The 71,392-nt window shown below is 47.7% G+C and overlaps 1 protein-coding gene and 3 long non-coding RNA genes across 5 annotated transcripts in view; 1 reads left to right on the forward strand and 3 right to left on the reverse strand.

The window, feature by feature from the left end:
* The first annotated feature begins 4,399 nt into the window (after positions 1-4,399).
* On the forward strand, positions 4,400-5,074 carry LOC140003638 (uncharacterized). Its single transcript, XR_011812600.1, has 2 exons — positions 4,400-4,692; positions 4,888-5,074. It is a non-coding gene; the product is annotated as an uncharacterized lncRNA (long non-coding RNA).
* A 27,147-nt stretch (positions 5,075-32,221) lies between these two features.
* LOC140003637 (uncharacterized) lies at positions 32,222-54,160 on the reverse strand. Its single transcript, XR_011812599.1, has 4 exons — positions 53,386-54,160; positions 42,606-50,253; positions 42,450-42,512; positions 32,222-35,134 (listed from the first exon to the last, which is right to left on the reverse strand). It is a non-coding gene; the product is annotated as an uncharacterized lncRNA (long non-coding RNA).
* Positions 54,161-56,320: 2,160 nt separating this feature from the next.
* LOC119718281 (uncharacterized) lies at positions 56,321-64,919 on the reverse strand. Of its 2 annotated transcripts, XR_011812598.1 has the most exons (4): positions 60,149-64,919; positions 59,921-60,065; positions 58,483-58,923; positions 56,322-57,634 (listed from the first exon to the last, which is right to left on the reverse strand). It is a non-coding gene; the product is annotated as an uncharacterized lncRNA (long non-coding RNA). The 2 variants fall into 2 exon arrangements; XR_011812597.1 differs by having other exon boundaries at positions 56,321-57,634; positions 59,921-64,919.
* Positions 64,920-69,246: 4,327 nt separating this feature from the next.
* Positions 69,247-71,392, reverse strand: part of DUSP7 (dual specificity phosphatase 7) — a 7,784-nt gene continuing 5,638 nt past the window's right edge. The window contains exon 3 of the mRNA XM_027467639.3: positions 69,247-71,392. This exon is cut by the window's right edge and continues 230 nt beyond it. Coding sequence (XP_027323440.1) covers positions 71,315-71,392 — 78 coding nt within the window. The 3' untranslated portion in view covers positions 69,247-71,314.

Here is a 71,392-nt window from a genome sequence, read left to right on the forward strand (position 1 = left end):
CTGCAGCACCTGTAGTTGTAACAAGGGAAAAAACTTGGAAATGGAGCATGAATAAACTGGGGGGGGGGGAGCAGGGGAGGAGAGAGGGGAATAAAATCAGGTGGAAGAAAAGATGCTTCTACCATTAAAATCTAGGACAGTTCTGTTTCTCTGCCTCAGATTCCCTATGCACCCTGAGCAAGCTATTACCACTTTCACTCTGCTTCCTCCACAAGTAGCCCAGCCGTGCTCCTTTCTTGCTGGGCTGAGACTCCTTGATGGCAGTCCATGGGCTGTGGCAGTGCATGGATTGGGTACCAGGGCACCCACCACAATTGGAGTCACCCTACAGAACCAACCTGACAACTTCTGCTCTGTCGCACATTTTCCCAACCCAACAAAATTTCTGTTTGAGAAAATAAGTCTGAGAGGCATCAACAGCTGGGCTGGAAGGTACAGCGGGAACACGCTACTTCAGACTGCTGGAAATTAGTGCTAATTCCAGTAGGGAGGACCTTCAAGGGATGTTGTGCCCTTTCCGTCCTGTAGCTGTAGACATTGAGCCTCCCTAACCCCTGTGAGCCTCAGCAGGAACTGCAGATAGAGCCAGCTTTGCAGACTTGTGCCTACCCATGAGGCACTTTTTTCTACCCCCCACTGGTATTAATACTTCGAACTCCCAAGGAAGTATAGGAAAAACAGCCGGGGTACTTTTCTGGCCCCTTTTTCAGACCTGCTGATGGAAGTTCTTAAATTTATACCAGCTAAGGAACTACCCCCAAATATTTATGTTAGACTCAGAAGGAAAGAAATACTATGGGGACCTGCTTTTAAGAAAATACATCCTTGACGTTCTACGCTCAAAGCAGTGCTGGTGCCTGAGTCCTGCCAATCCCTTAAAAGGGAAGCTTTGCTCAGTGCTAGCAGATTTTTTTCCTTCGCTGGGGAAACACTAACATTAGCAAGCTATGGAAAAGTCCCCAGGTGCTGGGGGTCAAGGGGAGGTGTTTCTCAGCAGGGAAACCAAAACGACTCAAGTTTCTGTTTGTTTGTTCCTTTTAAACAGGTTAGGGCTGCATGAGATCAATTAGGGAAAAACAAAAACCCTACCTCCGCTGTCCCATAAATCGCAATAAACTAATTAAGTCATAAGACTTGTAATCCAACAATGTATGCAAAGGGAAACATTAATGAATTTTACATAACAAGCAGGCAAAGAACATTACTCATCACATGGCCTCAGAAATTCATTAAATAGCCCTTTAAGAGACACAATTGAAGTACAGAGCACTAAAATGATAACAAAACCTATTAAGGAGGCTGTTTAATTAAGCACATACTCACTGGCACATCTGACACTCATACCAAGGTGTCTGTGCTAAGACAAATAAAGTCTTTCTTCTGCAGTACAGCCAAGGAGACTGTAGTCAAATCTATTCTTAAAACACAAAGATAACTCTGACTAAGCAGCCAAATACCACACTGTGGAAAATCTATATAAGCACTAAGGGAATTGCACATCTTTTCTGTAAAGGGCTAAATGAGATCTGCATGTGCTCCTGAGATGACTGACACAGCCTGACTCAGAGTCACACCAGAGATGTCTGCTGCATCACAGAGGAGGATGGAAACATCTCGTGCTGTGCTGCTCGAGTCTACACGGTTGCTCTTCAGGAGCTTTTAAGACACCAGCAAAGGCCCTGAGGAGCACAGAGGGAAGGAGGTGAAGTGGGATGTGCCAAGTGGGGTGGCCTTTGCACCGTGCAGAAGGATTGGACAAGCAGGGAGACCTTGTCTGCCTAGAGCATATGTCCCGGTGTCTGTTTTCTCTCCTGCTTTTTATGCTCACGCTGCATCACACCGGAACACCGTGCAATATGCAAAATGCATCACTTTAAGAGCAACGGACCTGTTAAGGATGGCTTGTACATGTGCCTCTTACACAGCAGTGCCTGCAAGGAACAAGCTGCCTGGCAGTATGGTACAGCGATCACTCACTCCCTCGGCCACGATAGGGACAAAACTCTAAATACGTTTCAGTTGAACCACCCACGTTCTCCACATGCTCTGCAAAACATAAAATACCATTTTATATTCTTCACCAGAAACATTTCTGTTCCTGTCCTGCCCTTTTCCTGCTGTTTCTTTCTGGTGCGGATCCATTACTTACAGAAAACATGTCTTAGTTTAATTACAAGCTGCAGTTTAATCATCTCACCAGCACTTCAGGGATGTTTTATCACAACTGACCCACCAACACTCAAGTCTACAAAATATTATCAGAACACACTGTAATTTAGCACTGAAATAAGCCAGCTGAGCAAGTCTATCAGAGCCAGGAGCTTCAATTAAAAGTAGTTTAATCCCACCTCCTGCCATGGGCAGAAAGAGCCCATCCATTCAGCCAAACCGACCTTTGTTGGAGATCCCACACAAACAAGCAAACACAGGGACAAGGAACTCTTCTCATGCTGCTGGGCCTTCCTGGCAGACACCTTCAAGGTCTGCAGGGTTTTCACACAGGTGTGACAGATCTCACTGCTGCAAACAGCCCCCACTAACACCCTGTGTTTCTCTGCCTCACGACCCTGCTCTAGCACTCCAGAATTTTAGCATTGCAAGACTGGGACTCCTGAGCTTGCAATTCTCCTGTTGACCTGGGCAGCCACCTTTTATCACCTCCTGTCACCCTGGTTTCTTTGTAGCCAGCAACCTGTTAAAAGGGATGAGGTCCAGAAACCACCTGCAGAAAGAAATAACTCATTTTCTTTCCTCAGAACTTGCCCACAGGACACCAGTTTTCTTAGCTGTCAATTCCCACCCTTCAAAAACCCCATCTTCCTCCCAGCTCGTCCAGCTGACCCCAGTGTCTCCAAGGTGCCAGGCAGCCCCCAGGCCCACATGCCCCATGAGCAAAGATCTACCTGAGTTCCTCATGGGCTGCTGCCCCACCTCTCTGCCAGCAACACCCACCACTGCTCTTCTCAAGCCCATGCATATGCATGGAAAACAAGTTTCCTTCTCCCTGGGTTCTCACTAAAAATGCTCTTCCTTGAAAGCTGCCTTCCCAGCCCAGCCACAGCCTTTGAACATAGGTTCACATGCCTATAGGTCCATCAGCCTCTAAGAAAAAAAAAAAGAAAAAATATAAAAATAGTAGAAACCTGCCAAGTACCTGTGAAATCAGGTGTGTTATCTCTCCTCTGCCCTTCTCACAGTGATCGAGCTTCCCAAAGCAGATAAACTCCAAATCTGTTCAACCAGCACAACTCTTAACTTCATCTCAGAGCTGCTCTCCCCCATCTGACTTGAACCTGAACTGTTCCCCAACTGTATCACAGAAGGAAGGGTTGTCACCTGCCACTGCAATCAGTGGGTCCATCAGCTGGCATGCAGCTGATGAGTATTCAACCCACCTGGACCCTGCCTAACACCAGGTGACTGAGGCCAGACCATTATCTGGCCAGTGTGCCAGGCTTTCTTTCAAGCACAGCTTTATGGCTACTTCCACATTCCTCTGCAACACAGCAGAAACAAAGAGGGTAGAGAGTTTAAACACACAGTGGTGACAGAATCACTGCATTTCAAAAGGTTTTAAAGGTATTTATTTACAAAGTCAAAGGCTCCTTTGTCCTACTCACATGCATTTTAGGCATCCCTGAATGCCTAACAAATCCCTGAACATCCCCCCTATTTAGATGTATCTGGGCCTGGGGAGCAGTGGAAGCCTGACTCTCCCATTCACAGAATCACAGAATTTCTAGGTTGGAAGAGACCTCCAGGATCACCCAGTCCAACCCCTGACCTAACGCTAACAGTCCCCACCAAACCATATCCCTAAGCTCTACATCTAAACGTCTTTTAAAGACCTCCAGGGATGGTGACTCCACCACTTCCCTGGGCAGCCTGTTCCAATGTCTAACAACCCTTTCAGTAAAGAAGTTCTTCCTAACATCCAACCTAAACCTACCAAGGCACAACTATAGCCCATTCCCCCTCATCCAGGCACATGGGAGAACAGGCCAACCCCCACCTCTCTACAGCCTCCTTTAAGGTATCTGTAAAGAGCAATAAGGTCGCCCCTGAGCCTCCTTTTCTCCAGGCTGAACAAACCCAGCTCCCTCAGCCGCTCCTCGTAGGACTTGTTCTCCAGGCCCCTCACCAGCTTTGTCGCCCTTCTCTGGACTCTCTTGAGCACCTCCATGTCCTTCTTGTAGCGAGGGGCCCAAAAGTTACCAATTTTTTATTTATTTATTTATTTATTTTAAGGTTGAGGGAAGTACCAAGCATAGGGAGCAGGGCTGGTCAAGGCACTGCATCCAAACCGGTGCCACAAAAAAAAGAAAAAAAAAAAAAAAGAGGCCAAAGATCAAAAGGAAGAAGAAGGTCTATAAAATGCAAAATGGTGCAAAGCTAATTGAATAATTAAAGCAACTTAAACTGCCCACAGCTTGTTCCTATCTCTGCTTTCAATTTCCTCCTTGAAGAGCTGACTGAGGAATGTCTCACCTGCCTCCTGGTGCCAAATTTCAGGCCAAGAAGGACTTTTCCCTAGAAGACCTCATCCAGGACAGCTACCCTTTATCCATTCCTCTGCTCTGCTCCCAGGAGAGTGGAAGAATTTTCCCTGAAATACTCCTAGCCATCAGCACACTGCACTTCTACCCTCTTTTGTCTTGCAGGTTTTAAGGTAACTGAACTGCACTGTGGCAGGTATGGAAGTTCAGCTCAAAATGAAGTGTTTTCTTTCCCTTCCAAGTTCACCTTCCCCTTGCAATATACAGCCACTAGTTGCATTAAGAGTACAAGTCCATCATAGCGTGACTACGGTATGAGCGTCCTGCTCAGCAGAGCTGGTTTTGGAAACTGATAAATTCTGATGGTTTTCCCTACTTAAATTTTTGGCAGAAAAATCATTCACTCACCGATGACCCAGGGACAGGAAAAAAAGCTCTGAAGATACACAGGATCCAGCTGGTGGATGTTTTCCAGAGCCAATGCCCCCTGCTCACAGAAGTCAGAGTTTACTCAAAATTTAAACAAAACCTGTTAACAGAATTCAATAGGACAGTTAGCTAGGGGTGCGTCTTCATCTGTGATACACTCAGCAATGCTTTTGGGTTGCTTGGAGTATATTTGTGAATGTCAAGCTCTTGTACAGTTTTAGGGCTAGGCACTTGTTTTGTGACCAAGAAATGCCTTGCAACAATTTCTCCATTTCTGGAGCTAGAGGCAGGGTGACAACTTGCAGCAACACCTTGTGTGTTTAATACCTCCCATCACTTACAAGCCCAGCTCTGGCAAAAGGTGGCAATTGTAGTTTTCAGTTTGAACAGCCAGCATCACAATAAAAATAGGTTGCTAGCATAGGCATACAGTAAGAAACAGCAAAAGGCAACTTCATAATACTTGCACTTGTGTGTGTCAAAATAATTGAATGTGACAGAGCTGCTTGGGACTCAGAAGTGAAAATACATTTGGTTCTCAGAGTAAGTATCTCTTTGGCAAAGACATCTACACTGCTGCCATGAACTGGTAATGATGATTTCACTGGACACAGAGTCATAGTCTGGTTTATCTCAGGGCTGGATACAGAAATAGGATCGCTGGGTGTTTCCGTGTACACAATGGCAATCAAGCATCTCAGAACAGAGGGAAAAGTAAATATAAAAGGGTAATATTCAGAAGTAATGCCATTCTGATAAAAGCTACAGTCCTGACCTAAAGCTACCCTTCCAAAAGGAGAAGCTGAAATCTCAGAGATCTCCAGGACATGATCTCGGGCAAGCAGCTCTGGATGTCCCTGCTGGAGCAGAGGCTTGGATCAGATAACCTCCAGAGGTCCCTGGCAGCCTCGTTCTGTGGTTCTGTGAGTTTGGAAAGTGACAAAAACCTCTCTGCCTGTCTTCAGAGGCAAGCTCTGCACAAGCTACCCCTGTAATGATGGAGGAAAAACTAAATTAGTCTCCCTGCTCACGTATGTCTCATGTTGGGCAGACATCCAGCAGTACAGCTTTAGGAGATGAAAACCACAACATCATGCTTCCCAAAACTCGTGACGAAAAGAATACAAAAGCACCTAAAAAGAATGCAGGGGGATTTTGACATGGTATCATTTATTATTTTTTTTAAGGCTGGTGCCCAGACAGGACTGCTTTGCTCTGTCATGACACTCTTTCCTCATAAGCCCTAAGAAAAATGGTTTCTTGCCAGTAAGCCTCATCCCTACTTGTGTTTTTTGACCCTGTTTTCCACACCCCCGCAGTTGTGCTTCACTGGGAAAATATTCCACAAGCTGCTAAAGAACAGAGGCACCATCTCTCATGCCTCTCTATAACCAAAAGCATCAAGTGTAATCAAGAAATGTTGCCCATTTTCTCTCTCCACAAAATTTCAGCCCATTTTCTCCTCTTTATGGTAGAACAAACAAATAAACAAGATCCTTCTCTTCATCTTGTGGGTGAAGGCTTGGGAACCTGATTTCCATTTCAATAGCTACTGTGGACTTGCACAGTGCCAAAAGGGAGCATTTCAGTAGTCTACACTGCCCTCCAACAGGTACGCATTTCTTGTGGTTCAGAGGGAAATTAAGGATCAATAGCTCTATTAGCAAATCTTGGTCTGAATCACTGGATACTGATGTTCCAGAGAAATCAACTTCTACAGAACAGTTTCTGTTTTATAAATAATCAACTTTCCCAGGGAGGAAAAAAAAAAAAAAAAAAAAAAAAAAAAAAAGGATTTTGAAGGATTTTGCACATTCAATTTCTTTTCTGCAGGATTCAAAGACTTTGGAAAAGTAATTTCTTATGCCAACAAAATTGCCAAATTCATATTATGTCACCCATTTTTTCACAATCTCTTATCAATCAGTGATACCAACTGAAGATTCTACTCAGCTTCCAGATGTTCAAAACCAAAGAAGCTCCCCAGCATTAATGAGACTGTCCCAAACAGGAGGACATGCTGGTTGGGATCTCGGTGACTCTTTCTGCCAACACTCAGGTCTGAAGGACTCACTGCCTACTCAGATGTGACTTTTTTTTTTTTTTACAAGGGAAAAGCAGCAGAAGCACACCTGATGGGTTTTGGCTTTGGGATAAGTTTTGGGATGACATTCTAGAGGATCAATCCATTCTAATTATTTTTCATGAAGTGATTGATGAGGAAGACAGAAACAAATGTAATTTCCTGGTCACATCTTGCTCTGGTTGAAGATGAGCATTTCAAAGCAGCAGCTCTTGGCCAATATTTGCCCTTTTTTAGGGACAAATGATGGCAAACAGTCATTTACACACTTGTTTCTCAAGTTCACAGATGAGTTGTGCTTGCCTCTCACATGCTCAGGTTACTTCAGAGGCCAAATGCCACACATGATTCACCTGGTAGGGATAATGAAAGAAATGCCTACATTTCTGGGTATTCACCTTTGGCCTCTGGCATAAGCTCTTAGTAAATCCTTAGATAATGAGCTGATAAGTAATAGGTCACTCCAGCAGAAGACAAGCTGAGACAGCTGTCTGAGGAAGCCATGAGGTCAATGGAAAAGTTTACAACATATCCTGGAGATAAGAAAGGAGATCATCCAGCCGCTCATTTTCTGAGGAGAAGCAGATTTTCAACTCAGAGAACGCATTGCCTTGTACTAAAGACCAAAGTTTCAATCCCGTTAATAATCTTAATGGTATCCCCGATGAATTTCTTCCATACTCCAAGGTGCTTGCCCCACAGCCTATTGGCACCAATGTCCTGAATGAGCCACCACCCTTAAAATTCTGGGCTGAAGCCAAATACACTCCCCTCCCACATGAGTGGTGGTCACTGCTATGCATGGCCAGGATCTACAGAGCCACTAGGCACACACTGAGCTAACCTCCGTATTCCACTGTTTAGTGCTGGCACATCTACCTCCTGCCAGGCCACCAGCTCCATCCTTCTGCTACTGCTGCACAGCAGGAGAGCAGCAAAGCACCAGTGCCAGCAATGCTGGAAAGAAAAAGACTCTGTCCATTCAGGCATGAAACTGGAACCCCAGCTACACTTTGCAGCTACAGCAAACATAGCCTGGAGCACACCTCTGAAAAGCTTAATGGTCATTTTTTAGCTGCACCGCTTTGCAACATCTGGTATATTTTTTGTGTGCCCAGGTTCCCTAGGGGCGTAAATTGCTTTTTCTTATCCACCTTTCTCTCACACCTCCAACATTTCACCATATTCAGAAACTTGGCTGCCAACTTAAAGCAGAGCCCTCAATTCAGAGCAACACTTAGAAAAGTTGTGGCAACGTTTTTTTTCCCAAAAAAGAAAAGAAACTTGCAGAGGACAGCTACAATTCTTTCTGCAGATCATGTTGAAGCTAGCTACCTTTTACTATTTTCAGTAGCAGATCCGTGGTTTTCAGCTAAGGCCTGCTTTCTAAAGTTCAATACACAGAAGTCTCAAGGTCAAGCCACGCACACTGACTCAAGAAGCAAATTATTTCTACCCATTGCCTACTTCACAACTACAGGAGAGGAGGCAGAAGAAGTTTGCTGAGGGTCACACAAGAGAAAGAGAAAAGAGGATTCCTACTCCCTATATTTAATTACAGTTTATCCCAGAAACAGAACAGGTGTCAGGCTAACAGGGTCATGCCAATTCAAGTCAGGAAGAAAACAACTGCTGGTGGTCGCAGCAGAGCTCCTAATTCCCAGCTTCCCTCCCAACAGACATGTTATTGTCATGCATCCATTATGCATGGAAGGAAGCATTCATCATGAAGTATATCAAAGAAACAATCTGTTGCACCTCCTGCATGCATCTAAACTGGTATAGATATTAAAATACTATTCCACATGCAGCTACTTTTAACTTGGGAAATGGGTGGATATATTGAAGAGTAAACACCACTGAGCAAAGGATGTCTGGTGTAAGAGTAGCAATCTTTCAACACCAGACCCACTGGGAATTTAAGATTTGCCTTTGTAAAATAAAACCTTTACAGATCTGAATCCTGCCTCTTGCACAAGCCACAATCAGTTTTGTAGGGAAAACATCCTCATCCCACCGACCTTCCAAGGTTGAGAGAGGCAGGATAACGTGGGAGTTCCTCCTAGCTGCTGCAGGTGACAGCTTGAGGTTAGTAGATGAACACGTGCAAAATCTCTTTGATGGAGCTAGCAGCATTTTTAAGACATTTTTTGACTCATGATAATCCTGGATGGCAATAGTGAATTGCTTCAAAATAGATTAAAAAAATGTGAGTAAAAGCAAGAGATGGTTACTACAGTCAGCTCCCACTGAAGAAGTGTAGTGTATCTTTAGTTGTTCCATGATTTTCAAAGGGAACTACATCCCCATCCGTATGGTCAGGAGTAACAGGGCTAATGGATTCACCTCGAGTAACAACTACTTCACAGCAGAGCTTCCTCAAGAGGCCAACACCTGCTGTACTGGTTCAGGACAGCCTAGGAAAATGAAGATCAAATCCGATTTTAAAAGAAATGCATATTCTTGAGTTCAGTTAGCAACTAACAGGAGACTTCTTGCACATGTGGGAGCTCTGTATACACATTAGCACATTGATTTAGAGGTGACAAGGAGCTTAGGGCCCACCTTAACTTGTTAGTATGCACGCATGTTAATAAACGCATACTAAGAACTCACCTTTTCTCCCTTTGATGATAGGGTGGATTGTGCAGACTGTAGGAACAAGCTTCGACAGAGGATCTCAGCAGAGCTTGAACTGTTGGGAACACTTCCTTCTGTCAGCACATTTGGCTGGGAACTTAGAGGAACGTAACAAGCATGGGTGACCTCTCTGACTCCCGAAAAATTAGAAATTGAGAGTTGAAATTCCACACACCCTACAGAAACAAAACCTCTCCTGACAACATACATAGATTACTGTGACATAATTGATCTAGTTAAGGTTTTTCTCCATGGGAAAACTTAAGACATTCCATCTGAAGGCTTTTGAAGTCTTTTTAAAAGAACATTTGCCCAAAATAAACTTTAAGTGTTGCCCTGTCCATAGTCCACTACATAACTTTAAAACCAAGTCAATAAATCCTGAAGAAAGCTGTCTTCACTGCTGAGGTAGAAATAACCAAGTGATAAGTCACCACGCAGTGATGGCTTTGTATTTGTCAGGTATTATCATAAACATAACTAAACATAACTTATATACTCTACACAAGACTTCAGTACATTTCAAATTTCAAATCCATGTCTTTAATGTTATCTGTTACCTGCCGCTATAATGTATATAACCTGCTGTTAATGGTATCTTTTACCTGCTTGGTGAACTTCCTCCCCAGGTTCCTCATTCCTTTGTGATGGAGACCCTTGCCCTGGAGAGGATGTCCCAGAATTCACAAGGGCTCAGGTCTGCTGAATGAAGTCTCCACATTGCATCCCGACACTCAGAAAATTCTCAGGCAGCAGTAAGGGGAGATCTGCTTTGTATTTCCTGCTGTGCCAGGCAATTTGAATGGCCCAATCTGTGGCACAACTAGATCCTCAAAAGGTATTTTGGCTCCAGAGTCCCTTACATAAGAGACAGGCAAGTCTGAATTTCTAAGAACCTGCATCATCACCTTGTGTCAATACAAAATATATAACAGGAGGTGCACAACCTTTCCCTAAGTTGTAAAGACATCTAACACCCACACTTGTTAAAAGCTACAGTACTAATCCTAAAACAACAGTGACCTCTGACTCACAGCTCGCTGCCAGTGGCCTGATTTTGAAACTTTGACAGGAGAAAAAAAGGTAGAGCTGAAATTTCATCTTAGTAAACATGTAATTTTGTACCTGAGGAACCCTTCCCACAAACCTTTTCACACTAAATCTTCAGCAACTGCTTACACTTCTCAGACACATTTGCAGCTATCACTGGAATCAGTAGGTTCCAGAATAGATGAGAACTAGCTCAACTAGCTCAGTAGATGAGAACTAGCTCAACGAGTTTGGGAGAAAAAAGAAAAAACGTACTTAAAAAAAAACACACAACAACAACAAAAAACACCTTCAAACTTCATGGCAATTAAGAATGACATTGGGAAACTGTATCTCAAAAGTTCATTGAAAGAGCCTCCAAAAGAGTTCAGGCAGCTTGTTTACAGGAGGGGACATTTTTTCCGCACAAAATTTCCCATACATCAAATGGCTCATATATATTTATATATATAAAAGAAGCATCAGCACATGCACTTCCCAGCAGCGAATACTGAGCCTTGTAAGCTCTGTATACGCATTAGCACACCCATTTAGAGCAGGGAGCTTAACAGCCCACCTTAACCTGGTAGTGCACTTGTGTGTTAGTAAATGCACATTAAAAACCCACCTTTTCCCCCTGCGATGACAGCGTGGACAGTGCGGGCTGTAGGAATGAGCCTTGACAGAGGATCTCAGCAGTACTGGAGCAGCTGGAAATCCTTTCCTAACACCAGGTCAGCTCCAATGCTGTCACCACATTAGAAGCCCAAACTTAGATAAGCTGGGGATATTTTTAACATTTTATTGATAATCACAGCAGAGCTGTGTTACTTTACATTTTACTTGGCAGAATGGTGACAGGAATAATATAGAGAAGATTTAAGATCTCCAAAGGAAGAAAACTCTTAACAAAGTCCAAGACAAAAGCAAGCTAAGTTTAGGAGTAGGAACACATTCTGGTTTTGCGATAATTAAGAGTCACACAACACCTGTTAGCCGTATAAGTAAGTTATGCTTCACAAGGGATGACAAGAAAACTTTCTTCAGCTTTGATTCAAGTTCTTCGCATCTCCTCAGCTTCCTGCTTCCAGCTTAATCCAGTCCCAAATCTCCAGCAACACAAAGCATTCTTACATGTGGGGAAAACAAAATTCTCTCAATTTTCTGCAGCAATAAGATTTTTCAGCCTTGATTTGTCTCCACAATACTCAGAAAAGATTCAGAGGAACACGGTGTGAATGCCACTTTGATGAGAATCCGTTCCTTGTGAGCAACACGTAGCACATCCAACAAAGCTCCTCTGGGGCAGCAGCGGACAAACACACAGGGGCTGCTGGGTCACCCAAATCCCTCAACTCAGGAAGAAACAAGATAGCAGAGGGTCCCAGTCACAACATAGCCAGCCCACCTTACCCTTCAGTGGAGATCTCCAAGAGGTTGCAGACATCTCCCAGCCATTCCCAAAATGTCCCTTTTACCTTGTCCTCTGAGGTGCACAGTGCATGCAGGAAGATCTTGTCTATAGCTCCAAAGCGCAGTAAGAGTTTGCAACCTCCACCATCTACACTCATAGAAGCCTCATGGAAAGGAGGAAAAATAGGTTTTGTTTGCCATCAGCTTGATACAAGCTCAAGGAAAAAGAGGAGCAGGAGGGATTTAGTGCAAAACAGGGCAGAATTACATGTACACACCACAGGTTTCTTGCCATGCAGACTGTTCTGCAGAGCACTTTGCATGGCTGCTCTTTGTCTGGTGGTGGTTCAGGAGTGCTCGCAGGTTACCAAGGACCACGTGGCCACGTTGTCAATGCTGCCCTCACCCAAGGAGATGACAGTTCAAACAGTCCAGGCAGGAAAACACCCGAGGTCTGAGTACACACGGCAAGAGCTGAGGAAAGCTCAAGAGGCTGTGACAGTTCCTTCTCCGTTGGCAAGGATTATTATTGTTTTTAAGCATGTATCCATTAAATGGGCAGGATATATTGCTCTCAGTGTGTTCCTGGGTATGTGTGCATTGTAGGCTGCATCCCCTACAGCCTGACCTGCCACACCCCAGCAGAACTCCAGGATCAGAGGGTACAGATGCATCCTGGCCAACAGGCACCACCTGGTAAGGTACCAACAGGGTTTATCTGGAAAGAGGTAACAGGAGGACAGGGGGAAGTGGACAGTGGCAGGCGGGGAACATCAGCCTGCAAGAGGAACAAGAGTTGCAGAAGGGTGGCAGAGGAGAGGGCCGGTTCCCACTGTAAAGCTGCCTCCATATCTTGGAAACTGCCTGCAGAAGGTGCCACGTTTCCTTCTGTGTATTTACCTGCCCCTCCGGGGGAGATGTGCAGCTGCTAGCACAACAGGGAGTGAGAAGGGTGACCAGGCAGTGCCTCTCGCAAGGAAACCTCCCCTCTCTCCCCTATTCCCATAAAACTGACATATCTAATCCAAGCATTTTTCTTCCTTTAGTCTAGCTCCTTTTCTCTGAGGAGCCATTTCCTCCTGTCTGTTGTTGATTGTTATTGCTTCTTCTCTGTAACTGCATTTGTCATGATCTTTGCTTCCAACTAGCAGGCAATCACACACATCTCTTGTTTTTCAAGGAACCCGTTCAGCGAGGATTCTGCAAAAGAGCGGTTTTTCTTTTGGTCCTGGGAGGTCGCAAACCCCACAGTATGGGAGAGATTGCAGATCCCTGCAGAAAACACTGGAAGTGTTAGCAGCTTAAAACACATCCGAGAAACAAAACCCCAAATCCCCAAGCATCCTTCCCTTAGACTGGAAGGAAGTGTTTGTCTCGCCAACCTGATGGGTTAAGAACTACATCACATGCCATGCCCGGAATGCTAATGAACTTTGTAACTAATGAGTTGGTGGGAACCCACTTGCCACACTGCTAAGGCCACCTTCCCCAGGGGGTAGACAGGACATCCCCAAAGCCACACACTCTTGCTTTGCTGTGCATGTTGATGAAACATTTCTGACTGATGAGCCTTTCAGAAGAACCATTCCTCCCCTAGAGACTTCCCAAGGGTCAGAGAGCAACAGGACACTACTTCATGCCATGGAGTATCAAGGGCAAGCTGCTTCCCAGGGGATGAGGAGTCGAGGGGGTAATAGCCAGCAGGACAGGGCCCCATCCTGCAGGACCAGAGGGGCAACCTAGAGTCCAGATCCATCAGGCAAATTCTTGGTGACAAGGCAGGTCCAAGGTCTAGCCAGGAAGTCAAGCTGCAGGTCTGAGCCCAGTGGCAGTAACCAGGGTCAGACATGGTCCAGAAATCACCAGGCAGGTCCGAGGTCAGTCTGGGAAGTCACCCCATGGAGCCAGGCACAGGCAGGGCTGTGGGATACAGGTACACCTACAGCACAGCTCAGCGAGCACCTGAAGGTCCGGGACAGAGCTGAAATGGAGCCCCCGAAACCATGGGCAGGGGCGTGAGTAGAGGCCCCAGGTCACGTTTGTCAGGGCAACGAAGGCCGATCAGGTGCACTCAGGGCCCTGACACTTCACCTCTGCAGTCACAGCAGCCCCTTCCCTGCAGCCTGGGCCAGCAGCACAGCCAGACACCGAAAGAAGAGGGACTTTGCCACCATCCCTCTTAGGCAGAAACTTCATGGTCTTCACAAGAGATGAAAGCACTCCGAAATGAGAGGGGTGCCATCCATTCCAGCCTGTGTCTAAGCCAGTGCAAAGAAGATGCAGCCGAAGCCAGGAGCCATTTCCTCGCCACGTGCTGCTGTGCCTCAGGCAGAGAGGAGCAGCTACAGGAGAGGCACAGCGCACGCACCTCCTGGGCCAGCAGCACTGCAGCACCGAGACAAAGGCACAGAGGTGCAGGAAGCGATTACACCTCCAGGTAACAGAGCTGCAAAGCTGAGTAAGCAACCGGTTATTTGCATTCATCACCAAGCACGGGGCTTTCATTAGAAACCAAACAAACTAAACCCAACAACGCAACAGTGTCAGTTGTTCATACAGGCAAGGGAGTTAAATAGCCTCCTCCAATGGATGCTGTAAAAGCAGAATGCGTGGGATAAGAGTGACAGTAGCATTGGAGAGGCTGGAAACTGGCCAAAACACAACACTCCGCCACACATACACTCCCTGCTCGTTTTGGGAGAAGTTCAGCATTTCTGGAGCATCGTGGAATGCTCCTTTCCGGGTGATTTTTAACTCAGTCTTCAGACCCCAGCCAAGAACGCACTCTGCAATAACTGGAAATGTCCAGTAATCAAAACCAGAAAAAGATTTCCATTCCGTTGCTTAGTTTTATCCCTGCAATGGTACTCTCTGACCCTGTGTCAGAACATACAAGCTTACATTCAGAAAGATTTAATGAAAAGCATGCAATGGTCAGAGATCCTGCTGCCAGGGGAGGAGGGGAAGAGAGAGAAAGAGGAAAAATATATCAAATGGCTTATAAAGAAAGAAGCATGTGCACTTCCCAGCAGAGGATACAGTTTTCTAAGCCATACCATTTGGGGAAGCTTCCTCTAACTGACACTTCCTTGAAGGCAAAAGATAAACAGATCGTGGGGCCAGTGTAAGGGCAGTGCTGCGCAGCTGCAGCAGTCTCTGAGAAGGTCCCACTTGCATTGCCTTGGCTTGCTTCAAGCTCAGAGGGAAGGTTAAGCTGAAGTCACCTGCTCCGTGATTCCCCATGTATGCAGAACTGGCTGCAAAAGCATGCTCCAGCCATTGCAAAGGGAGAGGCAGGCTCTGCCAGGCACACATTTTTCTGTAGTTAGCCTTTTAGAAGTTGAAAATAAAGGAAGAATTCCTTTATTTATTTATTTATCAAGTTGTGGGTATCAGCATGCCTGTTAACTCCTAAAAGAGGGGCTTGGAGGTGTCAGGGCAATGCACATTCCTAGAACTGTTTTTCTGAAATCACAACTCTGGGAATACAACTCTGAACTGGTTGAGTCACCGTCCCTGGAGGTCTTTAGAAGATGTTCCGATTTAGAGCTTAGTGATATGGTTTACTGGAGGACTTGTTAGTGTTAGGTCAGAGGTTGGACTCAGTGATCTTGGAGGTCTCATCCAGCCTAGATGATTCTGTGAATAGCAGGGAAGGAGAGAGCTTGGCTTTCCATTCAGAGAAAACAGTCAGAACCACTATTTTGGGTTGGTTTTGCTGAAGAGCAAACCGAGCAATGAGACACACCAATACTTTCCAGTTCAGAGATCCTTTTTCACTGCTGATTCCTTCCCAGGCCCAGCACAGCGTGCATGTACTCCTCCTACCCAGCCCTTCCAGCCACGTGTCAGTTCGTAGTTAGGTGAAACTGTCCAAGAAAATACAGCTTGCCAGATGCCATGTTTCCAAAGCCCTGTTGTAGGTGCCTTCACCCAGACCTCCCCTTTCTTTTCTGTTCCCTCTTGGGCACGGCAGCCTTGCTCCTCCCCAGCAGCCCTCGTGCCCCAGGGTACACTTTCCTGTGCAAGCACACGCCTTATGTGCTCAGGGAGGGAGCTAAGGAAATAATCATTGAGACTGCAGACAATTTAGAAATAGCCTAGAAAACATTTCTAAGCAGACCAGCTGCCTTCAGGATGCTCTAGAAAGCCTTCGTTGTGCTGATGCTTCTTTTTGTGCACTAAGAAACTTAACGAAATTCCCTCCAGGCTTACCTCTCCCCAGACTCCTAGACCAGCCAGACAGCTCCACAGCAGTCATCTCCATGGCCCACCACTGTCTCCAACAGAGACTGAGCTGGTACCTAGGTAAGAGATAGAGAAGGCTGCGAATATATTGTATTTCCCTCCCCAGACCCAAATTATTTAGTCAGCCAGCAATCATTTTCAGCTGAAGAGATTTATTTATTTAGCTCTAGATGGTTTGTCTGTTTAGTAATTCCCAAGAGGCCCTTCTTTCAGACACTCAGTACTGACCTCCTTTGAAGACAAGTAAACACCTTGCACCCAGAGCATCTTTTAAGGGGAAACTCTCCCTGCTCTACTGCTTTGGACATCAAGAACCCCCCTTTTTCATTTATTTAAATCCTGACTCCAACTGCCCTCATTCATTGCCCTCCAGTTCTTGCATGGTAAAAGAGGAACAGTCAGTCCCAATGCACTCTCTAGGTGCCTCCAGACTTGGCACGTCTGTCACATTCCTCCAGAAGTCATCTCTTTTCCACATTTTCCACTGCCTCTTGTATGGAAGCTCCCAGGCCTGGGCTTGGAAGGCCACACGAGCAGCATGGAGCTAAAGGCCATCATGGTTTAGCCTGGCAGGCAGCTCAGATCCACGTGGCTGCTCACTCACACATCCAGAATCAAAAAAGGTAAAAGGGCCAGAATTTGTGGGCTGAGATAAAGACTGTTTAATAAGACAGAGGGAAAAAAAAAAAAAAACACCCACCAAGTGATGCCCAGATGATCAACAGAAGCCCCCCAGCCAACTCCCCCCAGTTTTATTCTTCAGCACGATGCCATATGCCATGGGACATCCTTTTGGCTATCTGGGGCCAGCTGTCCCCTCCCAGCTGTTCATGCATCCCCAGCCTGCTCGCTGGCAGGGCAATGCAAGCAGAAAACTCTTGAGTGCTGCTCTGCAGCAACTAAAACATCAGTGTGGTATCAGCACTATTCTCATCCTGAATCCAAAACACAGAACCTTATTAGCTACTAGGAAGAAAATTCACTCTATCCCACCCAAAACCAGGACAAGGTCATTGCCCAATCTCAGGCCAAAATTCCCTGTTGGGGGGGGGGGGGAAACACTTTATCCCCCTCTAAATTAGGGCTGCTTCTCCACAAGGGAATTTGACTCACGCTTTCACAAGTAGAGAAAGAAAACACAGACAAACATTCTTCTTTTACACTTTTCCTCCCTTTGAAAGGAAAGGAAACGCTCAGAAAGCAAAACTAATGCTCTTCTAAAAGCGCAACAATCCCTTTCTCAGAAGAGCAAACCCAAAGATCATGACTCAGATGTGGGGCTAACTTCCTCATCCTATTACTCAAACCTTTGACCTCCAGCATTTCTCCATTTCTCTGTAAGGGTGTCACAGGCCTAGCTGATCTCACCACCTGTTACATTGATCTCGGAGATCCTCAGCACTTTTCAAATACAGTTTGGTCAAGTCAACAGCATGCACAGCAGCACCTTGAAGCCATGAGTCTGACCTTGAAATCCATGGTTTCTTTTAAAGCAGAAGAGACTTTGGGGAGTGGAGAGGAGATGGCAGTGGCTGGCTGGGTGGAGGAGAAGGTTTTGTATTTACAGACCACAGCTTAACAGAAGCATATCAATCTCCCCAGCAAGCCACACGCTTCAGGGACCCCACCACCTCAGGGCAGGCCAGAGTCTTCTTGGTTAATGTCACTGATAGGAGGATAATTCTCCTACAGAGATGCATGCAGTTAAGTGGCAATGTACTTTATCACCCTGTTGGTATCCAGGATCAGTTTCCTGGGTATTAAGAAGATCAACATGCCCAAAGCACTGTGATGCTGTGATATTAAATTACAACGCTGACATCACCCTTAACTCCAGCAAGTCAAAGTATTTTTTATTTACTAAATCAAAGATAGGTCATAGGGTTAGAGACACCCCCCCACACCAAAAACTAAACAAAAAAATCAATTACTATTTAGATTAATTGTGGTTTCTTACACTAAGTATCCAAACCGATACTTGAGTAGAAAGCCAGTTTTGATATAGTCTTCTGCAGTAAGGCTGTGTTTGTGGCACAGGATGCCTCGGGAAGCCCTGACTTCCTTTCATAGCCTGAAGCCATTCGAAGATCACAAGGATTCAAAACAGTGTTCTCCCCACCACCAATTTCCTAAATCTCGGGTCAAATCTAGAAAGAGTTGTTTGGACCTTCCAATCACTAGATCACTATCTGCCCTATCTCCTTAAGACACATCAGCACCCCTTGCAGGGTGGTTATCCCTGGCCTCGGCAGTGAATGCAGCAAGGTTAGCAGTGCCCAGGGCCTGAGCTGAGCTCCTAGTTGATCTCTGGCCATGATCATTCTCTCCCACCTGGTAAAGCAGCAATGGGTGTCTCTTTCAGCAGCAGCCACCTTATCTCCCAGCTCCCACACTCTCAGACTGGTCTGAAGACACAAATTCAGACTGCCCGACAGTGAGAACCATGTGTAAAAGTCAGTGATAAAGTTCTCAAGGTGAAAGCCATGGCAGATGGAAGGAAATCACATTCTGACATATGATGGTGGTGGAAGCCCTATTTAAAAAAAAAAAAAAAAAAAAAAAACAGAGAGGGAAGAGAGAGAGAAAGCAAACAAGAGAAAAAAGAAAGAGAAAGCAGCAATGGAGCAGAAGTGAATGGCAGGAGATGCTTCTGACAGTACTGCCACCAAAAGAAACTCTTAGCAAGCCATGACCTCAGCACAAAGCCTCTTCATACACCTACCTGTGTGTTTCAGGTCTGGGTGTAAACTACCTCCGCACATTACACAGACATACAGAAGCCTTTAATAAACACAGCTCTTGACTGGTTTTTGGTTGCAGTGGAACACACCTACCAGCCCACAGTAACATGCTAGGAAAACAGGGTTGATGAGAGGGGAAGACAGATTGTCACAAGATAGCAGTATCTCTACTAAAGAATGTCAGCTGCCTTTAAAATGACTGGTTTTAGGTTTCCAAATTTTAAGAGGGCAGCAAAACTGTTCATGATCACTTAGATTGGTCTCCGGCATTCTTGAATTTCATCTGATGTCCCAAACCCAAGTCTTTTTGCTGAGATAGACAACGTTTCTTCAGAGATTTCAAGTGACAGAAAAAAAAACCACCACTGTACCCCTTGGTAATTGGTATCAACAGTTAAATAGTGACCACTAAAACCAGGTACCTTATTTCTAGCTTAAATTTATCTGAATGTATATCTAGCTGCTGACTCACACTATGCTTTCATCTGTTTTTCACCCATGCTCAGGCATCACTATCTAATAAAATTCATCCCTGCATTTGCAGGCAGACAAAGCAAATGATAGCCAACAGTTTGGGCCAGGAAGAAAAGGATGCTGCATCCATAACAGGGCCCCAGAGTTCATACAGCCAAGTCGAGAATGAGCTTTGCTTAATAATTAAGGCTTCCCCGTGGCAATAAAGCCTCAGCTCAGGACAAGCAGCATCCCCCACCCCACCCCACCCCCCCACATCCTGCTTCTGAAGCATTCTGAAATAGTGGCCTGAAGCGGCCAGCCAGCAAGGCTTGTAGCAGCTAATTGCTTGTAACATTGCTCTGGAATTACTGCCATCATCAAAGTTATGAATATAAAAAGGAGTGCAATAAAAGATAGTGCATGCCACCAAAGATGCAGAGAACCATTTTGTAACCGTGCCCTAAGGGGAGCCATACGCAGGCACGGATGAGGGCACAGGACCCCCAGCAGCTCTGCACGATGTGGTTGTGCTGACATCTGTGACCCTAAACTTGCTGCTTACTGCTCTGTGTTTGAGAAACAAAGGTAGATTTACCTTTATCTAAGGATCTGGGCCATGCTTGAATAGCGACAGACTCCTCCAGCCAAAAGGTCTTGTCCCATGGCAGACATTCTGGAGGCTGTTGCACGGCACAGTAGTGTCAGCTGGGACCAAACTGCAACCTGAGAATTTTGAGAACATAAATTAGAACCCCATGGGACTTGCAAGGGCATAAAAAGACAGAGAAGATCATCCCTGGTCTACCTGTGAACCGCACAGTCTGTCTCCATGTTAGGACAGCTATGCCATTCACAACCACAGCGGGAAACATTTGTAGCAGCAGCAGGCTGACACCCCACATATAACAGCACCACAGAAGAAGCCTCAACACAAGTCACATCGGTCACATCGACAAGATAAGCTTTGACAAAGGGCATGTCTAGGTGCTGAGATCAGGAATTTCCCTTCTCCAGGCTGGTGTGCTAGGATGGAGCGGAACAAACAGCAAAGTGGAAGCAGCCCCACGACATTTAATTGCTAGGACTGTCAGGTTTACAGCACCAATCCATATTGCTTTCTTTCCTCACTGAGGGAAATTCACATCTGGGTCTTTGACATCTTGTATTGAAACATGTCATGGCCCAGCAGCAAGCCTGCCTATGCAGGATGTGGCCCACACCACCAGTACAATGGCACGGGGCAGCAGTTCCTGCAGCCTTAGCACCACCAAACCCAGAAGCAGTGTCTCATTGCAGTCAGACCCAAAGAAAGAAAAGCCATCTCTATGCACTTATTAACAAAGTGCCTCAGCAGGACACCTTCTTGCAAAGCATGTTGTGAGGCTGACTCTTATATTGTCTATAAAACAGGGCTATTTTCAAGTGACGAATATTTCTCTGTGTGGTTTCACAGCCCATCTAGGATAACTTCAACAGATCTGTTTTCCTTTGGTCCATTGGCAGCATGTGGAGGTGTTTTTTTCCATAAGAGAAATGATGGTGAGACCTGTATGCCAGACACAGGGAGCAGGTCTCTCTCCTTTCCTGTGCAAATTACTTCCCAAACAAATCTCTCTCTTTAATTCCAGGTACTTCTTAGTCTAGAAGAGGTACCAGGCAGGACCACAGTTTGGAGAGCTGGGACCCACTGGAGCCAAGACAAAGCCCGTCCTCCAGGTAGACTGCCTAGAAAAAATCCTTTTTTCTGCAGTGCCTGAGGCATGCACTCACAAATCTTCCAGATCCAGCTGTAAAAGTTAGCAAACCTGCTCTAGCTGGGGCTTGGAATTAGCAGGCACAGGAAAAAGGCAGAAACCTGACTCCAAACCCCTAGTATTGATTTGGCTCAAGTGTTCCCCTTTTCACGCCTCCAGACTTCTCCCCTCTCACCCACACGCAGCCAACCCTTTCTGCAATGCAATCACCAAATAATATTCACCATCTTGTCTAAATAATCCCCCCGTGTTTCCTAGCCTACCAGGATGGAAAACCTGTCTGACTGCCCAAGCTTCTGCAGGAAGCCTAATGAGGTGCTAAGAAAATAATTCTGCTTACAAACTTACAAACTTTTTTGGTCTGAAACAGCTGCTTTTGTAGTTGGATAGGGTTTTTGGCTGGCAGTCAGCTCTCCCTACAAGCCGTCTCACCAAGACACTCCATTTGCTTCCTGTTCCCTAGCAAGTCCCTGAAGGAGAGCAAAGAAACTGGGATTAAACATATATGACAGAGCCAGGCCAAGACACACAATCTGAATTCCCAGACAAAGTACAAGACAAATATAAGAATCACAAAGGAACAAACGTAATACGGGCTTAAGTCTAGCATGAGCCCTCTGTAAATGTGATCTGAACAGCAGGCTGCACCTTCCAGCCCAGCAGATTCTGTAAGAGCAAAGTCTGCAAAGCAGCAGATCTCAGTGAGAGAGACAGGAGGCACCAGGAATTTAGAAAGAGGCTTTAGGGATTCAACATCACCTTGAATGACACCAGGACCGCTACCTTCAAATGATCTTGGAGGCATCGATGTAGAATGAATGGGTGCTCCGAGTCCCAGCCCAGCTCTGCTCAGCTGGAGCTACAGAACCTGAGCACCTTGGTTGGAAAGGGAGGAAATAAGAAGTCTGTCAGGACTGTCCTCTTCTGTCCATCCAGCTGTCCCTCACACCATCAGAGCACCCAACCACTAAGAGAGGCTACCAGTATAGCTCTGATTGCACTGCCTGCCAGAGGTGAGCCAACCGTGGATTAAAAAAGCAATTAGAGAGTGAAGCAATCCTGCCCAGCCATGGCTGGTGTTACATGCTTAGTTTTCCCAAAATAGTTCTTTGGGGTCCCAATGCAACACTCCAAACATTAAGTTTCTTCCATAAGATTGGCAAATCTAAAGGCTGCTTTCACCCGTGAATGATTTAAAGAATTACCCACCAGTAAAAACTTCAGGTGTGAACACCTTGAGTATTTAAGTAGACCTGGGTCTTCACAGATTCCTCCTCTGCTCAGGAGGAGCCTTGGACTTGACTTACCATGCAGCCACACCACGTCCCCCTTGGTGCAGGGGAAATCCCACTGAGTCTGGCTGCATTGTCAGCCCAGCAGGAAGCAGAAATCTCACAGGAAAGCCTATTCTAGTGATGTTTCCAGTTTTCAGGGTAGTTTTGCAGATCAGAGACACTTCTGGACCAAGGCCAAGGCAGAGCTGTCCAGTGCCTCCAAAAAGGTGGCTAAGTGGAAAATTTCCTCCAAAAGGGTTAAGAGAGAGAGGAGGAAGGAGAGACTTCTTCTTAGTTTCATTTACTGATGAAAGCAACGAGAACCTTTCCTCTTTCCCCAGAATGTTACATTTCTTTTGGCAGTAGGGAAAAAAAAAGACTCTTCTTTATCATGCATGCATATTTCCTCGCTACTGAACTGACAGAGCTTGCAAAAGCTGAAAAAGGAAAAAAAAATCTGCCATCAGAGTCATGTTTTTAACAAAGTATTTTTAGAATTCTTCATGAATAGGGAACACCGAAGTACCCAGCCCTGCTTCATATAGTTGACACTTCTTCAGGAAACAACCATCAGTGCCACAAGAAAAATTTCTATCATACTGGGGGGGGGGGGGGGGGGCAGGCAGCAGTTCAATGAACTCTATTCAGATGCTTTGCTGAACTGGTGTTTAAGTGAGGAAATGCTAAAGGAAGCCTGGAGCCAGAGCATTTCCCATGAGATGGTGAATCAAGACCTTCCTCTCCCCTGTGACTCAGTGTCACAGGAGGCAAACTGCAGATGACTTCTGGCTGGCTGAAGCCACAGCCATGGCATTGTGAGCAGGCTGGCTCCTCCGGATGCATGCAGAGAGATGGAACGGAAGCAGGACGGGAGACCTGCTGGGGTGGCCCTCTGTTGCAGCTGCTTCTGTTTCAAAGCCTGGCTAGCATCAGTCATGCTGTGAAGATGTCAAAGGGGGTAGCAGGCACCTCTGGCCTGTGCTTCGTGCACGAAGAGTAGAGGAGGATGAGAAAAAATCAAATCAAAAGACACAGGAAAGAAGGAGCTAAGAGATAGGAAGAGTCTGGGTTGCAAAGAATAAGGAAAGCACACACAAAACATTCAATTACCTGCTGCAGAAAAGGCAGCAGGATCAGCTGTTCTCATGCAATGCACAGATCCCTTGAAGAAATGCAGCCTTTCTGCCACTCCACCCTTTTTCAGAGGCTTGCTTTCATGCCAGTAGCTCTCCTGAGCCTCTTAGCCCAGGTCTCTCACTTGTCTGTATGCAGAGGAAGGACACTGCTGAAAAGTAAAACAGCTCCTGAGCTTCCGAGAAGCCTACACGCCTCTCAAGTGACTAAAACACTCCAAACAAATGAGAAATGTTAGCTTCTTGAAAGAAAACAGAAGCGGGGAAAAAGGAGATGGTATCTAAAGCCAGCCAAATATTAGAAAGTAAAGTGATTGCATTCACATATAAAACAAAGCCTCTGGTTTGGTGTGACCACATCAGAGCCTGCAAGGATTACTAACGGTTTCTGCATGGCTTTGCTGCCCACACCCCTTCAGCAAAGGGTACCCACAGCTAAGAGCACGTCATCTTCTTGCTCACTTATTTGGCGCTCTTGTTTGGAAGCTCAAACCCAGAATACCAAGAGTAACTACTTCCAAATACTTCTTAGATGGCTATTCACACACCCGCAGTATTCCATGAGCATTTGTCACTACCAATTAACTCAGCAAATGCTCTTTGCAAAGCAGAGGTGAAGGAATGGTGCAAAGACAAGCAGTTCACATTCTGCCTTAAAACAGGTCCCACTGCTGTGTAACATGGCTGAGGCATATAGCCAGTTTCTTCCAAAACACTTCTAGGGACAGAGACACCACCACCTCCCCAGGCAACCTACCCATCACTTCCTCCTCCTTAACCACTCTACAGAGCCTCCCCACTCCAAAGCAGCAAATGTTGCATCAGCCATAATCACCTGCCTGGGTAGAGAAATGTGATGAAACATCACAAAGAAGAAAAAAAAAAAAAAAAAAAAAAAAAGGTATGCAAGTAAACCTTGCAATTTCAATCCACTTCATGCAGCTAGCCCAAAGAAAAGGAGGTGAAAACCCAGCCCTGGTGAGAACAGCAAGTGTCTGGCATCCAGTTTAAGACCAGCCTCAGGTACAGAGCTGAGGTGCTACACAACCTCAACCCCAGGATGAAGAGAACAAAAGCTGGATTAAAAATCCAGACTGAAGCCCACCCCTAATCCCTGAAGAAAAAGAAACCCATGAAGCTAAATCTTCAACTCTCACAGCAGGGCCAGGTTCTGTGAGCAGCCCCCATAAACACAAGCACGCACTGGACACTGCCCCCTTCCCTGACGTTCCCTTGAGGAGCTTCCCAGCTGTTATCCACCCACCTGCTCGGGTACTTTCTTGCAGAAGGTCACAGCAGCAAGCAGTGCAGCACGGATCGCACTGGGAAGTATGCTCTCCACTCTGCTTACCGGAGAGGCCTGTTGCAAACTGCAGAAACTCAGGGATCCCAGGGACCCACCTGTGAAGAGAAGAAACAGCACCAGGAGTGAGTAAACTACAGTGGCTGACGTAATGTAATAGTTGTCAGAAAATCCAGTCTTGATTCCACTGTTACTGATGTTTCTGGCACTGGAGATGCTTCAATGAGACAACTGAAGCCACTGAACCAGCAGAAAGTAGAAACAAAAACCCCATTGTGATGAGCACAGATGCCTCCTCCAACTGCACCCCCAAAGTGCATGCTAGACTACTGCAATCATGCTAAAACCAGATCTGGGGAGCTGAACAAGCACAGGACATTTATTTTCTTAAGAAGCTCATGATGTGCCCATGGAACTGACTTTGCTGGGCCCATTTTCTGCTTCCCAATGGCCCACCAAACGGATGCCAGCATTTCCCTGCACACAACCCTTGTCTATTTTGACGTGTTCTGCGATGCAGGACAACCTCTTTCTATCCATGAACGCCCAGCACAAGAGGATCTCACCTCTGTTGGGAGGGCTTTGCACATCAGGACGTGCCCTGCTGTCCCCTGAAGAGCCCCATTACCATGCTGAAGTGGTTGCTCCTAGCTCACTGCTGAAGATGTTCTCTGCCTCCCACCTGAGATGAGCAGCAGGATCCACGTGAGTCAGGCTTCCTGCAAGGCAAAGCAGCAGCAGGTGAGGCCCCTTACAAGGAATCATCAACCTCTCAAAAGGCCTTTTTGTCTGGTCTGCAGCAGCATCAAAAATCCTACAGACAACAGCGATGTGGTTCGTGGTGTTTGGAGAGAAGTGGCTGAGGGATTCTCGTCTGCTCGCAAGCCTCCTGCTTCTGCCAGGCACCTCTTGTCCTTAGCTGCCATGCCACCGGTCCCATCTGCCCACAAGAGAGCCAGAAAACTTGTTTGGTTTTACAGAAAACAGAAAATTCACAGAAAAATGAACGGAGCTATTCAAACGACCAAATAATTCTGATAATTAAACGATTATAATCCCCCAACATTTTTTGAACCTAACTTGATTTTTTAGTTGATTTTATTTGAAGATAATACATTCCCACTTGAACAAAGGCAAAATTTGAGGCTAAACATCTCCTTTCTCATTTGCAAGCCTGTAAAGTGTGGCTTCCTGCCCTTGCTGCCTTGTTTTTCAGTTTTCCCAAAAAAATTTCTGCACCTCTCGTCTCAGCAAGGAGGCTTTCAAGGTGCTGTGCCAGCCTGAGTTTCTATCAGCTCTCTGCCAACTAGGAAAGGAGTCATTAGCTGCCTTCCAGCCTTCCAGAGGAAGCAGCCAAGCCAACTTTCCCTGCCGAACCAGGCAGATCTCCCAGCACAAAGCGCCGAAGGTTTGTTCATCCTGTGGTTACAGCAGCTCATGGCAGCCAGCGCTGATCACACTGCAAGAGATCACATCTACAGGGTGCAGAGCGAGGGAGAGCATTACAGATCCATCCCAAGCAGATGGGAGATAAGGGAGTCAGGAAACCTCTCCAGCCCTCCTGTACAGTCACTGGGTATCACAGGGACGTCTGTACAAGGCTACCACGGAACCAAAGCAGCTCTGCACCCCGACAGCAGCGTCCCCATGCTGGCCACTCAGGCCTTAGTCTCTTTTGGGGGTGATTTTCTAACAAGACCTACACTTCTGCTGCAACTTGGCCTGAAGAAGAATCAAATCTCATTTCCCATCTGATGCTTATTTCCATAAAAGAAAAGCAGAAAGCTAGTATCTTTGAGTTCTCTTCCACTTTGCCAAGTGTGACTGCAACCTGCAGGTAGGCAGCAATGGCACAGGATGTGTTTCTTCCACAAACCAGACTAAAAAGGACAGCGGGTAGGCGTTGCTATTGACGCAAAGGCAATTGAAGGAAGTGACGGAAAGCCATAGTGAACAACAGCTCCCTGTCATCCCAACAGTCATCCCAAAAACGTATGTTGGGAGATTGAGGTCACCCTTGGCTCCCAAACCAGTATTGATCCACTTGGCCCTACTGTCCTGGATAAAAAGCATTTCTGGGTAACTGCAAGGGTGCTGCTAAGTCTTCCTCACAGTGTCATGTCAAAAAGGGGAAGGCTGACAGAGGTCTCCGTCACAGCTGCAAGTCATCACAGTATTACTTCAGCCCATGAAGACGTAACTCCGCTTACAGACTGGCATAAAAGCTATGTAGAGAGGCTGAATTAAACCTGTGATGTTCCCGAAAGAGATCCTGAAGTTTGCTTAAAAAAAAAAAAAAAATAAGAGCTCTCCTCCACTCTGCAGCTATTTTTAATCTAGGGTGGACTGTGTCATCCTGGAACGGAGTCAAATGAAAACGAGAGATTTAAAGCACTTCACTCTCCCCCTGCTGCCCCTCTGCTCTGCATCAGTCATCACTTCTTGCTTTGTAAACTCTTAGTGGGATTTGCACAGGGCCAGGCAAAGCAGGCTCCTCCATTTACTGCTATCCAACAAATATATTCCAGTAACAGGCTGTTCTCCTGCCAATGCCTTCTGTTTTCCAACTCGTTTCATTTTCTTTAGTGACTTTCTTGCAGACAAGTGAATAACCAGAGCCTTGTGTTGACTCCACGTGGATTCTGTCTCGCAGTGGTGCCAGCTATTTCTTTGCAGAAACACTGCTCATGTAGGAAGCGGGTACAAAATCTCTCCCAGCGCTGGACACAGTTTATTTGCTCCTGTTTCCGCTCCCTTTTCTCCATCAGTCAGCTCACAAAGCCCTGACTGCTGCTCTGCTCTGCCCGGGGCTCTCCCCTGTTGCCTCCCTGCCTTTCCTGCCAGGCTCTCCCAAGCCGATAGCCAAGGAAACCTGCCCACACCTATGCACGCTGGGGCTGCGCCTTTGTTTTGGGCAGTGACGTGTGCTCGGGGTGGAGGCCACCATTGTTCCTGCTCCCTGATTCCACAAAGGAGCGTTAATAATTTCTTGCAACTGCAGTAAATGAAGGGTGGCAGCTACACCCAACCTATAATACTGCTTTTCCTCTGTTACCTGTTAAAAAGGGTTTCTTCCTCTTGCCGTGGGAAGGTGGCTGAGGTCCAAATACTGCAGTGCCACCTCAGCAGGAGCCAGTAACCTTAACAGGATTTCTGACAAACACATGGACCTTTGGGAAGCACAGCTGGGGCGCCCAGCCCTGAGCCGGGCCAAAGAGCTCTTGGGACTGTTTGGATCAGAAACGAGAGCTGGGCTCCCTCTTCCCCATGCCGTTGTGTTTCCCATCCTAAGGAAGGGATGCAGTGGATAATGAAGCTGTTATCTGTGGTGTTCAAACAAAGCAGCCTGACAGCGCCAACAGAAAAATACAACTGTGCTGTGGAAAGCAGACGCTTTTTCACAAGAGTAAAATGACTCTCATTTAGTCCGTGGAAGGTATTTTTTCAGACAAATTGCACAGGAGCCAGCCTGAAATCCTCTTATTTGTCTCAAGAGGTACCCAGCTCTTCAGGTGCTCTCTGACTTGAAGAGTGCAATCACACACCAACACTTGGCTTCTATAAGCATCATATAAAGAACAAAAACAGTAGGAGACATTCCTCCCCCTGCCTTGTATAGCATGAACATTACGTGCAAGAACTAAAACATAGCAGAAGGAAGTCTTATTTTGCAGCAGATAATCTCATTTTTCATATTCAGTGCAACGCTCAGCCCATCCTCCCAACACTCAGCTGTGCCAAGGCTCGTGAGCTCGGCGTGAAATGATCTCCCACAGAAAAGTTCCCTTGCCCCACAAAGAATGAGAGCAGTGTAAAGCACAAAAGAAAGGAAACAAGTGGTGAAAAGTAAAAGTAGGTGGCTTAGCCACATCCCACCTTGATATGCAATGTTTCAGCAACCAGGGCGAGGAAATGGGTTTTCCTTTTAAACAAGGGTGGGCCAGATCCTTGGCTGGAAGAAATCAGCGCTGCCCTGCTCAGATCAGCAGATTGGTGCTGATTCACAGCAGCTGAGGGTCTGGTATGTGGTTTTCTCCTGACAGTATCATAGTAATTTAATTCTAAATTAAAATCATGTGGAGATGTTGTTTTTATATAATATTGTTAAATACCAAATACAAGAAAACTGAACTAAACTAAAATTAATCTAAAATGAGAGAGCGTAAAGGAAATGCCTTTCCATTGTAATGGGGACTCGGAGGCTAGAAAGAACCACAAGATAATTTGAGGAAATCCCTTGAAGCATTCTCACTCACTAATTAGTCTCTTCATTCTGGAACAAGGCCATCGGTGGTGTGAAGGTTTCAGGGTTTAACACATTTCCTCATGCTCACTAGGAGCTCAGTGTAATTCCTGGAGCCGAAGCACTGAGGATGAATGAACCGGTGTGCAAGGTGACCGTGCTCACCCCTCGCTCATCCCCAACAGCACGCGTGGCCCGACGGGCCTGTGGCCATGCCAGGCTTGAAGCCAGCAGGCCCTGCACAGCTCCCCTCTGCAACCAGCTGAGACAAAGAGATATTCTGCAGTGGCAGACGTGGAAGCAGAAGGCGCCCTGGGAAGCTGCGGCGCATCGCAGCGTGCCGGCAGGGCAGAGGCACACCCCATTACAAGGGCTTGTGCAACTCCATCTCCGTTTAGTCACAGGGTGGACGCAAGCAGGGCTATCGCAAGCTTGCACGCAGCAGGGCGCAACGGCCTTCACAAGAGCAGCCCCAGGCTCTCTGCTCCCTTTCACCACTCTCCCTCCTGCAGGATCTGTCCTCCCGGCTACGGCAGCCACTTGGCCACCAGCCTCGCCTGGTCGGGCCGTGCCCCGGTCCTTCCTGATCGCAGACAGCCAGGCCTCCAGCAAGCGCTCAGCCTCCTTCAGGATCAGCAAGGATGATGCTAATTCTCTGTTCAAGTGGGTGGAAGCCTTTATTAATGTTTCAGGCCTGAGAAATCTCACCAGTGCAGCGAGAACCGCAGAGCTCCCTCCTAATTACACAGCAGAGCAGCGCATGATTCATGTCAGCAGCTCCCCGGCCCCCTCACCTCCATCCTCGCTGGTGTGACACAACAAATCCGAGTGGAAGTGATTAGCAGGTTGCAACCGCAGCCGCCTGCTCCCCAGTGCTATTAACAAAGAAGGCGCCATGAATGAGCCGTGGCAGGGCAGTCGGAGGCCTGTTGAATCATGCTCCTCGGCGTTGCAACATCGGAAGTTGCACTTGAAAACCCATCGCCTGGGTTGCTCTCAGATTTCCCAACGCAGGCGGGAGGGAGGACGGAGAAGCCAGGCTGAGAACATTATACATGCATTTTTAAATTCCCAGGGGAGGCTCAAAAATTAGAACTAGCTCTGGGGCTCTTTGTTTTTGTTTTTCCCTTCCCTCTACTCTTTCCTTTTGGTCTGATTAACTTTGGTGCCTGGCTTGCACAATTTTATCAGGTTGGACCCGATGAATCACTCATCTTCAGCAAGCAACAGAGAGATTGCAGACCACAGAGGGTTTGTGTTTCAGTAACAAAAAGGCAGCAAAGGAGAAAAAAAAAAAAAAAGAGAGAGAGAAAGGGAATGGGGGCAGGGAAAAAAGACAGTGGGCCAACAGCACTCATGGACAGCTTTCCGATGTCTGGTCTCAGACAACTAGCAGCACATTCATTTGTAAGAGTGCCAGACCTCCTAGGAAACCTAAAGAGCTGCTGTTATTTATAAAGCTAGATTGTAGCTGTTCTGTGCGCAAGACTAGCTCATTATATTTATAGGCACCTGTCCCGTTTACCCACTTCAGGTCCCTCACTCTCATAAATCTATGAGGCTCACGGGATCAGTCTTCCAGCACTAAGATATACCTCTCCTTCCTGAGCAGGGCCATTTGGAAGTGTCTATCACCACTGCAGGGCTCAGCAGCATGTGTCTGTAAATATACACCTGAAAGCCCCACATTTCTGTCAATGCACAGGCAGCCAGATTCAAGAGTTTGCCTTCCACACAGAGAGGACGAGATTTTTGCATTTAATTTGTAAAAAGCTCTCAGTAAATCTTAGCCACAAAGGTTTGATTTAAAGATGGTTTAAAACTGTCAGCCAGCTTCAGGAGAAAAGATATACAAGCCAGTCCCATCAATTCTGGCAGCCTGGAGTCCTAGTGTCCCTTAAGAGGGAAAACCAAAACAAAATCAACCCTCCTAGGTTTTATGCCTGAACTTCAACCTATCTGCACATAAATTGAAATTGCAGAGCTCTGCTAGTCAGAGCTCTGCAAACACAGCCCTAGGTGAATACAGCTCTAAGTGAAGCTGGAGACACGGGCAAGCAAAGTCGGCCCCTACAAATTGCACTGGGGACAGGAAAAGCAGGAGACTCGGCCTTTCTGGTTTGTGGGTGTTAATATAAGAACAGAAGAAAAAAAAAATCTTGTCTGTTTTGGAGGTGAAAGACTGATTTCTCAACAAAAATAAATAAATAAATAAAATGGTACAGCTCTTACCTCCTACAAATAGAACAGACACAATCCTACTGTTGAGATCAGCCAGGCTCACTCCTGTCAAGCAGAAGCCTTGACCAAATGTAGATATAGAAGCTGAGGCAACCTACTGCTTCTGGTTGTGCACAGGTTAGCAAACTTCCCAGCAGAACCATGCCCTACCTGTCCCAAACCCGGTTTTCTTTGGTGTTTCAAACCATGCTGGGATTTGGGGCACCAACAATGATGGCAAGAAGCATTTTGGCTCGCTCCAAGTAGCAACAGTGGGCAGGTCTTGAGAGGAGCCTCCAAGAGCTCCTCCAAGGCAGACACTTTCACAATCCTAGGGCAGATGCCATTTTTCCTGCTTAACCTCTTGGAAGGATTCCCTCTTTCTGGGTTGTGAATTGAAAGTCATCCAGAGAAAAATATTTGCCCTTTTGCAATGTATTTCCAGGACTGATTGTTTAACTATTTGATGTAGCATAAACTCAAAGCCTTTTAAAAACCGAAGGAAAAAAGATAAGGACTCCCACGACTCAAGAGTATACCCAGCCCCAGATGTCTATTGAAGAAGAGCCAACAGTCCAATGCTGAGAGAGAAAAAGGTTTGAAGATCTGTGGGGCTGGATCCAAAGACAGGAGCTTTCATATCTTAGCTCGAGTGCCCAATCCCAGGCAGGTGTCCCTGGACACAAGGTAGCACTAGAAATCTGTGTTGGCCACAAAAATTTTCACTAAAATTTACATTTCTCCATCAGCTACGTAACACAGCATTTACTAACAAATAATCATCTCATCAAAAGATTCCCAACCAGTTCCACTAGGAACCTAAACAATGCAGCTTTTGGTTAAGGGTGTGAGAGATGAAGCAAAGCTGACTCAAGCTGCTTCCAGTTGCTAAGCTTAGTGAAATGCAATAAATACAGAGCAAACCCAACTTTTCCCTTGTTGTTGCACACAGTATTTGCAAGCAATTATACCAGCTGCATGCATTATTTACACATTTAGTTTTGCACATTTACATATTTAGTTACAAAAGTTCAGGCCATAAACTGAAAAGGAAGCTGGATTTAAAAAAAAAAAAAAAGTCATTCCATGCCTTAAAACATTCTTTACAGAGACAAATGGGAAACAGATAAATAAACTTAGGCTCTTTCCTCTACATTCTTTCATCCCACACGGTCATTTGCACCTCTGCTAGGATGAAGAGCAGCTCACAGTTCCCTTGTGTCAGACACATCATAGATTTCACTTGATCATTTCTGCCTTGTAATCTGTAACTGTGGCTGAATTATGGGACGATCTTCAAAATCCCTCTAGCCCCACTGTAAAGAAGCGATGCATCCATGCTCTCTGCTAAGGCAGGGCTGCAGTCAGTTGACCTCTGTAGAGGAATGAAGTGCCAACATGTGTACTAGGAGAATGGAAAGGCAACAGCCCTCTGGGAAAGGATGAAGAAAAGAAAACCACACAGGGGTTATTTTGTTAACCTAACCTCTCTAGTCTTAGGGTAAACCTGAGGGCTTCTCTGGCAAAAGACAAGGCCATACTGCAGGGCTCAGCTGACCAGTAACAAGGTAGGAACTGTGTACTCACCATCCACAGCTTTGATTTAGTGCAGGTAAATAGTGGCCGAGCATCAGCATTACCTGAACGAAGGCTGACCAGGGACCTGACAGCCATGGTTCAGCTCCCAGAGGACAGCCATACCTTCCCCACGTCAGCACCAAGCTGTGCCTAAAAGCCCCCTCCACGGGAGAGGTAATTCCTCTCAACATGCACGTACATCTATCTTGGTGTAATACCATGCGTGGCTTCGATGGGCCTGTGCTCAGGGCACAACCCTTCGGATGCCTGTCCTCTAGGTACTTCCCTGACCCTCTGTTCACATGCCTTTAGGGAGCTGGAGACCAGCCACAGCAAACATCAGATCTTCTCTGGTGCCTCCAAAGGTCACCTCCCTGTCTCCAAACATGGTACAGATTTTCCAAGAATCATTTTTTCAAGAGGAAATCCTCTTTTCTCCCCCTGTTCTTGAAATAATGCTGAAGAGCCTTTGGAACTTGCTAGCAGGGATGTGCGATGGCTTGCTTTGCAGGAGGACTTTTTAACATCCTCACCAAGACATCTTATCTTTTGGTTCTGAAACCCCACCAAGAGGAGAGATCACAAAAAAGGAAGGGTTGTAGGAAATTTTACTCCCTAACTCCTGACCAACACCAAGCTCTGGCCAAGGTACGATTAAAGCACCACAAACACACACATCCCTTTCTGGATCCTGGGGAAGACAGAGACAAGCAACAGTCCCTGAAGGAGAAGGGGGTTCCAATATCACCTCCTCTCTCCCCCCACGGCATCTGTCCATAAGTTTCTCTGGCAGAATCCTAGCAGAAGAGCTGAGCAATGGATGCTAGCAACAGTAGCTCTCCCAGGCATTTTGGGAAAAGCCCACAGAGTCTGAAAGCAGCATTTACAACATTGCTTTGCAACTGGGAGAAAAATCACAGTACAGTCCAGTAATCAGGCCAAGCAGCCAGAATCATAGAATATTTTTTAACCCATAATAAATAATGGTTTCCTAAACTTTATTGTGGTCGCAAAGTCAGAACTAAATTTGATAAAAAATGCAATTATTGTACATAGAAAATTTTGAAAAATGTCACTCCATCCTCAGGGGAAAAACAATGAATGCTGTTTTAATGAAAACCAAGCTTACGGATTGCTGGTTTCTGAAAGCAGCCTGGTAAATATTTTTGTTTTCCAATAAGCAAAATAAATACTGGAACAGACCCACAGTCCTTCCCCTTCCATTGCTCTAAACCCCCAGTTTTTCAAAGTGGAATAAAGAATGCCTGTCCTCCAGTTTTAAAACCAGCTTATGGCTCCTCAAAATATGGTGACCCAGGGCTGGAGAGTGCAGTGAGAAAAGGCCAGGAGACCCCAACGTCCTCTGGGGATTGCAATAAACGGACAACAAGGAGCAGAACCTGCTCCTGACAACACAGATTGGGAAAGTGCCCAGAGATGAGGCTTATCATGCCACAACTTGAACCTCCCCGAGCAATTCACACACCCATGTCTCTACATGAAAGCAATGAGATGGGAAGGAAGCACAGTTAGGGTTTGGCACTGCTCAAGCCCTGTGCAATTACAGGCAAGAGTAAACATCTTATTCAAGGATGAGCAATTGTCCCTCAAGGGAAAACCCCGGGGCTTCCAACCCTCCCAAGAAGGTCACAAATGGGTACAGGAAACAAGAGAAGACTTGCACAAAGGGAAGGAGCTAAACCCTCTGCCCATGAGTGAGGAACTGAACAGACAGGTCCATGTGCTCCAGCACTGGGCACAGATTTCAGAACAAGCACATGGGAAGCTGTGGCATCACTCAACCCTTTGCTTCTAAAGTTTTAGGAGCATTATTTAGTCTTTCTTCCCAATACAGCAATTCCCATCAAATCTCTAGTTTTGCAGGAGCACCTAATTTATGATGACAACTTCAAATCAAGCTGTGGCTTGAAAGAATGGTCTTCAAATCCATTTGTCATCTTAAGTGCCATCAGTTCAGTACAGCCAAGTTTACTGCCCTCCCAGATGCCATTTCTCAGATGTCTTTCCTCAACGGCAGGAAGAGGGGCATCTTGAAGTCGTCAGCAAAGCTGTTCCTTACTGAAGATGGGGATCCTGCAAATAGATTCAAACTTTGGTCAATCTGCCCCTCATCCACCTACACGCCTGTTATACAAGCTTCAGCTGACAGCTCAAGAACTAAGACAGTTAACACATGCCAGCACGTCAAATCTAGGCACAAAGGCCTGAGGAAAAGACCATCAAATTCCTTCAGCAGGCTCAGGAGGGGACAACTGATAGCTCATCTGTTGCTGTAAGTACTTGTTTCTCAGATGCCAAGGCCAGGCCGATTGATGCTAGGTAATTAATCTTCCTGAGAAAACGAAACCATCTGGCTGCACGGTAACTACTCTTCCTGCCTGGACTCAGAAGCCCACACGGCAGATCCTGGAGAGGGGATAGCAAAAATCTGTCTGATTTATCTGACATCGCCTGGGTCCTTTCTAGGTCTAAAAATGCGAATTCCCCACAGCCATCAGCAAAGCCAATGTATATGGATTTGGAGTGAGTCAGTACTGCAGCTGGGTTAGGTCACTTCAGTTCCTTTCCCTTCTGAAAAAGCAGCACTGAGTTTGCAAGGTGACAGGAGCATGAGGTGTCTGACCTCAGTCCCTTGGGGAATCCTCAGGACAAGCTGGGCGCTCTGCTGCCTTCTGGACCTTCCAGAATAGCACATCACCCCCTTGCTCCCCCAAACACTCATACCATCTGCATTTAATAGCCACATGGCATGCCTGGGAGGAAGCGAGGGCTCATCAGTTTCAGCCTAGATGCATATGTTGGCTTGCCATACTCAGAAAAATATCTGAGGCAAGGAAAGATGAGGGGGAATTTACTGACATTACATGAGCAAGCATGGCCTGGGATGGCCGTCACGAGCCCTTGGCTCTGCCCAGCACGGCCAGACATGCAGTGATACCAAGACAAGCTGCAGCCCCACAACCAGACTTATTTCCTCAGAAAGCCCTAGCTCAGTTTGCTCTGCAACAACCTCTGGAGGATGTCGAAACCCACAGCCACCAAGAGGCCTTCAGAAATGCCTTGGCAACCTTTATGCTGTTGGATATAGCCACACATCAGCTTTTCGTATCGGTGCTATACATTACATTTCAGGGCAGTACTGAGACAATCACACCATCGGTCCATCAGTAACACGGCATTCAACATCCTCAGTAGCTGAAGCACATCCCAGCTACCTAAAAAACACAGTGAGGAGACCCAACACATGTAAATGAAGAAAGTTCCCTGAAGGAACCACAAATGGTGCTGTGCAGAAGTCCCGTGGGATAAACAGCGCTGTGACTCAGGGCAGCATCACGCCGGCAGCTCACCAAGGGCTCCCCCAGCCCTGAGGATGAGCGGAGAGAGGCACAGAGCCTGCCCCCAGCTCCCTCCCAGGCCTTCCCCTGCTTGGGGGAGCCAGACCTTGCCCTTGTGAAACTCAGTTCAAGGTGGACAGGAACAGGCAGAGCTTCATTTCAAGCGTGCCTGGGTTGCTCAGCGCAGTCCAACTGCGAGAACCATGAGGATAAAGGAAAAAAAAAAGGTTTTGTGGTTAATTATGAGTGTGTTAAGTTTAAGAAATAGGGGCAGATTGGCAGAGGTAATTATTCTATAAGATGCATTTCACTTTTAGACAGGAGATAATGAGATATCCTTTGCCAAGCAGAAGAGCCTCCTGGCAGAGGAGAAGCACGCTCTGCAGGAACCAACTGCCCCCTTCCCAGCACCAGCCAAAAAAGCCAAACTTTTGCAGCAGTGAGAGAACAGAACACAAAATCATTTGACTCCTGAGAAAGCAAGTGGTTTCCCCTTCTCAATGCGAGAACGTTCAACTTAACCCCCCAAACTACAAGAGCAGAACCATCACCAGGTGCACGGTTGCCATCGCCTTCAAGGGTGGAGAAGGTGCCTTTGCAGAGAGCCACAAAGCACGGCCGGTGCGTTGGCTTGCAGGTTCTGGGTAGACCTGGAGCTGACAGGGAAGTAGGATGGAGTTTTCTCTAATTTATTTACAACTTGAGCTCATCCCAGTACCTCTCCCCCAAGAGCTCTGTTGCTGATCAAGCAAAGTTCCAGCTAATGAGACTTTATTTTTAGCACCAAGCAGTAGGAGAAGCTGAACCTTTCAACAAAGCCTCCTCAACACTCTAACGAGTGCATTATTGCTTAAGGTGAGGAAAGAAAAGACAAAAGCTGGGGGTGAGCCTGGATCTGGGTCAGCATCAGTGTCTGTGTCACCTTGTAGCCTTGTTTTATGGGACGTGTGTGGATAATAAATGCTGATTATGGAAAGTGGAAGGGAAGAGGCAATCCTGAGAAGCGCACAGATAGGAGAGAAATCACATGAAGAAGAGATAATACAGAACTGCAAAACCGTTGTAAAAAGGCATTAGAAGAGCTCTGTAGTTGAGGTTATTGGACACAACTACCCCAGGCTCCCCCCTCCCACCTCTTGGGTACATGTCATTGTGATGGATGTCACTTTCGATAGTGACAGCAACAGCAAAACATCCGTACTACATATGAATACATTAACTTTTGTATTGGTTTAATTTACTGCATTACGAGTTTCCATCATTGAGCAGCTGAAGACAAAATTCTCTTCCTTGGGATGTCGATAACCATGCGTACACTCTACAGGAAGAAATATTTCTTTAACTATCTATTATATCTTAAATAATTCTGTTCACTTTTCTCTTGTCAGGGAAACACAGCCCAGGAGAGAGGAGTAAGCAATTCATATTGCTAACATACATCATGAGCTGGATTTGCCATTGCTCAGTATCTGGTGAAGTCGTTCACAGCTGCTTTTCTGGCCACACATACAAAAGATGAGTTTGCTGCATGGAAGGGGACAGAATGGACTGGCCATTAGCCACTGTTTTTTTCTTTTTAAAATGACACATGCATAAATATGTTATTGAAGGTAACATTGTCACCCAGTTGCCAAAAGAAAAAAAGGAAAAAAACGGATTCTCCAGCAGAGAATCTGCCAGCAGTCCTACGCTGATGCACAGTGTGATTTGGTAATAGGAAGGTTGCTGCCTCGCAAGGTTGGATCAATGGTGTACCTGCTGCATGTTACAGCCAGCTGCACTTTAGATACTGTGAATTAGAAACAGACCACGTCAAGCCCCGGCATGTTTTTAGCTGTCCTCCATTTCAGAAACTAGGAGACTGCTGAAGGAACAACCTGCTTGGCTGTTCCCGTGCCGTAAGCAGAAACTACGGCAGCATCACGGCCGCAAGTGCTGGGCTCTGCGAGGAAGCAGGGAGGGTGCTGGTTGCTGGCTGAGCCTCCAGCTCCAGCCACAGCAGAGCTGGGTCAGCTCTCACCCACCTCCACGCACCTCTGTGTCCCTGGAAAGTCACTGCTTCCACTAGACTGCCCAAAAAGCGACGGCCTCCGGCACAGCACCATGATTGTACAGGGACAAGTGTGATGAGGACATAAGGGGCTGCATCAAGAAAAATACCTGCTTCAGGATAAACTGGTTTTGAGATGGTGCAGAGCTATAATACAGACGAATCTACAACCAAGAGCAAAAGCATCCCTGGAGAATCTACTTCAAAACTGCATGAAAGAGAACTTGATATCACAGTGATCTCCGAAACAGGGTGGGCATCGTGGGGCTGAGCTACATCAAGTTTTAATGCTATCTAAAGATCACAAAAAGAGATTTTACTTCTTTCTGCAAGTCAGACCATCCACGTAGCACAAGGCAAGCATCACCGTTTCAGTGGGTTCCTGCTTTCACACCATGGCTCCCAGTGTCTCTTAGCCCAGAGCCCACATCTGTAACAGAGGTGGCACCCAACAGCTCCCTTCACCTGCTTCATCCCTTGGGGGCGAGGGCACTGATCGAGGTGCCTCTGCTCACATTCAGCTTGGTGAAATCAGTCAGCTCACTTGCCTTCAGAAGGCAGCCCTCCCCACCAGCCCTTCCACTACAAACACAAAAAGCCTGAACGGGCTTGCGTGTAGCACGAGGAACAGGCACTGGGAAATGCAATCAGTTCCCCCAAGCTGCACTTTCAAATTGCGAATTACAGATCAGCTTCGATGTTAAGAAAGGAGTAAACCACCTCGGTTTGTTTCCAAAACAAAATAATGCAGTGTGTCATTACTGAACGCCATCCCACCCAAATGGAATTCAGTGCTTCATTCAAGCCCAAACATTTTTCTTCAATGTATTCAGCTGATTAACTGAGGATTCAACTGTTTATGCCTTACTATGTGCTTGGTTTGGGGTTGTTTTTTTTCCTCCCCCCCCTTAACAGTAATTGCATTTGACCGAAGTGATTCACCTACACACATAAAAGACTTTAGCTGGCACCTCAGAAGAGAAACAAGGCAAAAAGAAGGACTGTCTCCTTCCCTCACCTCCAAGCCAGATTAGCTCACTCCTGCTGAAGAGTGGCCTGGATTCATGTCCAATGTCCCAGCCACTCTACAGGCCTGGAAAACAACTTTGTGTGTGTGCCTCTCTAAGAGCCGGAGGCCTGATCCTCCTGGTTTCACTGCTGTTACTCACCCTGGCTCTGTGGTACTGGACCTACAACATCAATGTACCTGCCATCTGTCTGCCTTCCGCTGTTTCTTTCACAGTGGTTAGGGCTGCTGAGGAAATATTTACTTTGCATTTGAGAAAAGGTCGTTGACAGGTGGTGTAAACCACTCTTCCTCCAAGACAACAGAAATGAGAGTCAGATCCTAGAAGAGAAAAATCAGTCTGGAGTCTTTCGTCCTCCCCTGCTTCCTCCAACATCCCATTCAGACAGCATGAAAGGGTTGAGTGGCTCCGAGCTCAAAGAAAGAAGGCCGTATTTCACCTCCCTCACAGAGAATACCTCTGTTGGTGCCTTGTTTGGCTCTCAGCAGGAAGCAGGGCTCGCCCTAAACAGAACTGAAGAACAAAACAGGAAGATTCATATCCTGTAGCATCACAGGGCTGGCAGGAGCAGTTCCCCATCTTTTCCTAGGACAGCCAAGGTGGCACAATGCAAGCACATGAGCTGGAGCAGGGGTCAGTTGCACTTTCCAGACCTCGCCTTTGAAATACCCTTTGTTAGGTGTGCTTGTACACAGCTGAAGCGGTGGTGACACAAGAGGACATCAGCTGCATCACAGCACTGTAGCACAGCAGAGGATGCAGGATATGAAACTAGTTTGGCAGCGTAACACTTGGCCAAAGGAAGCAATGCACTTTCCTGTGCACAACGCAGTGTTCTGTGTTGATTTTAAGTTCACTTTTTACCAGTAACTCTGTGGTTCCTATGTGGTTTCATGTACACAAAGTACACAAGGGCATAAGCACTCTTATTTCGATGAAAACAATCTCCTGCTCAGAGCTGTGCATGGAACAATAAAGTTAATAAGCTGCACAGTTACAGTCCCACAGCACCCATCTGTCTGCACACCGTATCCCCTAGTACTGTGACCAGCCACAGGGAAAATCCGTATCCTGCAACTGCCACTTCACCTAAGTGACATCAAGCCTGATCAAAGCCCATTAAACAAAACAGGAGCCCGGCTCTTGGGCTGCTTTGGGCCGTGCCACAGCAGCACGCGAATTGTTTCACCATTTCTTTGCTTGCACAGGGATATATCTGTCCATTCAGAGCAGCAACAGCTGTTTCACATGGAACAGGGGCTGGAAAGAGCAAACACATCGAGGAAGATCGTGACTGAAAGAATATATGCTCAGGGAACGGAACGGGAGGAAAAGTGGAATTTTAACGAGGGTGAGGAATGCTGGTATACAGATCCCTATCTGGCTCTAAGCATCTTAGCCCCAGTGCTGTAACAACACAGCTGCAGCACCACGGCTTCAGCGCGTGCAGTTCTTCCTGCCCTACATCCTAAGGATGAGGTTTCACCAGACGATTGATTCAAAGAAAGAACTCGTTTCATTTCACCTCCCTGCAGCATCGCCTCACTCCTCCCTTGGGCTGGCTGCAATGCTGTCCCGCTACCCTGAGGAACTGATTCATCTAAAAAAAAAGACAGCAATAAATAACCCACTATGGAAAGAAATAGCTGCAGTTTCTGGCAAAGTCAATTCACAGCCAGGTAGGTGAGTACCCAAGCACCTGGCTTTTTGCAAGTTAAAGGCAAGTTCTTGCAGAAAGGACCAAACTTCTCTCACTCACCTCCAGAGTCACCTATCTCTGTGCTGCCCAGAGGGTTTAGTGCACACACACTTGAGGAAGGGACACAAAAGATAATGACAGTCTGCTGAGGAAACCATCACATACGGGCTTCAAACATGAACAAAAAGCAAATTTTGGCTGGGTCAGGACTTCTTACTACTTAGGTGCCTTCACGTTCACCAAACGTGACATTTCAAGCACATCATATTCCCTGCTCAGTGCTCCAGGCAGCCTCTCCTCCCAGGCTCACAGTTACCAGTGGTTATTCCTTTCTACGGAGCATTTACCAGCAACTCAGAAAGGCTGCAGCAGCAGGTTGTGAGGGTCTCCCAAGGTTTTGCTGGCAGCCAGCTCCCTCGTACCCAAGAAGGATGAAGAGCAGGCTGGCGCGCTGTGAGCTCCCACTGCCATTGCAATGATTTGTTGCAAGTTAGAGCCCCCAAAGAAAGCTTTCCCTGCACAACAAGAGCACAGGCAGGACAGGAAAGCAAGTACTTGGCCCTTGCTTTGCTCCAGTTCCCTAATCCAGCACAAATGCATTTGGGGATTTATGGGTTTTTTGGAAGCTGCCAGCGAAGCTCAGGGCCTATTCCTTGGGTTATTGTTTTCCCATCTGTTTCTCTTCATTTTATTCCATCACGGAGGCCCCATTGTGGGACACAAGAATGTGACCGGAACAATAGGCAGAACTTGCTGCCTCCAGGACTGCAGTGAGGGCAGAGCCACCACTGCAGGACGGGAGCCAGCGGCTTCTATATTTAGCACTTTCTTGCTTATTCCAGATCACATTCGCACCCTACACTCGGGAAGTCAGGAGGCTTTCACCACACCACTGTCCCCGAGCGCCGTGCATCCAGCAGGGCCCCTGAACATAAAACATTCATTTCCCTCCTAATAATGCCAACAGGAAGACTTCCTGCTCCCCCCTCCTTTCCAAATCCCTATTTTGACAGACTTTTTTTTTCTGTATATAAGCAAACTAAACAAAACCATCCTCTCCTCAAGGCTGAGGCCTTGGAGCAGCACCAGAACTGAAGAGCTTGGACAGCGCAGCACCACCAGCAGGAGCAAGGCTCTGCAAAGAGGTGGAAATGGTGCAGCCAATGTATCTGAACCTGAGCTAAACACCCTGACCCACGGAGATGCTCCCCAAGCCCACACCACAATACCTGAGGGCAGGGAAGGCGAAGGAGAACCGGGTCTGAGCACCCACCTGGACTGCTTTCACCGCAGTGGCACATCACACTTCACTCATTTCTATCAAAGCAAGGGGATCCTGCAGAGCAAGAATAAAACCACATCATTTTTCCAGAAACATTTGCCTAGGAGTTTTGCCCCCCTGAAAAGGATTCAAAAAACATAACAAGACCTCGTTCTGCTCCTTCCACAAGGTTTGTGGATTAGGACTGCCCTGCATTAAGTCCTCTTCTGAAGGGAGTCCCCTTTCAGAGCATGGCTGGTGGGGAGAACACGATGCTTCTTGGCACAACAGCCACAGAGGGGAAGCTTTCCCTTCCCACTGCCTGCAAGAAGACAGAACACTGGTGTGCACACGCAGGACCTCTGGCTGGTCCACAGGCTTTACAGTCACCCGACCTTCCTTTTTGACCATCTCTTCCTTCAGTAGAGAAGAAAGTATCCGAAACTCAGATTTAGAGTAAGGAACAAGAGGACACCCCGGCTTTCAGTGCCTACACCTGGGACAACTTCTCTGTTCTCACTCAGAGCCCCTTGCTCGCAGCAGATTCTGAAGAGCTCCAAGGAGGGAGACTCTATATCTTCTGTGGGCAGCCCATGCCAGCGCTTGCCTATTCCAGTCCCTTCTTTTCAGTTTGTATTTTAGCCAGGATTGGCATAAACAAAGAGCTGAATTGTGTGTTTCTAGGGAAAACAGGAATTTTAGCATCTCGGAAGCTAGCCCATAACACCTGCAAAGTTGGGCATGACCATCTGCAATGAGTTAAATACTGAGGAGTCCCAAATCTTCACTGATTTTACCCTTTGTGCCCACCCTGGGACAGACCAGCCTTGGCAAAACCTTACAGGCAAGCAGCACCTTACAGGCAGCAGCCTGCAATGGCCAGAAGCTGCCTACTTCCACCAAGGGGGGAAGAGTCAATCCTCCTCCAAAGCATTTCTTAAATATCAGTTCTGCCAAAGACTACTGGAATGTGTCTTCCCCCTGTAAGTCAGCAGGACCTAGCAATGCCCAGGCACAGATGGAGAAATGACACCTTCCAATGGTACCACAAACCACGTCACTGATTTGCTCTGTGACCTCCAGCTGGGTTAACTTCTCCTCACAGAGGTCCTGCTCCGAGGTAGGGAGTCTGCAAAGAAGGGAAAAAGAAAGGCCTTGAGGCAGCAGCTACTTACCGAAAGCAGAGGAGAGAAGTGGGCTGGAGTTTCCAGTGGAAGAAGCTGACAGAGAAGCAGCAGCAGCACTCAGGGCCTTACTTGGCCAGCAAAGCTCTGAATAAAATAAACACGCTGCTCCACCTTGCAGCCAAACCCATCCCTCACATTTTCCCCTTACCTCCCAGATGTGCCTCCCAGGAGAAATAGGATCAAGCTCATACTGTTTGGAAGCCTTGTCTTCCACTGTCTTTGAGTTGAAATCACCTCAAAAATGGCGGTCTTCAGGCTCAGGGCCACAGCAACAACATGGAGCAGTGAAGGATGCTGCCCTGGTGTCCGTACAGGCAGGACCACACGCCACTGAAGGACTTCCCAGGACATCAGGTCAAAGCACCGACAGCACAGATAGCGCCATTTCATAACCAATCCTCACCATAAATGATAAAACTCTCGCCACCAAGTCACTCAGCTTCTCAAATCTCTCATTCTGCTCCTATACTGAAGGCTGTTCCATGTCCTAGCACCACAGTAAATGGGAAACACCTGATTTCAACCCTCGATGCTCACTGGTCTTATGCCACTTTCACCTTTTAGTTTTCAGAGCTCTTCCTCTCTCCTAGCCATTCAGAAGAAAAGGGATTTAAAAAAAATGTGCTCTCCTGGAAGTCACATACCTCAGTATACCTACAGAGATGCCTTTTCAGGGAGAGATACTAAAGCCATGACCTGTTTTGTACCCCTACGGGTAGGGTCTGTGCCCTCCACGCCCCAGGCACTAGCCCCAAGGAAATCACCTCCCTCCTTCCAACAGGGTGCAAGGCACAGGATGATAAAGGGCAGCATGCCAGGGGGAAGGAGGCAGAAAGGGGCTTAACAGAGCCCTGCGGAGCACAGACACGGAATAACAAGCAGACTTCTAACACCAGAACCTTCGGCTGAGTAAGGATTATAACTTTGCAGATAAGTGCAATCAATGCGTACGCACAAACATTTGCGGTCAGCAGTGCGATTTCATCCCCAGCTGAAGATCCGCCGGGTGCATGCGTTCAGATGTGCGCAGCACCATTCCTGCACAACTCGAAACCATTTCCCATAAAGCCACACAGGCTCTGTTGGGCAGGGGCCAAGCAGCTAAACAAAAAAACATCTATCCAGAGCGAGAGCTCTTCAGAGACAGTTCAGCATCTGGAGAGAGGAGGGGGTCTTGCTCCAAGAACGCCTGGAGAGCCCGACCTACCACGGCTCGCACTGCCCCGCGCAGCTCGGCGTGCCGGGAGCCAGCGCTGCAGCCCAGGCAGGGGCATCGGCCAGAGCCCATGGGCAGCAGCTGGCCGGGCAGCCTTTGCTTTTTAGAGAAGCCAGACTTTGTTTTTTGTTGGTTACAAACAAAAGGCATCGCTGTTAGCATGGGCTTCTTCGTTTCCTTTTATTCTATCTCCACCCACGTCATGTAAATAAAGCTGCAGGCAGCTTCCTTCAAAGCACCAGGCCCGTGAAGACTGCGTTCAGTTTCAGGAGGGAGCACAGGCATGGCCAAGGTGAAGGCACTGACTCCTTCCACCATGCTCCAGGAGACCGAAGCTCCCAGCAAAAGGGAGTGAGCGCTTTGAGCAAAAAAAGATCACGGTGCCCTGCTCTTATTCCGGGCTCTATAGCTGGGAAAAAAGAGCAGCCAGTTTTGTCACCAAGTGCCCTGGATGTCATCTGACCGTGACAGGGAAGGAGAGAGAAATGCTTTCCTCCAGAACACAAAGATGGAATTGGTTGAAGTGGCTCCAATCAATTGTGCTGCAGCATCCGAGATGGTATTTTGATCCCAGTCCTACGAGACAGCACAAGGCCAGGCAAAGGCAGATTACGTGATCTCTCAAAGCTGCCTTTCACTACAGCACAAAACGTCCTCTGTGTTATTAGAGGACTTTTTGGGGCTGAATGAAATAACACTCTAAAGCTCTTGATTCCTACCTCAGGGCAGCACAGCATCATTCCAGCCCATCCTTCTCCAGGGATGAGATTAAATATCAGAGATGAATCAAAATGCAGTCTATCAGGCGAGGCAATCTGCCAAAGTAGCAAAAAGGAGACGTGGAGAGATGAGAAGGGTACCTGGGTACTGGAGTGACCTGTTTAAACGCTGCCGATAGATGCTGAGCTGCTGGCTCTCTCCCAGGCTCTGAGGGATGGAGGAAGGGAATATAGAAACGGGAAGCTTCCTCCAACCTTGGAAGATGGGGACAAACACACATCACTTCTCGAGCACCAGCTGTGCTCTCAGACAGGGGCAGTCAGCTGGAAGAGCTGAGGACTGCGCAAGGCTATAGTCCAGCCTGGATCTGAGAACTGGGCCTGGCAATGATCTGGGGAGAAGAAGGTCCAAGTTGGTGTGCTATCTCAGGAACTGAGGAAAACGCACCCCTCTCAACCCAAAAGGGACTTCAGGAAGTCCCAGCCCATGAGACCGGATTTCTCTCTCAGAGCAGAGGTGCAAGGATCAGGCCTCCAGCCCCTGGGCCTCGATGGGTGCCTGCACACCACACGTTTCCACTTTGAAACAGCAGGAACACAGCCGGAGCCAGATCCCTTGGCCACAAAACCACCCGCTGTTGAGGTTGGAAGCACGAGAGGCCATTTTAGTGCTGTCAGAGTCCAGCTTCAGACAGAGCTCCACTGTGCCACGGTGCCCTGCTCAGGCACCGAGCAGGCCTCACTCTCCCAACAGCAGCTGCCTGCACCAGGCACTCGTGTGACCCATGAGATACAGCATCCGTGCTCTGGCAAGGAACTGCCAACACTCAGAGGGCCGGCTGACTTCAGAAAGCACTGCAGGGCCTTTTTTTGGCATGCCTGAAACCCAAACCACCTCAGAACTTGCTTGGCACCAGCTGCAGCTTCTCAGCACGTGGCAGCAGGTAACCCGCAGCAGGAGGGGAGATGGGGAGGCGAAGCAGAGTGGCACCAGAAACTGTGCCGGAAGGATAGAGAAACCACACCAAGAACTGGAGAAGCGAGCTGTGGGTCTTAGGGGTGTCTACACACACACGCAGTTTCTTGGACTGTTTATCAGGTTCAGGAAGGAAGAGGGATCGGTCTGCCAGAGAGATCACAGATGCTGGGGCTGTCATATGATGCTCCCTGTAAGAAACAAAACCCACAGAGCGTACACACAGATAAGAGAGGAAGATACAAAGAAAGCCTCAAAAACAGCAGAGGACATCCTAACCCCACCCCAGAGGTGCTACCTTTAGCTAAGCCCAACCCTGGGGGCAATTCTCTGCACTCCCCTGGCCCTCTGCCCCTCCAGCAGTGGAACTGAACAAATTCTTTCTCAGCCTGGCTATGTGAAGGGCCAGGGAGCCCTGCCCGGTCCCAATCCTCTCCCAAGGATGCTCAGCTCCCTTTGGGTAAAATACCTCCTCGTGCAAGTGCCCAGACTTGCCAAATACCCCTTCCTCACTCCTAGGAGCTTTGACTTCAGGCAGTACAAAACTTAGCAGAGCCAAGAAGGCAGCCATCAGCTATAGACCCAGCTAGAAACAGAGGAAGGCCTGGCCAGCGTAATGGTTTTACCCTGGCTCAGGCAAGAGAGCTCATCTCTTACCCTGGCAGTAAAACCCTACACAAACTCTGCTTACAGCCACCACTGGAAGAAGGAAGAAACCCTCCTCCAGTTGCTAGGAGGATGTCAGGGCATGGCTGAGGCTTCCAGGCCTCCGAAAGCAGGGACACCCATGGCGGGGACCAGAGCAGGGACTCTCATCACAGGAGCCGTACAGCATCAGATGCTCTCTTGCTCTTGGTTTTTAACTGCTTGCACATGAAGCCCAGATGGTTTTCAGAGTGAGGGAGAAGGGTGTGTTGCTTACACAAGCAGTGCCATATTTCAGTAAATATCATATGCCATCCAGACATTTTGGAGCTGATCCAATTTCCGTTAGGCTCTGCTCAACTGGGGACCTGGCTCCTCCAGCAGACAGCAAACTCCATTTGTGCTCAGAGCATGTCCAAAACAGAGCCGTGTCTCAGGCAGACACATTTGGACCAGATGATCCTGGTTACACCTGGCATGAGGACAGGATTTCCAACGTGCAGCCATCCAGCCTCTGCTTCCAGGCTCCGCGCAGGCAGGAACAGTTCACTCTTCCTCGCGTACGTATCGTTCCAAGGACAGACCTATCCTTGGCACAAAAATCCAAACACTTTTAAAAGGTGGTCTCCCCAGTGCTGGCAACTGCTTGCTGCACAGGATGGAGCTCACTAGGACGTCTCCGGGACCAAACCGTGCTGGATAATAGTGCACACCTGACAAACCACCCCTGGAGAGCACAGCTCCACCTTCCGAGTCCTCTAGCACAGCAGAACAGGAGGCTCAGCAGTCACACAAGCTGTGAGGAGTTCGGCTGATGCCAGCAGGAGATGCAAATCACAGAACGGTTTGGGTTGGCAGGGACCCCAAAGCCCACCCCTTCCACCCCGGGCAGGAACACCTCTGCCCCAGCCCGGGCAGGTCCCAAACAGCCCAAAAAAAGACACCGAGTGGCTGAAACACGGGGGCTGTTGTGTCTGCATAGCCCTAGCCAGGGGTCTTGCACCACCTCTGGCCCACAGCCAGCACCACAGGCTCCAGGGCAGCTCTCGCATCCCGGGATGCACATTTTTAGTGAGAGAACTAGCAGAAACACAAGGAAAGGACTCCAGGAAACAGTGATAACAGGCAGGGATGGCAAAGATTTGTTTCTCCTCAGTGATATTTTGACAGCGAGAGACAGTCCCTGTCTCCGCAGCCCAGCTCCCTCTGCGGAGCACAGAGGGAGGACCAGGCTCAGAGGTCTGAGCTAGGAGGCCTCGGCTCTGCCTCGAGTGCCCTTGGGCTCCCTGGAAGTTGCTGGAAGTCACTTCTCTCTATATCACTTTGCTCCCCTCTTCCACTGCCTGGCTCCTCACTCGTTTCCCCACTGTCAAACACGAGGCTCAGGTGCACAGCCTCTGTCTCGTAGGCTTCAGGACCTTACACTGGCCGAGACAAACAAGAGCTCTGAACATTTCTTGCAGGCTTGCTCTTTAGCCAAACTGACTTTTTCAGGGTACAGCATCCAAATATATGAGGGAGACCCTTAACCTACCACAGGGAAAATGTGACAGGGAAACAGCAGCAGAAGGGGAAATCAACAAAAAGAGTGGGAATCATTTTCCCCCCAAAAAAAACAAGCTATGCTTTCTCTGAGCAGAACTTCAGTGCTTACAGAAAGCATGGCCTATCTTCCAGGCAGTTTTACTCACACCCTTCCCTTCAAAATCCAGCAAAAGCCTTGCAGGCTCAGCAAACGGAGTGTAGATGTCTGTTTCCCTGGAAAAGATCAGGAGCTGAAAGCCAGGCTCCCCTCCTACAGCCCAGCTGCACGGGACACACTACCGTGGATGACTTTGGTTCACACCAAACCAGAGACCCAAACCCTTTTCTGGCGCTTCTTTTGGCCACAGAAGCCAAAAATGAATATTTCCACGAAACGGGATGGTGTGGGTTTAACCCAAAAACCAGCGAGCACTTTTCATTCCACTCGAGCAGTGTCTTTAGCGGGGGGTTGCCAGCGCTAACATCCCGGTCCTGGCACAAGCTGGAGTGCCTGCACTGCCACTTCCTCCTCGCGTGCATCTACTGGGCCAAACCAGGAGGTTGGTGCTGATAAAGCCCCAGAAAGTGCCTGCTGAGCCTGTTCCTGCCTTTGTAAGGCACTAACCTCAAGTCTGCCAGGGCTTCTCTATCTCACATTTCCTCCTCTGTGACTCTCTGCCCCACTGCTGCATGGCCTTCCCCTAACCAGCCCCCCCAGGCTTCCCCTGCCTTCACCCTAGTGCTGCAGCCAAGCTCGCAAACCAGAGCCAACACCTCGGTCAGACTACAGCCCCAGAGGACGGCTGCTCTCTGGTAGCAAAGGAGGTTATTTTAAAAAACTGAAGCGGCCATCAAATACACAAGCTCCAGGCAGGTAGGCTCAGCCCGCGAGCGCAGGAAGCCACAAGCCCCGTTTTTAGTTACCGCACCGCAGAGACTACATAACCACCCCTACCTCAAGGAGGAACAACCCAAAAAAAAAAAAAAGTCTCTTAAATCAGACCAGTTGGTCACATATTCCTAAAAGACTTGGACAAGTTGTAATCTTGAGCATTGTGGCACGCACATCAGCACGCTGCGGGGCAGCTCTCTGGTTACTTCCAGGGCTTTCTCAGCACCCTGGGAGCTGGTGCTGGCGCTGCTTGGGCACTTTGCTCAGTCCTTTTGTGAGCTCTGCATGTCTGCGTACATGTCTCCCACGTTTACTTGTTCATGCTGTCTATCTTGGTATGCTACAGCAATTTCCCAGTCTAATCACATGCCTTGTTGCATTACCACACCAGTGATAGCTGGTTGAACCACACACCACATCCTTGCAATTACTTCTATTACTCACAATTGACTTATTTATTAAATTTCAGCTTGCTGGGCTTTGCCAGAAGATGAGCAAGATCCCCGTCACCCCTCCTTGCTGTTGATCAGTGTGGCCAAGGGCAGGTGAGTAGGCTGCGAGGTTGAGCTGTGAAACAGTTTTGCAAGCGCTTGCTTTCTCCGGCAGCCGAGCTCCTTGCATCAAAACACCAGGACTTGAGCCCCGGGAAGTAAACTCCTGAATTGCAAGAAAAATCAAAAGGGAAAGTAGATGCTAATGAAGCCTAAATTAATCTGTGATTTTAAAGCACACAAACAAACATTTCCCAAGGCTTGCTTGCAGCGTGATGCCAGCTGCAGTTCCTGCACGCGGGCGTCCCTCTGCACCCACCCTCACTTGCAGATCTGATGAACAGCAATCCCTAACAAGAGAAGCCAAGTGCCTCTAGAGCAAGTAACTGCTGCTTGTGGGGGATTTCCTAGGCTTGGAACAAACGGCCTGATGGTTCCTGGCTGCTTCAGAGGCCCAACCCACCATCTTGTGCCTCACAAACACTCCTCTGACAAAAGACTTTGACTCCTTGCTTTCAAAGGGGAACAAACAGAAGGCAAGTTCAGACAAGGCTCGTGGCTGCTTGCCCAGCCAGGCCTCAGCTAGTCCTTCATAGTAAATATTTGTTCTTAATTACAGTGCCGTTTGCCCCAGGAGCTTGCCCACAATCTGGAGGAGGGAGGGGGATTATGTTGTTGATAGGTAAATAATAGCTCTTTCATCCAGAGCACCCAGAGCATTTTCCAAAGATGAAAGCCTCCTGAATACTTGCCCCATGGCTGAGGGTGAAGGTTTAAAATCTTTGCCCCACTCTGGGGCACGCTAGGAACTCCCAGGACTAGGGCCCCGTGCAGCAGGGACACACAGGAGCAGCAGCACGGAGCCGCTCTGCCAGCACCCGCTCCTTGTCCCACCAAGGCATCGATGCCAAGTGGCTGAAGTTTCAGGGAGTAAATCTGTGGTGGAGCCAGGAAAAAACTCCTTCCTCCTGGCCCGAAGGCCCACTTCTGCCCAGAAGACAGCCCTGCTGTGCTTCTTCGTGTCCAGATGCTGCAGGAGAGCCCCCAAGGACCTGCAGCATCTCCAGGAGAAGAGCAGCCACATGAAGCAACCCCACAGCGACGTGTGGGAAGCGGCCAGTCCCCACTATCCCAAAAAGCTGACAAGGTCGAGTTTTGATCTCCCTGCACTTGGCTTCCAAAACATCAAAAATACAAAATTTATCAGCAAGACGGCTGACCTCTGCTCTGTGTGAGCAAAGGGTGAGAAGTGGCAGGAAAGCCCCCAGTTGCCTCCCAACAACACACGCACCCCCCTTCTCCCCGTGTCACCGCAAAGGCATCCAGCATCCCAGCCCCAGAACACATTACCCATTTCTTCCATAAGGAAAATAAAAAAATAAACCAGCCCAAGCAATCAAACCCAGCATCTATCCATGCCACGGGTCCTACATTCCTCGCCGCTGTGTGCAGCCAAGCCCAGTGCAGGCGGGCTGTTAGCACCCGACAGGAGCCTCCAAAGAGCAGGCCCTGAGCTTTCAGGGGAAAGCCAGAGGCGCAGAAGCCCAACACTGCAATATTTAAAAACCCAAGAGAAACTGCACTCCTTTCCTCCCACAGTCAGCCTATGGCTCACCAGAGGCTTGTTCAAGCCCTAGCTGGGCTGGAGCAGCTACAGAGATGCTGCTGCACTTGTAACACAAACCCTCCAGCACCATCTCTGCTGCTCTCCCCCGTGTCTTATCATTTCCAAGCACGTTTGCTGAGCTTGGTTTTCTTCCTCTTTTCCAAATGCCACTGAGCCTCTTATTTTTTTTAACCTCTGCTTAAAAAAACAAAACAAAACTCTCTCCCACCATCTGTAATGGACTGGCCTGAAATCTGTTGCCAGCATACAAAAAATATATATTTTTACAGTTCCTTTCTAGCAACATTAATTCATCTTTCTCTGCTCTAATACTTGCATCATTTGGCATTTTTCTCCTCTTAACCAAGGCCTTTGAGTTCCTGGACAGAGATTTAATTAAGCCTCTGGAAATCCCCAGCCCAATATCCCCTACGAACACCCTCACAGGGAGCTGCAGCCTGACCCGTATCTGCAATCAGCAGTAGTGCAAGCAGCGTGAGAGAGAGAAAGCTTTGCTGCGTACATCCTCCCCTCTGCTGAATTACCCCTTCAGTTCAGGGACTGCCAGGTCCCAGCCCTGCTTTTTCACACAGACCCCGGCTCAGGAGCAGTTGAGGTAAATGTTTTGTTGGATGATGTTTAGCGACCGGTTGTGCTGGGGCTACAGGACCAGAAATGTAACTGGTGTCAAGTCTCGCCTCTGGTACGTGGCTAAGTCCTGCCTTCCTGAACCTCTTTATTACATCCCTCGGATGTTTACTTTGCTTCCTGCCACTGAATTTGTCAGCCAGGCTTCCTTGCCATTATGGTAGTCATAAGGTACATGGTTAGGGATGTGTTTTACAGTGTGCCTAAACAGGCAGCTAATCTTATAAACCTCTGTGTATCGCCAGCCTATGTAGGTTAACACTCGTAAAGAAACACAGAACATTTAGGAGCAGAAGTCAACAAGGAGGGAAGTTCTGAACAGCCACTTTCATAACAACCTTTTGATTATTCCTGACTGAAGTCAAGCCCCTAACACAGCAGTCGGCCTCGAGCCCCAGACCTCGCCTACATCCTCCACCTGTCAGAGGAAAAAGTACCTTAAAACCAAAAGCATCATCGGGTTTCTGCTGCTCACACAGAGTCACACTCTTCTGAGCAGCCCTGAGCCTCCCTAACCCCGATCAGCAGCTTACAGCCTTGTCAAAGATGGAAGAACGTGGTTTTGGGGTCAGTGTGTCCTTCTCCTTTTGAAAGCACTGGGTGGTGAGGGGCGGAAGCAGCAGGCACCACAAGCAAGTTTATACACAAAAGGTTGAAACCGAAAGAAAAAGCCTTCCAAGAAAAACAAATGACTTCCAGATTAATGCTTTTTCCTGTCCTGATACAGGACAAACAATCTTAAAGTGCAAGCAAGGAGCTGTTTCTCCTAACTCTGTTCTCTCACAGCTGCTAAGCACTTCTGGGGAAGCAGGGAGTGGGGTTGTAAAGGCTCTCGCAAAGCCTGGCAGCCTGAAAAAGAGCAGCAATAGCTGAAAAGCCCTGGAAGGGCAGTAACAGCAACCAGCGACTTCTTGAATGAACTCGCCTTGAGACCAAAGCAAAAAGCCCTGGCTCTTGATCCTTGCAATCCCCCAAAATAATAAGAGGAAGGATGCACGTACATCTAAGGCAATTTATTCAAAGTTGAGGTGCGCACCCCCTTACCTTTGGCAAGGCACATCATAAATATTCACTAGGGAATGGAGCAGGGCAGGGGAGGCTAGGAGACACTACACACGGTGTGAGTCACAGCAAGCCATCGCAGAGGATTCATTAACTGGATTCAGGTGATCCTATTAGCTTCGCAATTGCTTCACATCAGGCTGTAGAGTAATTAGGGCTGCAATTCAGACGGATTTACCAGAACATTTTTTTTATTAAAGCACAGTTGTTAATCAGCCTGACTAAAGTCTTCAGAACTATTAGCCTGCTGCACAGGAGTCATAATTACTTCATCCACTTGGGAAGAAGGGCATCAAAGAAACCACCTGGGATTGTCTACAAGCTTAGAGGAGCAAAGAAAACCCATGGAATTCAGCGGGGCATCTCCCTTTACCATCACCACAGGCTTTTGATCAGGTTTCCAAGCAGAGCATTTGGGAGGCCAGCAGAGAAGGCAGAAACATCAGGCCTACATAGGAAGGATCTGCCATCGGAAAGTACAGCCAGGCACCACCCAGATGTATTTATTAGTTGACTCAGAGTTACTGCCTAAGTCCTAATTGCTGCCTAAAAGTTTAGTGGTCCACCTGAACTACACGATCTCTATCTGCTGAGGATGTTTGGCCGCCCTGCAGCACCTCAGCAAGGCAGAGCCCACGTTTCCCCTCGGGAAGGTGGCTGCAGGCAGCAAAAGGGTAACTTCTGCTAACAGAGCAGGGGAGCACCACTGACCCCAAACTCCCAGAGCTTGTCCAGCCCTGGGAACAGAGCACAGCAGCTCCAGTCCCCAACCTCGCTGCCACCAGGTGACCAACGTTAACCAAGACATTTTGTCAGCAGTCTAAAGGGAAGTTCAGAAAGGAGAACACGAGAAAAGAACAACTAGAAATACACACGTCCACCCAGGCTGTGGGGACACAGAAATAACATCAGGGCAGTAACAAGCAGCCAGCCATCACCGCTGGCACTGGAAGGGAAGAGATCTGCTGGTAATTCCCAGGCACCTTCAGAAGAAATATCTGGAGTTTTCACTCTCTGGAGAGCAGCAGCTGATGCATTTTGTTTTGCCCAGGATCTCCAAATAGCTGATTTGCTGCTAAACTGCCTTGCCTAAGCTTGGTCCTGTGGAAAGTGTGTGATGAACCTCCAGCAGGGTCTTTCTTTGAAACCCTGTTCAAACGCACTGCAGAGAAGACAGAACGGAGATCCAGGCCAGTGCAGGAACACAATTCTGAAAACACACACTTGGTTTTAATATACAGGTGAAATGAAAGAGTTCAATACCTTTCTGTTCCAAGTGGAGAGGATAGGGGAGATTTTGCCAGCTGCCCCTCCTTGAGCATATGTGTCCTACAGGGAAGGGATTCACTCCAGCCAGAACTTGGGTTCATTTTCCCAATCTTGTGGGCTTTCCTGAGATGGTGAGCTGGGAAAAAGAGAGGCCAGCCACTCCTCTCACAGCCAACACACCAAGACGGTTTGGGTGATGTCCTGAAGTGAGTCCCATCATTCTTTCATTCCACTGATGTCAGGGGAGACTGTACGGTGTCCAAACCTAGCATGGGTTTTACATCATTAGCTTCCTACAGCACCTAGCACAGGGCTAATGATCTAATGTAAATAATTAAATGTAAAATCATGGTCAGCAGTTGACAGAAGAAGAGAGTTGGCCAGAACAGCTCATGGTTACAGATTGTTCTTCCCTTGCCCTAATCCAAGCTGCAGAGGCAAGAAGTGCTGTCTCACCAGGCAGGGGCCCCTCTGCATCTCAGCACTGAAGACAAGGACCCTCCCGAAATCCCTGCCCAACCAACCCACCTGCAAACTGTCTGACCTGAGGGAATAACTGCCTGGCTCTGACCTGCTGGCATCCCTACAGAAGCAGGTAAGACAAAGAAAAAAGGCATTCCAACAGCTTCCGAAGACTTTTCCAAATAAAGCAGTAATAATAAACACAGATATGATCTTCCTAAGCCATCGATACTGACATTAACTAAACATTTTGCTCGTTTACAACTGGACAGTAGACCTAGTAGAAGTTGGGCCAAGTGCTGAAGGGATTTAGCTCCTTTCTCCGTTCACATATTAGCCGTGAGCAGTCTCCATCTATGGTGACTGTACTCATTATGCTCAGTTGTACAGTATGTATTGAAGCTGATAAATAATTCCCAAGTGATTCCTTCTTGTCACCAAATCACACGGTGACTTCCAAGTCCAAGGTCACCTAAATTGCCTACTGAATTTGTATTCCAAGTGGAGACATCCTTACGGGAATTGGTTTTCTAGGCACTGCTTATGGGATATCTCAGTATTTGTTGGGGGAGGAGAACTTCCTCAGTCACTTAAGATCTAGGCCACATTTCTCTTTAATTTTAAATCTGAAAGTAAAGTCATGCAAAGAGTTTCCAAATTACAGACTCACATTCCACAAACACTGCTGAGAATAAACTACCGACGTTCCCATGGAACTCCTGAGAAGTCCTGGACGCACAGCCAGCAGCTCTGTGTGCTGTGTCCCTTTGAAACCTTTTCAACCCCCTTCCCCTCCCAAGGCTTCATTGAGCTTCACTGGACAGACACCCAAAAGTTAAACACTTCCTGTTCTAGTACACCACACCAACTGATACTTGATTCACAGATCCTCCAGGCCTAGAGGGCTTCCTGTTCTTAAGGAACAATGCCTCCAAAATGAAGCATTTTTTGTGTTTTCTTGTTTACACTTCCATTTTTTGCAGTCATCGTTTGCTTTTTTTTTTTCTTGCAAAGCAAGAAACGGTTTCAGTTAACAAAATACAGATTCCTGTACATATTCCTACGGGGCAGAGGAAGAACACAAAATTGCACATGGGTTATAGCCTGTTTCCTTTTCAGATTTAAGTGACTCCTTAAAACCCCTTGCACAGAAGACACCTGTCTCCTCGTAGGTGCAGCACAAGCAGTGAAAGCAGAGATGCTGAGTCCCAGCAGTGGCTCGAGTGCCACGACGCTTGGTAAAAGCAGCAGGCCTTTATCAGAAAGACCTGCCAGAAGCAGAACCACCCATTCCTCTCAGTCCACGTCTGCAGGAAACGTGATAATTTTGATATATTTTTTAAACAAAATATAAATAAGGATACTGGACTTGCCAGCTTGTTATTTCACGACAGCCCTGCCACAAGGGCGCTGGCTGCAATCGTGTCCCTGCTAACCGCGGCAGTGAAGACTGGGGAAGGAGAACGATTGCACTCACCCTAAATCGGTTCTTGCTTTTTATTTTGGAACGACACACATGAAATCCCATTTAGAGCCAGGCAAGACAAAGACATGTAAAGCAGGAATAGGCTGCATTCTCCATTTAAAGCTTTGCTCTGCTCCCTAGGAGCATCTGACTGCAGGTGTTTGAAACCACCTCTTTGGTTTTGGTTGGTGTTTTGGATTCCTGTCCATGGCCAGTGGTAACCAAGCACATGAGAAGAATCCCTGCCTTCCCCACCGCACTCTGCCCAACACAGGAGTTCACCCAAAGCCCAGCACTGGGCACTCGATCAGGAAAGGCTTCTGCTTTCAGGAAACCGGTTACTTCCCCAGAGCTGCCCCAGTAACAAGTTAATGAACGAAGAACACCCTAAGGAGAACAGAGACAAGCGGGAGTTTGGTGCGGTGAGGAGGCTGGGGAGGATGCACAGCACACCAGTCCCTCCCAGTGCTGCCAAGAACCCTCACCAGAGCTGGAGCTGGGAGTTGGGCTGTCCTGTGTCCTGGAACTCCACCCTGAGATCCTCCTGTGTGCTCTGCATCCCCTCCGGGATGACTGCCAGCAGCTTCTTTCTTCAGGTCTTCCCACAGAGCAGGATGCCAGCCCTTCTCCAGGGGACACCTTCCCAGGTGGGGATGGATGGCTGCAGACCAGGACTCCAGCAGCTTGGAGAAGGCAGCTGGGCCCACCAGGTTCTGGGGAGAGCTGGCTGGTTCGAAGCTCTGTTTGGTTCTTCTCCAGCTTCCTGGTGGTGGCTCAGCCCAGGGGTGCTCACAGCCCACAAAGGATGGCCCCTTCCCTCCCTCTCCTGCCTGGCTGGGCTCCACACAGCCAGCTGGCAGCACGGGGACTCCCAGCTCTCAGCAGTTCATACAAAGCAGGTGTCCTCCAAGCCATCTTCTCTCCGCAGGAAGCCTAGTTCTTGCTCCAGTGGCACAAAGCCCAGTGCCACCAGGGCTTTACAAGACTGCTGTCCCCTTCAGACTGACAGCTCCTCAACTGCAGGGTGTCTGCTGCCTGTAAAGGGGGAAACAGCACAGAAACAGCACACGTTGGGACCTGGCTAGCAAAGGATCAACGTTCAAACATCCACATTACAGCAGGACTCAGGGAGAAGTCTAACAGACAAGGGCAAGATTTGACCTGAGTGAGGGAGCGGAACATCTGCCAAGGAGGAGGAAACAACAAAGAGCAGCAAAATCCAGCAAGCCCGGAGAGCAGGCAGAGCATTTCAGCAGAGACCCTGGAGCACCAGTGTCAGTGTTTCCAGACCTGACTGGCAACCAGGCAGGATTAAAGCTCCACTTACAAAATTACAAGGCTAATAGATGTTACGAGCACGTTACCAGGTGTCCTGACTTGCTGGAAGCACATCCCAGAAGACAGCAGAAGCAATTACAAGCACTGTGTGCACCATCCAGCTGCATCAACCACCCGTAGGCGCTACTCAGCGAGCCTTTATCAATGTGCGCTTAGCACAAAGGAGGATCTGATGCATCCACACCATGGCACACGTCCTTTGAGACAGCCTTGCTTGCTGCCAGAGTTCATCTTAAACACAGCCATTGAAAAGAGGAAAAAAAGAAAAGAGAAAAGAAAAAGAAAAAAAAGAAAAAAAAAGAAAGCAGCTAGAACCAAACTGTACAGTGTTTATAACATAGGTGTATTGTTTATCATAAAGTAGAGATAACCTGCTGAAGTGTCAGGAAGACAGAAAAGAAAACCATTTAGGTAAGCAGTGGAAGTCCACATGGCATGACTCTTGTGCTGACCTTCAGCAAAAAATCAACCATCTTGGGAGGGCCAGAAACAGAAGTGGGAAACTAAAACATGGATGGGCTGAAAGGTTTCGTCCTAATACACACCTAGAATGGGGGAACTGCTGCATCGTTCTTCTTGGGACAGGGCTGGTGAGATCTCCTGCCCACGTTGGACCATCTAGAAGGGACAGAAACCTAAGCAGCAGCAGGGGGTTCGTGCATCACCTTCGCTTCCCAACCTTGGCCTAAGACAAAGCCTGTAAAGCTTCTGAAGGAAGACGAAGTGATCAGCCCAGAGCTGGGCAACACATAAAACAGCACCACAACCAAGCACCTGTGAGCAGGATAGGTAGTAAAAAGCCAAATGAGTCCAAACCCACAAGGAGATGACGGCATTTTCCAGCATCTTGCAACACCGCCTTCAGGGTGGGGATGAGCAACCCATGTCCATGCCTTGTTGCACTGCAGTCACTCACACCGTAGGCTCTGTGCAGGGCACCACGATTTGGACAAGACAGAAGGCACCTCTTCATTTTAACAGGCTGTCTGAAAAGGGTTCGAAAAGCAACTCTCTGGAGAGAATTCCCCGCCACAGACAGCTTCAGCACACTCCACCCAGCCCACATGAAAGGTGAGAGGGAGGGACAGGCCAAGAATCTGACTGCTACAGGCTCCAGCTCTGGGTTTGTGTAGGAGAAAGAAACACCACCAATGTTCTTGTCCCCACTAAAAGACTTGTGGTCTTCTGTGTTTTCAGCATTGTCTTTGCAACATTAAATACCCGGTGGGTACATCGGCATGTGTGCTTCAGGAAAAGTCACAACAGCCCTTTGCTCCTCCTCGTGTCATGTTTTATCAAAATCCAGACTGAGAAATAAAGCGCTCCATCCCTGCGCTGCCGCTTCAATCAGTCCATGAGTGCACGAAACATGGCTTTTGAAGCCACATTTCCCCGTCCTTTCTCAGGCTACTCCTCCTCTGGAGACACAAAGCAGAATCTGTCTCATCCCCTCTGCAGAAGCCGAGATCAAACGGCAGCTTTACCACATCACAAGTTACAATTAAGGCTACTCCTGGCAAAAGATGATTCCCTCGCCAAATGCTAAAGCTCTCCTGGCATTTCTCTTCCTATTGTCTGTATCCAGCCCTGTATTTATGAGATTAGCCTCAAATTAGGACAGTTTCCTCATTCTTCCTTCACTCTTACTGCAGCCTGGTTCCTGGGAATTTGATCCTATCTTCCACAGAGGTTACTCCCTGATGATAGGAAACATCTAGTGTATGTAGGCAGGAAGCACCAACAGAGGATTACAACGAGGGCTCTCTCCTAATCCTCGTTACGACATCTCCACGGATCAGGAACCCCACTTGAGCAACAGGAACATCAGGGACCTGTCTCGCCCCTGCGCTCCCACACAGCGTCTCGCCCCACTGTGGCCTGGCTGAAAGCAGCACACGGGGGCTGCAAGGGCACAACTAGCTGCCCCGACCCTCCCAGCTCCTTCCCCAGCACCCAGCTCTCAGCCAGAAGCATGGTACTTACGTGACGGGAGAGGGCAGATCAAACAAATCAAGTGCTCTGGGAACCGGTGCCTTGCCCCAGCATTACTCAGAGGAGACGAGAGGCAGGTTTAGTGACGAGAGAGATGGCTTTCCATCACCTAAACTGTTCATTTCAGCAGCTGACGCTGATAAAGAACAAGATGCTCAGTGTGTCTGCTGAAGGAAAGCCCCTCTCCCTGCTTTGGGTATGCTATAGGACATTGCCCACCTGCTGCAGTATCCCTTTGAGAACAGATGTACAATATCCTCAGCAGTTTTTCTCCTCCAGCCAGGCACTTCATCTTTCTTCTCCGAACAGAAGAGGCAGAAGAAGAGGAGGAACAGCATTGCCAGCCCCCATAAAACCTCCTCACACACACACACAGTCACAGTGGGTTAGGTGTAGGTTATTACAGGGCAGTATCTCCATGGAAGAGCAGAGGAACCAGAGCCACTAAGCCTAGCTGGATCGAGCTACATCGTGCCTCATCTCCAACAGCAGCATCTAAGGAAGGATGTAAGAACAGGGTGAGAGCATAGCCATGTTCCATTACAAATGCTTTCCCGGGATCCAGCTATTTGCAGCTCCAGGACCTTCTCAACCAGAGACTGTGTAGTGGTATTTAACAGCCCTCAATGGATTTTTCTTGCATTAGTTGCTCCAGTTTCCCCCAAACCTGCATAAACTTTGTTCACCACAGATCTACTCAGTGCATTTGAACTGTTTGTGATCTTTTTTTTCCTGGGAGCTGATTTTTAGTTGTTTTGTTTTTCAAACAAAAACACAAACACAGCACCAAGCCTTGTTCCTCTAGCCCAGTTCATTGAACTTCTGCGATCTGTCACCCACGTGACACCGTCCTGTTTTGAGCCCCCTGCACTGAATTACGATGAATTACTGATTACAACGGCTCCCTCTCCCTCCTGGATTGCTTTGCTTTTCTCAGCATCTTATTGCACAACCCCACTACTCTCAATTACAAGGACTTTCTACAGCTATTCACCATAGCTTTTGTTTTTTGCTGCTCTGAATAGCGAGCAGCAGACTTCATCTGCCATTTACTCCTATTTATCATTAACAGACCCATTCAGCAGCTCCGACCTTTGACAGCCCCTTGTCACAGTTGACTAATGTCAATTCCCTATCGGGAAAGCTGGCCCTTCACCTTTCGATCTTCATTTCCCATCTTTCAGCTTATTATTTACCCATTAGAGACCGCCATGAGATATCTCAAAACCCCAAGAGCACAACAGGACCTCCAAGCTCCCCAGGGTCCCGCCACCCATGGAGAATTTTCCTACCTGCTCTCCCACTCAACTCCTCAGCTCGCTGGCCTCAACAACATCCCCCAAGAAGGGTCCCAGCCATGGGCACCTTGCCACAGAGGGAAGCAGAGCTGCACCCCAGGCACAGCGTCGTCATAGCATTTAAGTACAGCCTGATACAACATGAAGGCAGCAGCCAGGCACCACCAAGACTGAAGACTCTAGTCCTCAATACAACAAAGGTGAGCAGAGCGCAGCCTTTTTCCCCCAAAGACAATTTGCCATCCTGCCACCCACAACCCCCTCCGTCGTCCCTGTGGAGTTCAGCCTTCACTTCCCAGTCTCATCACACTTTTGTGAAGCGTCCTTCACACTCCTCCACCCCAGAGCTACCCAGATTTCAGCACCCAGAAAACAAGCCCCAGGAAAAGTACCTTCCTCTTCTTTCACAAGGAGCGGCCGATTGCTTCAGATAATGATATTAAAGTGAACAAGTGGGACACTGAGAAGCAAGATCAGTTCCCACAAAGACTGGGTAGTAATGAGAGTGGTTAAAGACAAGTAATGAGTGGGTGGTATTTGTCAGCTTCATAATGTAGATTATAATTTGTTTATTACTCTTGCTACTGCTTTCGCTGCTGTTGGAATGCAATTAATTAATAGCACCTATGAGTCCTGCAAGTATCTGTCATCCCTGACCTACAAATATCTCCATGCCTCTGCTGCACATGCAGTTGCATTGGACATTTAATGGCATTGCACGGCCAACAGAAAGCATCTCAGCTTTCAGGAAGAAAAGTGAAGACCTCCCAAAGCAAAACCAAAGGCACCTCCACAAAGGAGCAGGCTCAAAGCAGCTTTGGTTGTTCAAGACAACTAACCATCATCTAGCTTTGTCCATATTTCAGGAGAGCAACATCTGGGAATTATTCCAGACTGTCAGAGTTCAGAGCTTGATTTTTGACACTAAGGCAGGGAAAATGTTCCTGTGTGCACCTTCATCTCTTGGTGGCCCACCACCACTTTTGAGGTAAGGCAGCCACACCCCAGCCCATCACCAGGCCTCAGCGTTCCCAGTTTAAATCACTGAGACTTTTAATCAGGCTCAGGGTGGTGACTGACCTTGTTAGCCGAAGGCTGGCAGCAGCACCAAGAGCTTTCCTCACACACTATGTACGATCACGGAGTGCTCTCCACAAGACAGACAGGTCTCTGCTGAGAGGGTCCGTCCTCTCCTTCTGTCTGAGACAGGCCCAGCGAGTCTGGTCTAGGGGATGAGGCTGCAGGCACTGGACTGAAACTGCTGCTCTAGGAGAAGCATGCAGGGGCAAATAGATGGGGCTTTCCTGGCTGCTGTTGCTTCCCATCATATTGCCTGAGAACTGAAGCACTGATTCTGTATCAGGCAGTGCACACTGGCAGAGAGCAGCTTCAAACAGGACCAGATTTGTTTTATATATAAAAAAAAAAATGAGATTTGTAAATCTACATGGGCACACATGCACTTCTCTCCACTTCTACGGGATTTAAAACTAGACTGGGAATTTCTCTGGACCAGCCTCAGCAGCTGGCAACACAGGAAAGGAACTAACTGGTTGCTTTCTGCATTTTCAGGCAGTTTTTGTGCAGTTCAGCCCCTTACTTGGACCCTCATTAGCCCGGCATCCCTCAACACCATGTTGTGCTGCAGGACTCAGTAGTCAGAGGCAGACAGGGTCAGTGGAGAACTGCTGCTTTGCTAACTTTCAATAACAACCCTCTGGCCCCTCCCCAAAACACTTAAGTCCTTCCCTTTGCGAAGGAAAACATGCTGCAGGGACATAAATAAAAGCCAGTGGCAAATTTCAGCACTGAACTGTGCTATCAGTGCATGTTTGGGCACAAGCTAGCGACCACTGAAGTCAGCAGAAGTTTGGAAAGACAAAACACCTCCCACACAAAGGAGAGACAGAGGCAGCAGTCAGAGCTGCGAGGCAGATAAGCTGCCTGTCAGAACAGGCTTGGACTGTCCTAGCAGGAAGAAGAAGTCCAATGAGAGGGAAAGCTATTTGGGGAATGAATGAATAGTGAAGCTTCTTGTTGAAGCTTTGAAAAAAAAAAAAAAAACACACACACACACAAACAAACAACAAAAAAAAACCTTTCCCAAACATCTCTCAGCTTTCTGCCAAATGGATGCAGGGCCAAGACATGCAGGAGCCTGCGTGAACCTCTAGCACAGGATCACTTGAAGACAACAGCCTGGATGGGGGCAGAAGGAAGGTGATGAATGGCAGAGAGGATACAGACAGAGCTGATCCCTGCTCTGTGGGAGGAGAGGGCAGCTTTCTCTGGACTCAGCACCCAGAAACCCTTCAAACTCACATCCAGTATCCTGCTTTGAACACCTTCAAGAGGATCCTGCCTGGTCTCTCAGGGGGTCCAACCCTGCACAGACTGATGCCTGCTCCAAACAGTCTGGAGTCAATCCTCCAGGCCATTTTAGAGCAAGAACCAAACTGCATCACTGGAACAGGGAAATAAAATGATGGGTGTAATTTAGAACTACATTTGTGGAAGGAAGGGGGGTGGGTGGAGGGAGGGTTCTTATCCCAGACCCACAGTCACACACCCCCCACAGACACACATTTCAATTCAAAATCTCCCATACAAAAAAAAAAAAGCAGTGTTGCTAGGATGTCACATCCACAACCAAACCTCAGAGCTCAGCTCCTTGCTAGCACAGGGCTTTCACTAATGCCGTATCAGTGACCAGTGTCTCACCAATACACCCATCTGGTCCCTCACACTTTGTGCAGGGTTTATCATAACTCACCTCTCAGGAGAAAAAAAAAAAAAAAAAAAAAAAAACACACATGGGAAAACCACCAGCCAAACTCGAGCTGCAGAGGAAGGGATAAGGAAGGGACTAAGAAAAAAATAATACAAGCAAAACTCTGAATTACAAAGAATCTACCCTTGAGGCAATGATAGAAGATGAGAAGAGCAGAGTGCCTGAATGCAGAGATTTTCATTGCTACCAAAAAGCAGTGAGAAACCCAGCAAATGACTTTACATAAGACAGATATTTCTCCAGGGAAAGAAAGCAGGAAAATAAATAAATCTGTCTGGATTCCCCTTCTTCCACTCGCACTTGGTTCCCTTACAGGCTATCAGATTCCTTGTGCCACGGAGCAACACTGACCATCTCTGCTGATCTCTGTAGCGCATTTGGTCTCCATTTCCAGCACGCCCCAATGTTTAAGAGAAAGCCAGGACTCCAGCCTCCTGCTGGAGGACCCCAGCTTCACAGGAGCAGCTGCCAGGTGAGAATACCTCAAGTCCCAGCTGTCTGAAGCAATAAAAAGCGGCGGAGAAGACAGGGAAGCAAATGAGGATGATGCAAAATGAGTGCAGTTTCAGCTATGAGCACCAACAACCAGAGCAGAACAGAAAGAAAGGGCAGGGAGCATTGGTGATCTCGCCTTGCACCACGTGCAGAAAGGGGGCTACACCACACGGGTCTGGGGGAGCCCACACAGCCCAGCAGCATCAGCAGTCTGGAGCTGTGCAGCCAGCCTGACTGTCTGCACCTGCCACATGATTAATTCCCAACCCATAATTAATCCCCAACCCTTGACTGCGCCATCAAAGCCCAACCACAGCTTCCGTCCTGACCCGGCTCCCAGCCCAGCACTACTGCTGGGACACAGCCAACCGGGGGAGCGTGGAGGTGGCAGGAATGCGCCCACAGGTGCCACAAACTCACCCGGATCCACTGGAAGCAGCTCCTCGTCTCCAACCGCTCGTGCCAGCGCCATCGTGGGCTGATTACGGCTGCGCCAAGGGCTGCCGCCAACCCCACAGGCAGAGGCACTCTGTAGCCACCAGCCCCTGAGAAATGATTTCTGGATGGACATGTTTCTCCCACACCTCCTTCACAAGATGCAGCTGCGTTTTTGTAGCCGCCACAGTGGCCACCAGCAAGCCTGCCAGGCCTTCCCAGGCCACCAGCCAGCCCGGGTTCCCCTACGTGCTACCTGAGGCAGTGAAACCACCAAGGGTATCAGTGCAGCTCCTGAGGTGTTTTGGAGAGGGAAGGGGTGAAAGCAGAGCCAAAACCAGATTATTAAAAGGAGGTAGTGGCTACGGAGGCAATTCCCCCATGCTCCAAGCCCTCCCAGTCCAGGAAGAGGCCCTTGTCCCACCACCCTGGAGCTGCAGCAGCTGGCAGCCATGACAGGAGGGGTGGGCTGTGAAGGGGAAGCAACAAAAGCAAGAAAAAAAAAAAAAAAAAAAAGCCCCTTCCCGAGTCAAGGGAGCACCACCACAGGGTCCAAGCCTGCATTGCATACCCTGCCGTGGTGCCATGGGGGCTTAAGGCCAGGAAACACAGCCTCAGGCATATTTGCTGCTTGGTCACAGTGCTGGCCAAGCTGTATGTGCTTGGCCCACCCCAACAGGGCGGCCCCCAGCAGCTCCTGCTTGCCTGAGCCTCCTGGGTGCAACCCAACCACCAGCACACAGCATTAATGTCTCTCACAAGTGCTGCTTTTCCAGCAGCTGCCAGTAGAAGACCATCAGCTTCAACATCTTTTCTGAGCAAAGTCCCACCTTCTGATCCACAACCTCCCTTCCTGCCCTGCAATGGTCTTAGTCTCCGTTAAAGTCCTCAACAGGAGACCTCATCTTTGCTGAGGAATCTTCTGGGCAGCGTCCCCCCACAACCATTGGTGCTGCAAACTATCTCCAGCTGTTTCCACCCTCAGACTGCCCACAGCCAGCCAAGTTTGCTTCAGGCAAGCCGTGTCCTCTCCACGAGGGTCAACCCACCAGAAGCAGCATGGAGGAGCAGGCAGGAACCTCCCACCAGAACAGGATGGCTCCAGCAGGCTGGGGAGGGAAAGCCATCAGCAACAGATGGACCAAAGGGGCAGGAAAATCCTCACACACCGAGCAAGTCAAATGAGGCAACAAGAGAGGAATTTTGCAGCTTGAACAGAGGAACTCAAGGAAAGGACAAATAGGCGTGGAGGGCAGATCCAACTCTTCCCTACTTCTGGACATTTCACTATTGGCCCTCTTATCCCAAATTATATTTAATCAACCCAGCACTCAGACTTCAAGCATGATGAAAAGAAAGATCTGAGGAAGCACAGGAGCAAATGGCTTGAAATCAGGGGAAAGAAAAAAACAAACAAAAAAAAAACTTTCACACACTTTCTGAGCAGCCCAGACCATGACCATCACAGCCTGTGCCAGTCAGCTGGCAGGGTAAATACAGGGATGTGGTGATTAGCTGAACTATTTACATGCTCTTGCAACACTGCAAATAGCCTGATTTGATCATACTAAGGTTTAAAAAAAAAAAAAAGCCACAGTAACCAGGCTACCTTGAAAATATGAGCACCCACATTCAGATGATGGCAGGAAGAGTCTGCTTTCCCACGTGGATCTCTGGGTGACATAACAGGAGGCAAGTTCAGAAATGTGGAGTTAGACTTGCATCATGCCCTAAGTGCGTTTGATGCCACACCAAGAAAGAACTGCCTAAGAGAGGGGTACGAGTAGACACAAAAGGAAGAAAACTACAGTTAACCCCAAATCCCCTTTCTCCAAGCTCATGTCCTGCTTGCTGAGCTCCTGGTGCTGTCACCAGCCCTTCTGTGGTTGTTTGGGGGCACATCTTCCCCTGCCTATGCTCTGTCAGTGTCTATGACCATAGATAATCCTCACTACACTGCTTGGGGAACCTGCCTTTTAAAAAATACATATATAAAAAAAATAACAAAAAAAAGAATCCTCTCCCATTTCAGAAGATGCTAAACAGTTATCCTTGCACTCAGTATGTACCTGCTTTCCTTGCCCTTCTCTCTCTGGCTGGGGTGAGCAGCCAGCATCTGCCAAGCAGCACTGAAGGAGACAGGCTAGAATATGATGCACAACCTTTAGGTAACTACAGAAGTTCAGAGCTTTGGGTTTCTTCCCTGACTTGAAGCAGAGGGAGAAATTTTGTAAGCATCAACCTGTGGTCCCTGTAGCTGTTCAAGAGAAATAAGTAAGACAAAGTGATGCATGAGGGAAAAAAAAACCCTCACATTTCCTAATGGCTCATGCCATCACACATGACGACCCAGAGACAGCAGATCTAGCAGCCAGAGAAGGAGATTATCTGGTTTTGTAGAGCAGAGTACCAGAAAGCATCTCAAAATTGGCTTGTCTGAATCAATGGGTTAACCAAGGAGCTTCTCCCTGCTGTGTGTGGGAAGCTTTAACTCCTTGCCAAATTCCACCAATCTGAACATAACCAGCTTTCTCACTCAGCCTGTGCTCCTACGCTCAGCTAACGCTCGTGCCCGCCTCTGCAAGGGAGTGTAGACAGACCCCACACTCTTTTCTCCTGTAAAGATTTCTCCAGCATTGACCCTTTCCTGATGTCAGTTGTCTCCTCACTGAATTATTCTGACAGTACAGGACTTGGTTCTCTAAAAGATCCTAAGGATCCGCCCCCCCCCCCCCCAAAAAAAAAAAAAAAAAAAAAAGCCAAGGAACTCAGTGAAAAGACATTTGTAAAACAATAATGGCTGAGGACCAGCCAGGCTGGCTGCTCCCTGCTGTTGAGGCCGGAAGGCTTGGAAAATCCTCTTTTGGGCCCTGTAGGAAAGAGAACTTGCAGATGGCAAATGCTTTTCAGACAAGCCTTCTCCTTCCTTTGGCAACAAGGCTTTTAAGTGGAGCAGTGGTGGGATACAACAGACTTGCACCTCCCAGGATGAGGTGCTATGCAAGAGCTGCCTGCACACCAGCTCTTCTACCAAGGCCATTACAAATAGTAGCTGTGCAGTTCCAGCCAGCCACAGCTCAGCTACTGCTCAAACATGCTCACAGAGCTAGTGCTAGCTGCTAATACCCTATTCCACACCTTAGCAGAAAATTGTAAAAGGAAATTAAGAGGGAAGCAAATATAGCCATATACCCAACAAGCTGTTCCACACCTCTTCAGTGCACAACCAGCTTCCAGTGTTCCTTCATACCCTCCTCAAAAGCTACTCTACCATGTAATTACAGAAGAAAACCTAAAGGTCTTCTTTTCCCCACATAGCACAGCGATTTTTCATTTGTTGAGCCACAAACAGGCCTCTAAAATCAATATATAGATTCTCATCATGCAGTAGAGGAGTAAACAACCCAACTTTCACTCACCCACACACACCTTTGGCTCCTGCTTCAGCCTTTGACCATCTGCCCTGCTCTGCAATGGACCCCCCTGCACCTGCCAGCCTGAGCTCCTTGTGCAATGTTTGGGGCTCAGGCCCTAGGGTTAGGAGGTGTTGAATAGATAGTAATTTAATTAGATAAGATAGATAAGAACAAGGAATGCTGGAGGGGAAAAAAAAAAGATGGTTGTCCCCCCACCCCACCCCCAGGTGGGAGAGGGGACACCATCCAGCTTCACATCCAGCACCAGGCAGAGCACAGCTTGCCTGCCCGTTTCCAGATGAGTTGCAAGGTGCTGATAACCTTTCCTAGCTGTCCTTAACAATGCAGTTGCACCAGCACCAAGGAAAAACCAAGTGCCCTGATCACTGGCAGGGCCTGCTCAGTCCTGCCCTGCTGCCAACAAAGCTGTGAGACCCAGAAATCACCAGGCAGCTGCCCACAAGGCTACAACTTCTTGCTTTCCTACCAAAAGAAAATCTGCTATCACACCAGTTGTGGGCAAGGCTTTGCTGTGCCTTCACAGGCCACACTTAAACAGCAAACAAAAGTGTCTTTAGTTTATCTATTTATTTTTGGCACAGAGGAATGGCTGGGGTCAAAGCCGGTCCCTTTCTCAAGCTGTTCTTTGTTCTCTGGTTTATCCAATACCCCATCCCTCTCCTTGCCCTCCTGCTTCCCCCTCTCCATTTTACCACAGGTCTTAAAAATTAAATTGCGCACAAAACCAAACACCGCACTTGAACACTGCCCAGCAAATGCTCCTCGTGGTCACAGAAGAATACTAATCGACCATAAAAAAATGGATAAGAGAACAGCATGCCCTTATATGGGCAGAGGCTAGACAAGCATCTGACACAAACATCGTTTTTAAAGAAAAAATAATATTTATTTGCAATATAAACAAAGTCCCAATATTGGATCAGTATATATAGGGTCACTAGGTTTCCTTCATAACTCAGAAAGCAGAACCATTCCTCACTAACAAGCTCTCATTTGTACTAATCAGAAGATGCATCTCTTTTTTTCCTTTAAAGAAGAAAGACTGCTAACAGCACAGGAAGCCTTTACAAACCAGTTTAGCTGTAATGCAATACAGATGCACTGTCAAAAAATCCCTGAAAAAGTAAATTCCTCCATGAGGTAAGATGCAATTAGGATATTCTCAATTTGCTCACTCACAACCGTACTTACACCCATTCTCCCTTCCAATGACCCATGATCCCAACATTGTTGCAAACAAAACCCATCAGACAAACAAAAAACATCCAGAAAACAAGAAAAGAAGCTCATTCCAACATTCTGGTAACATCTTTAACAAAAAGAACAGTTTCAGGATGTGACAGCGTCAAACATTCCTCCAGATGGAGACTTTTTTTTTTTATTTTTTTCTTTTTCTTGAAAAAAGTACAAAAACTGGATATTTAGAAAAATCCGTGGCTTTTTTCAGTTACATGAGTTAAAGTGGCCAGGGAGGGGGGAGAAAGGAGGGACTACATTGCAGCCAATAAAAAAAATCCAAATCCGTTCTGCCCTCCTCCCAGAAATTACCACTTCCTCCCCCTCCCGGCTCAGTATAAGGTGTTTGCCAAACACTAGCCAGAAATATAAACAAGTCTTCTCAGAATAGAAGGCACGGTATAAAGTTATTCGAAAGAGGAAGAAAAAAAAAAAATCAGAACCTCTGTTGAAAGCTCCAATCATCTCAGAATTTGCCAGTTAATATATATATATATATATATATATAAATTCTCTGTTACAACACTCTTGTCATCATTTCCACATCTCTCCACTCCCTTGCACGCTCCACACGTGATGATTCAGTCCCACCCTGCCATGCAACCCTCACTCCGCTCCAGGCTCTTGCCACGTTCCCCCACCCTGCACACGCACATGTGGGAAAGACTCGAGTGTGCACGAGGAATGCCAACATCACAACTCCTTTCTTTACTTGGGAAGCTGGAATGATTTCAGGCCAGCTGGATGACATTAAGTCAGTCAACAGGCAGCAGAGAATGAAGCTGGGCTCAGACATGCTTCTACCAACTCTATAGAGGCTACAAGAGTTTTACCACTGGCAACAGCAAACTGTTTTTGGCAGGGGTGGCATTAAAAAAAAAAAAAAGCTTGCGGCTTAGTCACCTTGGCTGAATCAGTGCAGAGTTTGTGATTGTGAGTGCAGGAGTGGTGAAGGGGTTGCGTTTAAGCCCAACTGGCCTTCACACATAACAAAGCTTCCTACCAGATGCTAACAACAACAGCAGCAGCATGTATCTCTCTCTGGAGTACCCAGTAATATGCCAGGACATACCAAGGCTTCACATAGTGTGCAAAATGCATTTGGTCAATATAAACATTTGATTAAAAAAATAATAAATGATCAAACAAGAAACAGAATAAAATACTGGTTTTGCAACCTCGTCTGTACAAACAGTCAGGAACTTACACATTTAAAAAGAGTTTGAACCCAAAGCTCGAGTAAGATCTACCTTTCCTTTTTTTTTTTAAAATCAAAAAAAAGTAAACTTGGGTTTTAAAACAGTCTTGGCCCAACACCTTTTGTTCAAGGTTTCCAAGTGCATAATCTCCTCACTTTCCACAGCAAGCTAACCCCGGTAGCTCTTCGCACGTGTGCATGCTCTGACAGTCCCAATGCACCCAGGAAAGCGGTTATTGCCGGTAACAGCTGCGTTCAAAACACTGTAACATCGCCCGTATTAAATAACCCCCTGTAAAAAGGCTACCTCTTCAAACCACTTTGATCAGGATACTACTGAACGGCATTAGCCTTCTTAAAGCAGCAATCGGGCACCTCTGCCCAGAGAAGCTAGTCCTTTCAGAGCTGCCTGGCAAGACGGATACTTTTTGTGAGAGTTGAAATGCTCAAGAGAAGCGATTCGATGCTTGAGTTCCCAACCAGACGGCGTCCCCTTCATGTGGACTCCAGGGTGTTGAGCTGGAACAGGTTGTGGTTGGTGGGGGTGGTGAAGTAGAGCTGTTCGCTGGGCGA

Source organism: Anas platyrhynchos, chromosome 13, assembly GCF_047663525.1.
Source record: "Anas platyrhynchos isolate ZD024472 breed Pekin duck chromosome 13, IASCAAS_PekinDuck_T2T, whole genome shotgun sequence".
In the NCBI taxonomy this organism is placed as follows: domain Eukaryota; kingdom Metazoa; phylum Chordata; class Aves; order Anseriformes; family Anatidae; genus Anas; species Anas platyrhynchos.